This window comes from Mus musculus, chromosome 9, assembly GCF_000001635.26.
Source record: "Mus musculus strain C57BL/6J chromosome 9, GRCm38.p6 C57BL/6J".
Lineage (NCBI taxonomy): Eukaryota > Metazoa > Chordata > Mammalia > Rodentia > Muridae > Mus > Mus musculus.
This window is the reverse complement of record NC_000075.6, coordinates 116,280,463-116,352,551: the sequence shown is the minus strand read 5'-3', so window position 1 is coordinate 116,352,551 and position 72,089 is coordinate 116,280,463. Positions and strand designations below refer to the sequence as shown.

Sequence of the window (72,089 nt, the reverse complement as noted above, 5' to 3'; positions counted from 1 at the left end):
AATTTGTACTCTCAAGCAGAATCAAGCTGCAGGCCAGAGCATGGTACAGTACCGCTCCCGCAGCAGTAAGCAAGCTTTCCCACAGTCTGCAACTGACCCAAGACTCATTCATTAAAACAATACAGATTTGTCATGTTGGACCCTGAAGAATCCATTAAGCAAGCAGAGTTCCACTTGTTCCACTGTTGGGAGGAAAGTGGCTCATGCAAGACCTTCGGGAGGTTTTTGTTTTTTGTTTTTTGTTGTTTTTGTTTTTTTTTTTTCCCAGAGAGGCCTCATTCCGAACCTACAACAATGCCACTATGTGTAATAAATAATAATCTTATTTATTAACCTATGAAATACTTATCCTGAGCCAGCAAAACGACTCAGTGGGTAAAGGGTCCTTTCTGCCAGGCCTGACCACCAAGGTTCGATTCCCAGTGTTTCTACAGTGTGTTAGCCAAAGGAGGGCACACTATCCCTTTAGAAAATCTCTCTAGGGTGTCAACCCAAGATCTAAGGAGCAGAGGGTCTCCTCTGTCACCCACTCACAAGGACAATTCATTAGTTACTTTTTTTTCTTTCTCATCGTTATGATAAAAATTCCCCGAGGAAAAGGAGTTTATTCTGACACGGTCGGAAGACACAGGCTGTCCCGCGTAGAGAACGTGTGGCGGTCATTGACTTGAAGTAGCTGCTCACAAGGCATCCACAGTCGGGGAGCTGGAAGAAGCGGCTGCTGGAGCTCAGCTTGTTTTCTTCTCTATTTCCATTTGGAACCCCAGCCCATGGACGGTGTACCCTACAATCACGATAGGTCTGTGTTCAGTTAAACATCTCTAGTAATGGATGCTCTCATAACCATGCACAGAAAATGCTCTTATAACCACGCGCAGAGGTACGCCTCGTAGAAACTAAATCCAGCCAAGTTGGTAGCATACCTTAGCCATCAAAAGAATGTAGCGCTGGCCCCATCTCTACTTCTGATTAGAGAAGGGCAGTTTCCTAATGGGGATTTGAATGAGAAACTTCAATGCAAGTTAGGACAATGGCTTTTGCCTTCTTATTCTCTAAATGCCTTCCTTCTTAATATTCTTCCCTTTGAAGAAGGCAAACATCTGCCTTATGTTTCACTTATAATTTCAAATTCAAACAAAGAGCCCTGGGCCCATCTGTCGAGGCTGCTTCAGACATCTGGGGCACCATTAAGCAGCAGGGCCAGCTTGGCCAGGGTCCAGTTTCTTCCCCACTCTCTACCGACTCCACACTTTCCCAGGGATCATCAGGCATCCAGCGAACGAAGAGGAGTTCAGTGCCTCTGCCCTTGTGAAATGTTTGCTTTTGTTTCCATAAATGGGAGAGAAAGGCAGAAACACTTTTGGAAAGCATCCTGTGTTTATAAACTGCTTGGGTTAAAAATCTCAAATAAGGTAACTTGGTGATAGCTCCATGGGTCACTCGGGGCTGTTTTTGCCCTGCTCCATGGGTCACTCGGGGCTGTTTTTGCCCTGCTCCATAGGTCACGTGGGGCTCTTTCTACCCTGGTAAAACCACTCCGAGAACACTGGGAACTTCTGAGCAAGGTTCCTTTCCCTGGACTTTGTAATTTCCGTACACCTCTGAGCCCAAGGAAGGCACTCCATTTGGAAATAACTGTTCATTTCGTTCACTTCTTCTTTTTCAAAAATAAGAAGGAACTAGAAGTTGAGACCCACACAAAATATCTGACTCTCAACCTACAGTGGAAATGATGGCTCCCAGGAATCCCTGACTGAGTGTATTCAGCTGTGGCTTCTCCAGCCAACTGTGTGTTGGTTTCCCTGGGAGGCCGGGCAGGCATAATAAGCAAAGACAGCCCTGTACACCAGGTTGTGTGCTTGCCTGTGTTCCTGGTCCTTTTCCTCCTGAGCTTCAAAAGCACATATGTAGCTCCTTCTCCTAGTAAAGGCAGAGCCGAGACAAAGGAGACAGCTGTTAAGATAGTTGGATAAACATAAAGAAAAGATTGTTTGAAAAATGTTCTTTTCATGAAAGAGTCTCAACTTGGTTATATGCGGAGGGTGACCTTGAACTTTCAACCCTCCTGCCCTCACTTCTTGAGCACTAGACTTACAGGACTGAACCACCATAATTAATTTTAGACAGTGTTGGGGTTCATATTTCCAGATCTTGTGCATACTGGTTGAGCTGGCTGGAGTTTGGACAACTTGACACAGGCTAAACCTGTCTGAGAAGAGGAGACCTCAGCCGATGAGAGCACCACCATCAGACTGGCCTCTGGGCAGTCCCTGAGAGGTTTACTTGATTGATTGGCAGCAGCACCTCTGGGCAGGTGGCCTGGATGGTATAAGAACGCAAGCTGGGCAAATCATGGACAGCAAGCTCAGCTTGCAAAGACCATGAAGGGACGCTGCTTCCTGCCTCCAGCTTCCCCCTTGAATTACCGTCCTCCCGGTCCCTGCGATAGACTCTTAAGTTTTACGATGAAATAAACACATTCCACACCCAAATTGCTTCTCCTCATTGTCTTTATCAAAACAACAATAGGTAGACTAGAATACTCGTTAAGCATGCTACTAACTGGGCAACATCCCTTGCCCCTGGAGATGTCGTCCATGTAAATGGCTTTTAATATGATGAAGAAAATTCCACTACTATAAACCAAGGGTCAGCAAGCTAGAGCCCAGGGATCCAGTCCAGCGTGGCCCCCTGTATCCTGCATATCATGTTGTACTGGAATACATGCATGTATGTATGAAGCCTATAATTACTTACTCGCTGAGGCAGGCACTGAATGATCTTGAGGGGGACTGTGTGAGCCACAAAGCAAAAAATGTTTGCCACTTACAGGGAAAAGAAATGACAAGCAGCTGCAGAATCCCCACAAGATGTATCTTAGCTCGGGGGGACTGGGTCTTTTGCTGCACCCCACAGGAGAGCCCGCAGACTTGGCCACTGGAGGAACAAAGCAACATTAACGTTGGGAGCAAAATGTGTGTAAGTGAGACCCAACAACTAGTGAATTCGAATGGTGAGCATAGGTGACCCAGGGAATCGAAGAATCAGAATTTTAGTGGCAGGGTGACAAGTATAGACTGGAGAATACAGTTGCCCTCCAAGGTCCCTTCTCCTGTTTCTACGAGTGGTTACTGGAGATGACAATACAGGAAGTATTTACCTTACAGCAAAGACTGAAAACCCTGGTGATAGATTATTAACATTTGATATCTGCTGCAGATAATCATTGATTTTTTTTTTTGTACTTCATGGAAGGCAGAATATGAATCAAAGGGTCTTGAAGAGTTTACATGTAGTCTTTGCTCAGGGAGAAGGGGTGTTTTATTTTGTAACTTTAGGCCTTGAGTCAAGGGAGCATTTTTGTATGAAGGAAGGGTACCTGCTGTTATCTAAGGCTCCTTACTTCAAAACCAAATAGAGGGGCATCAGCTCTGCCTTTTGTTTGGTGAGTGTTTTAGATAGAGTCTCATTATCTTTATAGAATAATATCATCCCCTTCAGGTAGCATTCTAAGTCATATGGTGTATGTATCAGCAAGGGTGAGCTAGACCATGCTCCCATAACAAACAAGTCCCACATCTCAGTGGGAGAAAGGATTTGGTCCTTGTTCTTGTCACATGTTCACTGTGACATTAGTAGGAGTCCCTGCTTGCTGTTGCCACTCAGGGACCTACCCTCTGCAAACTTACCTTTTGGGCCAGCAAGTACTATCAACTACTGCCTCTAACCCAATGCAGCTCAGAAGTGTCACAAGTCATTTTCCATCATGGTTTATGGGAACACACTTTTGCCAAACTCTTCCTATCACTTCTCATAGCTGCAGAGGCACTCACATTAATATGATGGCATGTCTTGTAGATATGTTTCATTCAAACTTTAAGCTTGTAGGAGGCCTTGCTGATGTCAATGAGGTCAAGAAATACTAATATTGAGTGTCTGTTCTGAGCTACCCCTCTCCTGGTCACTAGGAAAACGACAAAATGCCAACTTCACTGATCTTTCCTAGCAGGTTAAGGAACAGGCAGTAAACACAGAACTTGGTCGACATGGGGGACAGTTAAGTGCTAAGGGTTCTGGGAGTAAACAAGATCGAGAACAAACACAGAATGCTAAGTGCCAGGAATGGAAAGGTCTCGGACCCTGAGCATCTTCTCATTTGATCTTGAATAGGGCAGGTGGCTTGAGGGTTCTGGAGATCGCTTCTGCCTAAAAGTAAGCTATGCATACCCTTATATCCCTCATATTCTCCAGCCCAGTAGAGATGCAGAGGTTGTGATGAGTAGGACCTGGGAAGGACACAGGACTTGCCAGGACCATACAGTTTCCTAAGGCCCCTTATAGCTGAGGAGAAAGTCTTTAGGAAAGATAGCTTCACTACTTGTGCTTTGAGATGTCACCATAAATATGGTCCAGAAAAGTCAATGTCCAGAAAGTAATGCTTCAGGGCATAATAGAAGACACTGAGGACAAAACCTGGCCCTTAAAACCAACCTGGCAGATACAGAAGTGGTTGCTCACAGTCAGCTATTGGATAGAACACAGAGCCCCCAATGGAGGAGCTAGAGAAAATACCCAAGGAGCTAAAGGGGTCTGCAGCCCTATAGGTGGAACAACAATATGAACTAACCCTGGAGCTCGTGTCTCTAGCTGCATAGGTAGCAGAAGATGGCCTAATCGGCCATCATTGGGAAGAGAGGCCCTTGGTCTTGCAAAGATTATATGCCCCAATACGGGAGAATGCCAGGGCCAGGAAGCAGGAGTGGGTGGGTAGGGGAGCAGGGCGGGGGGGGGGGGGGGCAGAATAAGGGAATTTTGGGATAGCGTTTGAATTGTAAATGAAGAAAATATCTAAAAAATATTTAAATTGAAAAAAGAAAAGAATGCTAACATTTTAAAGAAAAAAACCCAGAACAAGCCAAGCCACATCTGTGTATGTGGGCAGGGTTTGCAGATATGGCTGCCTTGGGTGTGAATGCTAGAAGATTGCAGTGTTTCTCTTCATTTATAATGAGTGACATGTCTGTAATGAATTTTCCTAGTCCAAAATTCGGTCCTTGTTTCTGTCTTCCTAAAATAACTCTTTATTTCCTCCAAAAACCCCACGGTCTTTCAGTAGCTCGCATTGGCAACACATACCCTGTTTTAAAATGAAATAATGTCCCTTGCATTCAGTGAGTCCTTTCCCTGTGATTTTTCCCAACAAGCTTCATGTTAAGCCTGCCAGCAAGGAGTGTGGATCAAACCAGTATCTTCTTTCTAAGCAGCTTTTTCCATGACCGTGACTCACCCCACCTTGTCAGAAGACCTGCCTGTGAGACAGCGACTCACTCACAGCTCTCGCTCGGGTCTCAATCTGAGCGGTGACCTTGGGTGGATGAGCTGCTTTCCATTGTGACAAATAGCGTCCCTCTGGGAAGACAGGACTATTCATTTTCAACTAAGGAGTGAGAAATTGAGGTGTCTTCGTATCTAAACAGTAGAAATGGGGCAAATGTGCAATTACCTGACCTTGATCAGCCAGAGATTCGGGAGAAAGCCGGTGTCCCGGGAGACTGCCACAGCTCAGACCGAATACCAAAAGCTCAGGGCACAGTAAGGGTTCTTGAACTGAACTTTCAGTCTACAGACAGCTTCCCACCCTTACGGCCTACCTTCCTATGACTCAACTCTCCCTAGCCTACTCTACAATAGGAAAATGATAGGTCTCGGCTGGAGTGCCAGTGGTGGCTTGTATACCGCGGCAGGTTGCAGCCATAGTCGTCCATCTTTGATCCACTGCATTGCAACCCCTCTCATGAAGGGCCTGGATGCTCTGCTCACAAACGTTAGCTTTTGTTATTTGCCCTGCGTGGGCTGGCTAGATATACTCTGAGTTATAAAGGGCCCCATCAAGCCTTTGTCTCCAGAACCATTAACTCTTTATTCTTGTGCTAACCTTTCTGTATTGAAAGCAAGTCTATGCCAGGCACTTGGAGGATGAGCTGTGTCTCAGTTCCCCTCTTCCCTTACCAGCCATCCAGCGTCTAGTAAGTCCCCAGGAAAATAATAGTTGACTTAGAGTTAAGTCCATGGACCTGTGGGCAAGCTGAACACTCATACTGATCTAGATGAGGCTTTGTCACCGGTAGCTGGACCCGTTCACAGTTGTCAGAAGCTGGCAGGTTGACTAGGAGGAATCTTGTTCATGAAAGCCACACACCTATACACATTTTATCATTATCCATGAAATAGCACAGCTCAGATCCCAAGCCAAATGTCTAATAATCCATTATCTCTTGGTGCCTTGGGTACCACTTGGGGACTATCCTCCCTTATATTTTTTAAATTACAATCTAGTGAAATTTACTAAAAATATGCTGTTTTTTCTCTTTGGATGAAGCATTCTTTTTGATTGGACTCAGAATGCCTTCAACACTGCTCTTCCTTTTCTTGGAAGGAGGTCTTTGTTGTCTTCTGATATTCTGTAGAGACAACCATCCATAGAAGAAGTAGCCACCAGGTATTTCAGGAGACCTTTAAAAATCTGTTTATGCCCACAACCTGATGCAAATAACTTGCTGCCTGCCCTGACACCTCTCGGCGCCCTTTCCACAGGAGTGAAAATAATTCTCCAGCGTTGTCACCTGTCACTCACAGGGAAATGAATTCATTCCTATGCTGATATGATGTTGGATAGGGAAAGACACATGTCGTCTTAGAGACAGTTGTGTGGTGAGGACTATCTGGAGAGCAGCTATGATGAATAATGGTTCGCTTACTGTTGCTTGGAACAATCACACTGGTTCTCCATGAAGCTGCCCTTTGTCAATATATCCTTCCTGGAACAGAGCAAACTAACACTTTTCATTTCTTGATTGGTTATTTTATTTTTTAAGGGTATGTGTCTGTGTGTTCACCTGCACATATACAATATACAAAGGCATATTGTATACACGCTTACAGGGCCTGAGGAGGCTCTCAGAGGGCATTAGATCCCCCGGAGCTGGAACTAAAGATGGTGTGAATGCCATGTCAGTGCTGTGAACTGAACCTGGGTCTTCTGCAAGGGCAGCCAGCATCCTCAAGTGCTGAGCCATGTCTCCAGCTCCCTGTGCACTTCGTTTTATTTCTCTGGGTTACACGTAAGAAATACACACCCAAGAATCACCAGTTGATCTTATCCCATAGTAAACACCAACACACAATCTTTCCTATAGACAGTTCTCTGCTCTTTGTACGTTTATTTGCAATGTCCCATATATGAAGGGTTTCTTTATTTCCAGTTTTGATTTTAATAGTGCAACAGTTGCAATCCATTTATTTTTGAGCAGTTTATAAAAGTATAGATAAGAGCCTCTACATTTCACAGAGCCTGCCTCTAGCCTAAGAAAAATGAAGATGGCAGCCACTCTTCCTGTCCATGGCAATCAAATCTGGTGCAGTCCACATAGCTACAAATGTTTTCCAGTCACACAGCAGAGAGGGTGAGAATGCCGTGACGCCTGGTTGTTCAGAGATTCCGTGTGTGTCTGGTCAATGATACAGGCCGGATACTGCTCCGGCTTTATGTCTGTAAGCTGGGGACCTGCAGTTCTGCTTTTGACTCATTCTCATGAGATGGGAATAATTCCTCAATAAGGCATTTTCTCCACAGAGAGTCACAGTCAAGACATAATTAAACAGACAAGCATTAGATGCAGGGACTAGCAAGGTGACCAAGCGAGGAAAGGCACCCACCTGCTGCTAAGCCTGACAACCTGAGTTCAGTTCCCAAAACCCGAATGATGGAAGGAAAGAACAGACTCCTGAACGTTGTTCTCTAATGCCCATACAGATACAGACACACACAGACACAGACACACAGACACACAGACACACAGATACAGACACACATAGACACACAGACACACATACATACACACACACACACCACTAAATAAAAATGTATTTAAATTTTTAAATTAAATATTCTGTCTTACTTATTTTTATGGAAAACAATACCACAGTCAAGCCTACATTGATTAAAGCATAGTGTAACTTAAATTCTATTTTCTGCTTTATATCACTACTAATATAGTTTGTCTCAAGAAAGTTGTAAGAGTTTTCTAAATTCATACTACAGCTAATATCTGTTGAGTATTCATGTTTTATTTCTATTCATTCACCCAGTTAATTAAAAGTTCTTTACATAAAGACATGTAATATTAATAAGTTTCAAAAGTACTATTAATTATACCATTTTGTGTTTTGGATTGTGTGTGTCTGTGTGTATATTCAGATAGCTGCTAGAGTTCTGTCACATGTAAACACACATAAGGACTTTTTATTTTAACCAGAAGATAAATTTAGAGGGACAGAGAAATGACTCAGTTGTAAAATGCTTGCCATATAAGCACAAAGACTCTAGTTCAGCCCCCAATTAAAAAAAAAAAGGGGGGGGGCAAAGTGGCATGAGTTTGTAAGCCCAGAGTATGGAGAAGAGATAGGTGGACCCCAGAGCTTGCTGGCCAGTCAGCCTAGCTGAATGAGTGAGTTCCAGATCCAATAAGAGATCCTGTCTCAAATAAATAAAATGGGCAGAAACTGGGGAAGATGCTTCTGCTCCAGTCGCTACACACACACACACACACACACACACACACACACACACACACACACACACACAGACACACACACATACACATATACACACACACATACACACACACACATACACACACATACACACAAATACACACACATACACACACACATACACACACACATACACATATACACACACATACACACACATATACACGCACACATACACACAAATACACACACACATACACACACATACACACACACACATACACACACACATACACACACACACACATACACATATACACACACACATACACACACACACATACACACACACACACACATACACAGAAACACACACCATGTAGATTATGCACTTTTGTCCACAAGTGAGAATTCATTCAAAAACAGCCAATGGTAATTAAAATCTTCACCTCTTCCTAAACTGGACTCAATGCCTTAGTGTGAAGAAACCACACTAAGATATGATCCCGTGACTGCCCAAACATATCCGAGGATGCCAGAAATCATGATAGCTATCATGGGAATGTCTAGCCTGCTTCTCCCAAAGGCTGCGGCTCTGGAAGAGAACATTCTAACCACATCTGAGGTCATCCTAAACTCCTAAATTCTGGGGCATCCCTAAAAAAGATTCTGTCAGGAGCTAAATCTAAAGACGCAAAAAGGAGCCATTTTCCCAGACATGCAGATTTCCACCCTACTTCTGGATGTTCTTCAAATAAAAGCATTGGCATCTTTCCCACCTGTTCCCCCAAACTGGAGAGGCAGAAGCTATCATGGGCTTATATGGTGAGTCAGCCTTAAGAGTCTGAATCATTCTGTCTGTGGGTAAACTAAACAAAGAGCAAAAAATAAAAAAATTAAAAATATATAAATAAATTTAATTAAAGAAAAAAAAAGAGCCTGAAGCACTCCAGGGAACAGATAGTTAAGGGCCTGGTGAGAGGTGAAAGTCACTCCAAGACCTCAGTCTTTGGAATCTGGAGTCTCAGGGAGTCAACTGATTTGTACAGCTCAGATGCTGGAAGAGCCCCAGGGTATCACACAGATGTCTGTGCCAAAGCTGAGCAGAAGAAGGTAGACTGCAAAATTCTGCGCTCTGATCCATGAGCCTGGACTGGAGATTTTCCAGCGCTTGCCCTTCATAGCATCTACCCATCTTTTCCCTTCGGAGGGACATCTTTCAATAGCACCTCCTCGTTGGTAGCCTCTGGGGTTCTTCATCTCTCGTTTTCTTGGCATGACTTACATGTGGAGTTTGGAAGAGCTATGGAGGAAGGAAATAAGAGATTGCCAAACTCCATTAGGAAGCAGTGCGTAAATATTGCTCTCCCACACGGGGAAGGTATTTATCATGTCAGAATAGAACAAATAATAAATGGAAGTTGTAACTTGTTCAGATTAGATAGCAGAGGAAAGCCCAAATTCAACTCCCTGCTTTCATTATAACTAAAGAGGAGACGATGCAGAAAACACAGCTAAAATGCACTAGCAGAAAAGCTAAGAATGTAAAAATAGTTTGTTGATGGTAAATACCGTTGAAATATTGAAAACTGGTGTGGTTAATAGTGGGCAGAAGTTTTAAAAGATATCCTAAATCCCACCCCACGTATACACATATCCCTCAGTCAGTTCCTTTACTTATTGCTGATAAAATGCCTGAGAAAGCAACTTCAGAGTACCCTGAGAGGTTATACAAGCTCTCCTGGGAGCACAGAGATGAAGGAAGGGCTGCATTGTGTGCTGTGTTCTTGGAACTGGCGGGTGTGACCACTGTCTGTATCATTCCTTTGATAATCTAAGTACAGCAATACAATAGCCTCTAAGAGAGCTAGTACCAATTACAGATGCTAACAGTCAGCAAGAATCATCAACAGTTTGGTTGTATGTTACGTCTGTCATTGGTGCCAGCAATTCTAGCAATTTCGAGTCCTCATTTGAATATCAGATTCCTTACAGCAAATCAAAAAAATTAAAGGGCTGAAGGGATGGCTCAGCAGTGAAAAAGACTTGCTCTTACAGAGGATCTGGGTTCAATTCCCAGCACCCTGTAGCAGCTTACAACCATCTGTAACTCCAATTCCAAGGGATTCCATTTCCTTATATGTCAGGCATACATGTGGTACACAGACAAATATGCAGTCAAAATGAACACACACATAAATTTTAATTAGTTACAAAATCAAACGTGTGTGTGTGTGTGTGTGTGTGTGTGTGTGTGTGTGTTTCTATGCAATGCATTCATGCCCCTGTAGAAGCAAAAGAGATACCCCTGGAGCTGAAGCTGCAGACAGTTGTGAGCTACCTGATGGGGTGGGTGTGGCTATGAACACACTATACACTTTTAACCACTGAGTCATCTCTCTGGACTGTATATTCCAGATTCTCAACTCCATCAAAAATAATAAAGAAGCGTTCACCAAAGAGTTCATAGGGGGAACTCTAAGCCAGGATACCAAACACTGCCCACAATCCCATCTCTGTCCTCAGAGTATTCTTAGCTTTACAGAACTCAATACATCTCTTCACAGAGGTTTCACTTGTGTTAACATGAAAATATTAGAGTCGTTTTTATGAACAAGTAGTTAAACTATAAACTATAATTTCCATTTTGTTGATTTTTGTCTTTGTATAAGACATTTTTAGGAACTTCATGAATATCACTTTAATTTAACCCTCTTATTAGCCTATAAGTGAGTAACTGTCTTTATCTGTGTTGTGCAAAGACTTGATTTTCTGTTTAATTATGTTTGCATGCCTGTGTGTCTATGCAATTGAGTGCAGTGCCCATAGAGACCAGAAGAGGGCATCAGATCCCTGTTACTCTCAAAAGAGCCAACCTTAACTTAAGTTCTGGAAAGCAAACTCAGGTACTTTTTGCTTTTACCACTGATTCATCTCTCTAACCCTTTGACTGTGAATATGAAACTGGAAACCATAGCAACTATGAAACCTGCCCAACAATGCACAGCAAGTAGAAAGAAAATCTATGAAATAAAACTGTTTTTTACTTAAGTGCAAAATATGTTTATTTAATTTTATCACACTCTGTCTTCCTTTCTATTTCTCCCTTAGGATGTCTTGCTGAAGGCAGAGAGATGAAACTCACAGCCTGTTCAGTTCTTCTGATTATGATTTTTTTGTCTGGGTTTTTGTTAATGGTGTGTTTTGACTTTTTAAGATTTGTTTCATTATCTTATGTGTGCATATCTGCCTACATATATGTATGTGTACCGCCTATATGTCTGGTGCCCGAGAAGGTCAAAAGAAGGCTTCAGATCCCCTGAGACTGTAATTAACAGAGTTATAAGGCACTGTAGAGGTGCTGGGGGTTGAATTCAGGTCCCTTGCAAGACCAGCAAATGTTCTTAACACTAAGGCAAACCTCTAGCCCCTGGGTTTTGTTTTGTTTTGTTATGTTTTGTTTTTATAGACAGGGTTTCTCCATATGACCTAGGCTGGCCTTGAACTCACAACTCTCCTGCCTCAGTCTCCTAAGGGTTGGGATACAGGTGGGTGTTATCATGTCTGATGCTTATCATGTCCTCTTTTTTTCTTTTGTAAATTTTAGTCCTTGTGATAGTTAACACTTATTGTCAAAATGGCTGGGTTTGGAATCTGGAAGACACATCTTTGGGCATGTCATGTTTCCAGTGAGGACTAAGAAGAGAGGTAAGAGCAGCCCTGGTCATGGGCAACACTGATCCACAGACTGAGGGGTAGAAAGGAGACAGGAACTGAGCGACAGCATCAGCTTCTGGATCCTGTCTGTGGACAAAGGCAAGCAAAGACTTCACATCCCTGCCACGGAGTCTTTCCCACCATGGCAGGCTCTACCCTCAAATCCTAAGCCAGTACAAACCTTCTTACTTCCTTACATTGCCACTCTCAGGCATTTTTGTCACAACAGTGGGAAATGTGGCTAATTACGTCCCTATGAGAATACAAGAAACAGCAATGGTTTCAACTTACAGGTGAAAAATAAACCCATAAAAGTTTCAGTTTGGACTAAACATAACTCGTCTAAGAGAACATTCCGGAAGTCCAGTTTGAGTCCAAGCCCTTTGTTTCTTCCCACTCTGGCTGGACCTGTGCTACACCACACAGAGACTATCGCAGGAAATATTCTCAATACTTTTCTACTCTGCTGGAAAATGCACATTTCCCTTTCTGCATATAAACCTTGAAGGCAAATGGGCAGAGTTCATGTTTAGTGTCTCCAGGAATCAGTGCAAAAACTCCCAATAAATTATCTGAAGAGTTGGGGCTTGTGGCTAGTCATCAAAGCTGTGTTCTTGAGTCTGGTGAGGTAACCAAGGCATCCAGGAGCTTGACTGATTGATGGTTCTGGATTGTCATGAGTTCAAGGACAGTCTGAAAGTACTGACTCACACACGGGGCAGACTGGACTACAGAAGGAGACCCTGTCCCCCCCAAAAAAGAGGATTTTGTTTGATCATTTTTTATTATCTCAGCCTCTAGGGAATCCTACATAGCCATGGAATTTGAAGAACAGGTGTTTCAAAATACAGTTTCGCTCCTGTCACAGCAAGAGCCAACTCCCATCCAAATGTCAGGGCAGATGGATGTGCTGAAGGCGTCTCAATTCTGCTCTTCACGTCCCAGAACAGACTAGAAACCCATCGGTGAAGGCCAGTGAGTGAGTGCCATCTTTCTGCTGGCGAAGCTCTTCGGAGTCAGTAATTTGTCTCTCCTCGAGATCATGAAAGTCTGCAATTGAGTAAATGATAGGTTTAAAAAATACATGCCTGAGGCAGACCCGGAAGAATTAGATCCTGAAGCCTGCAAACCTGCTTTGCTGCTTACAGAGTCAAGGAATAAAATACCCTGACAGAAACAACTTTAAGTCAGGAAAGGGGTCCGTCATTGGGCATACAATTCCAGGTTAGAGGTCATCACTAGGAGGACGTCAAGGCAGGAATTGAAGTAGCCAGTCAGACCTGAGACAAGAGCAAAAAGGAATGGGTGAATGAATTGTGTTAGTTCTCAGCTCACTTTCTTTACTCTTATATAGCCCAGGACCAAGCCTAGGGAATGGCGCCGCCTACAGTGGGCTGCCTCTTCAATATTAATTAATATAATCACCCATAGGCCAACCTGATCGAGATAATCCCTCATACTTACTGCCTTCCAGGTGATTTTAGATTGTGTCAAGGTGACAATTAGAACTAACTAGTGTATAAACTTAAAACTATTTTTGTATGTAATAAGCAATAAACAGAACAAAGGCTGCCATGTGTCATAGCAAAAGTACTGGCTTTCTGCTCTGTGTGACCCAGGTTTCTATGCCACAGCACAGCCTTTCTCCGTCATTTGTTTCTCTTTTCTTTTCTATTTTTTCTGTTCCCCTTTTAAGTCTCTGCATGTCTGCTATGGGTGTGCTTACTTTTGAGGTATCCCGCAAAGTTTATTACTACATTTCCGCTAATAAGTCAAAAACCACCAAGAGCACAGACATTGTCAACAGGAAGAGGTACAGGAGAAAAAGGAGAGAAGGCTGTTGAAGAGGAGCCAGATGCAGGCAGAGATAACCGCAGGTCATGGAACAAGGGTTCAAGCCAAATTGAACCTAGTTTCCCAGGACTTCAAGGTCCAGGTGACATCTGCATTGTACAAACAAGTAATCTTTGACCCTTGTACAAATGGCTTATTTAAAAGCTCCCAGGAGAGCCCAGTTAGGGCAGGGCACAGCTGGACAAAGAACGAACATTGCAGCTAGAGGCTGGCTTCAGACAAGCATCAGCCTCCACCCAGCCTGCAGGAACTCTGTGACCTACATTCTAGGTTAGAGAGTGGCTTCTCCATACTGTGGCAGCTACCATGGAGGGTCCTTCTGGAGGCCAGATTCCCATGCACACTGTAGAAAGGACACTGATGACCTGCAGGCAATCCTTGGTGGTACCAGGACAACTCAGTGTCATCTTAGCTTTGTGTCCTCCCTATCCCCTTATGGCCAGTGACCCACCTTCTCCCTAATGATCCACCACTGCCTTATGTACGTTCTTTTCTTTTTTTCTTGCAATTGAGGTGTTTATCTCTAAATGGAGAGCACTGTACAGTTCTTCACAGTCATAGCCTATTACAGCGTAACCTGGAGACAAGATCATTTTCCTCATTTCAAAGCTAAAAAAGCGTTAAACTGTGCCTATCACCGTAAACACAGTCCCTTCCTTCACTGTGCTCCTAAACAGTGTGCTGAAAAGACTGTTCTAGAACACACGGCGACACCAGCTCAGCTCATCTGCTGCATATCTCACCACTCTAGGGAGCACTGTTCACCCCTACTGTGACAGAGGTGATGCCTCAGCAAATTCACCAGTGCATGGGCTGTTCAGTCCTCCCAGTGCTGAAGGAGCTGGTGCTCTTCTACTGTGTAACTGTTTAGCCGGAGCCCATGAGTTTTGCTTTTTGTCCCCATTATATCATGTTAAGGAACATTTAATTGCTTTAACTGCACTATTCCAGCAGGAGCTACTGGGCAAAGGGAGGGAGTTCGAAAGCACAGGGGAGCGGGGCAGTGGAGAAGAAAGACGTGGAGGCCAGGGGAGAAGTCACAAGGACAAGAGGTATAACTAAATGCTGGGCTATTAAATAGGGACCTTTTATTGATACTTTTTAAATTTTCTTTATTTGCTTCTAATTAAATATTTTATTTCTTCTTTGAGGGCTTCATATATACACATACACAATATTTCAATCATATTTGACCAACCTCATGACTTCCCCCCTTCAAGCCTTCAAAGTTCTCCCCACATGCCACTCCTTACCCCACTCCCATTCATAACCTCTTCTTTTGGTTTTCATTACCCATTAGGTCCAAACAATGGTACTCATACACATACGGGGTGGGACACCCCAGAGCATGGTCTACCTACCAGCACTGACCATGGTCAGCCCAGTAGAGAGGTAACAACAGAAAGGTGAGGATGAAGGGGACCTGCTAGTATCGCTCAGTGTGCTATTAGGAAGACAAAGGAGAAAACTGTCTATCACAAGATATCTTTGAGAAGGGAAGATCAGAGACTGGTCCTTGGCCGTCTCTGCTGTTAGAGAAACCATCATTTGGTGAATTAGCTCTGAGTTGTTGACTGGCTTCTGAATGTGTAAACAGAACCAAGAATGGTAAGCTGGGGGGGGGGGCAAGTTCAGCAAACTGAAGGCAATGCTATTGATTCAACTTTCTGTTTCCATAAGAAAAAGTATAGGCAAGCAGGTCTGAAGTCAGAGAGATTTATGCCGCCGACTCCTCAAGTTCCTTAGCTGGAGTATAAATCAATGCAGGGTCAACAAGTCTTCAACACTCACTCCTCAAGGACCCATTTGCCCCTCATCACCCATTGCTGAAAGACCCTACTCCTTGTATTAAGAGAGTGTGTTTTGAGACCCTGATCAGGCTCAGTTCCCTCATTGCATCTTGATATATCAAAGGAAATGTCAAGGCCACCTGAATCTCCCAGTCACATCAGCAAATAACTGTGAATAAAGATCTTCTTTCCCTGAGATGGATTAGAGAAGAAATCTATAGCAGCCTTTGTGAGAGGTCCCACAAGAAACCTAGAATCGGATGTAGCCACCATGCGTGGCTCTGGAGGTCTTGATGTAACTGAAGGCTGGGCAGGGTATGGAGAAATGGGAAGGACTTGTACGACTGATTAGCCTTATCTCAGACCTGGGAGCCCCTCTCCTCATCCTATCTGTGGCGCCAGAGGCAGGTTGATTCATCTCGTGCAGATGGGAACATTAAGTTGTCATAATTTGACTCATTTAAAATTTGCATAATAGATTTGATTGCCTCCGTTCTTCCTCAGTGTTTATACAACAAAGCTTCTGAGTGTGATGTGCTGTCTTTAATTTGGCTTCTTCTCGTTGCGGGAGCCTCTTAGAATACACCACTTTCTGCAAATACTGCTTTAGAGCAATTCAGGGGCTGGAGATAGCTGCGATCTCCATGCCATCTTACCTGCAGTCTGTGTGCAAACATGTTAGACTGCTCCATCCTCACAGCTATGTCATTAGCTAGGAATCTCAGATAGAAATGAAGCAATCAACTCAAACCTATGAGGACTATGCTTGGGCTATCTAAGCTGAGCTATACCCTCAGGTCAGTAGATTGGATTCCAGAACCCATGGGGCTGGACCCTTGTGTACTGTGCTCTTCTGTGTTAAGTCACCCATTAATCATTCCTGGAGGTTGGCAAGATTCCAGAATCTAAGCCAGATTGTAGGTGGAAACTGCAAGCTTTGGAGACCAGCAGGCATTCTCTCCTGCATGAATAGTATAGAGTAGTATCATAATCCCATCACGTTGGTACAACTTCCTGGTTTCGCTGTCATTTGAAAAGCAAATGATTATATAATAACTAGAGCTATAAGAGCCACAACTCAATGGTTTTCTCAGATATACATGTATTTAGATCTTTATAGAAGAGCTAGCATTGCTTTTATGTAAATGGTGTTGTGTGTATACATGTGTGTGCATGCCCATGTACTAGCAGATGTGTGTGTGTGTGTGTGTGTGTGTGTGTGTGTGTGTGTGTGTGTTTTATGGGGTACACAGAGACCAGAACACAACCTTACTTGTCATTCCTCAAACCAGATTCTATTTATCTTTTTAAAAAATGATTCATGCACTGGCCTGAAGTAGGCTAGGCTGGTCAAACAGATTACTGGCTGCCTAGCTAGGGAATTCTCCACCAGCCTTGCCCTAGGATTACACAACCGTGTTGTGGCTCTTTTTCTGGGGGTTTATGGGGATCTAGCCTGGGCCCTTTGCATGTTAGTCAAGCTTTCTAAATCATAGAATGTGATGGGTTTTAGTGCCCAGCATGTTTTATGTGGGTTCTGTGATCAAACTCAGGTCCTCACACTGGCAAAGCGAGCCTGTTACCAATGCAGCATTTCGTCAGCACTGGGCTTTGCCTTTTAGCCATAGAATAGTTACTGTTACCTTATTAAAAATTTCTCAAAGTAAAATCAGCCACAGAATAGCATGTGAGAAATGCACATGGAATGTTCTTTGGATCCGAATCTATTAAGGGATATGACAGAGTATATTATGCCTCAAAATGGAGAGGGGGGTAGTGGGGAGAGGGAGACAGAGATAGAGACAGAAACAGACAGAGACAGAGAAACAGAGACCAGAGGGAGACAGAGACAGAGGAAAAGGAAGGGGAGGCCAAAAGGGGGACATATAAAGGAGAAAGAGAGTGGAGGGGAGAGGGAGGACAACCGAAAGTGGAGTTGTCAAGAAGATGAGCTGTAATAAAAACCAGAAATTCTAGAGCTGACATATAAACATCAAAATGAAAGTCAAGAGCCAAAAATAAACCCAATTAAGACGAGCATGAGGCAAAAGTCCACCTGAGATGGAAACATGGAAACAGCCTAACTTTTGTCAGTTAGAAAGACTCTTTCTCCCTAAGAAATCCTCCCCTGAGAATCACATTAGAAAACTTGTGTCTCTCTTATATTTGCAAGCCATTGAATGAATCTTTGGGTATTTTAAGTAGAAGAGAGTTTCAAAGGCAGAAAGAGCAGGTCAAGGCAATAGTCAGTCAGAGGAGAGAGCAGGAGCCCCACAATGGGAGCCTTAAGAGTTCTCAGAACAGGCAGGTCTCAAGAACGTGGGCTTTCCAGGACATCCTGTTCTTTAGTAAAATACAGTGTCGCAAACACAGATAGCCCCCTCCTCGGGAAAGGAGCTGCTATTGTTACATGCGAGAGGAGGTATGTTTGTGTTTGCATCTGTGAGCAGAGAGCACTGGGATTTGCTGGGAATCTGTGGGAACACAACTCACCCTGGGAGTCCTTCCAACTCATCGCAAGGGCCAAGCTGCTGTTACAGGAGAACATGAGGGTTTACCTTAACACCACTTGAGTCTTAACAAAAGAAGAACAACAGTTAATTAGGAAAAGGACTTTCTTCCAGAACACAGGAAACTGAGTCAGAGAAAAGGCTTGGTCTCAGCCACTACGGTCCACTTTTGGCCTGAATGAGATCACTGGGAAATACAGGCTGTTGGGAAGGCATTTTTCATTTGAAAGGAAGATATAGATGAGGGAGTGAAGAGATGAGTTGGTGGTTAAGAGTTCTAGGGGACTTGAGTTCAGTTCCCAGCATCCACATCAGACAGATCACAATTGCCTGTGACTCCAGCTCTCGATGGTCTGACCCCATCTTCTAGCCTTGGAGTCCTGCGCACATGCAATTCCAGACACATCTAGAAATAAAATTTAAAAATAAATAATAAATGACATATTTTTAATAGCGATTGGATGGGAACTATCCATAGAATTCAGTCAATAAGCCTACTAATTCTCAAAGTCTCCATAAAATAAAAATAAATACATAAAATAGCAAATCAATTTAAAAAATGCCAAGTTTGTAAACCGATGACAAGAGGACAGTAAGACCCACCACATTCGTTGGGTAGGAAATGAAGGAACAAATCCATGGAAGGTAGTCCTGGGGCCCCCAACAGCTAATATTCCTCACAAAAACCTTCTCACTAGCTGGGAAGACAGCTCAGTGGGCACAGGACTCACCTTGTAAGCCTGAAGACCTGGATAAGTTTGATTTCCAAAGCTCACACACACACACAAACAAAAACAGAAAAACCATGATGGCTTGCATCTGTAATCCTAGCTCTGTAGAGGCAGAGGTAGGGGAATCACTGGCCAGCCAGAGAGTCTACTTCATGAGTTCCGGGCCACTGAGAGACTGTCTCAAGAAACAAACAAACAAACAAACAAACAAACAAACAAATAAAACATGATGGATGGTGCCTAGGGAACAACATCCAAGGAACTCTGGCCTCAGAAGATACACACACACACACATGCACACATGTGGGTGCACACACATACATGTGCATGCACACACACCCTTCTCAATACATACTGTATAGTAATTGCATTCCTTTAAATTGAGAAGACGAAGTCAAGTGGTTTGTGTAACCAGAAACCTTACTAGGGAAAATCTCTCACAGGTTAGATGGAAACAGTCTTTTCTTGTGGCCAATTCTGACTCATAGCTAGATTCCCAAATTATATTGTATCTGCATTAAGCCCATATCCTTGACCCAAGTGTCATTCATGGTGATCAAGCCTTTAAGGCAGCTGTTAACAGCTGCCATTGATTAGCAGTAAGTGAGGGTTGGTGGCCTCTTCGGCTATGTCATGGCTACTCTAGCCCGTATATGTGAACATAGTGAAAGTTCACTTTCTTCTTTGGAAGTGAGTCATTTTTTTCTTTTTAAAGAGTTCAGCACAGGGTAGGGCTGGAGATGTAGCTCAGTTGGTGGAGAGCTTGTCTAGTGTTTGAGAAACCCCGGGTTTACTCTTGAGTACTGTATAAATCTGGCATGACAGTGCACTTTGAAAGTGGAGGCAAGGCGATCAGAAGGTCAGGGTCAGCCTTGGCTACAGAGCAAATTTAAGGTCAGCCTGGGCAACCAAAAACAAAACAAAACGAAAAGGTATCACAGGAAAAGTCAACACAAATGAATGGTTGCATCAGCTCCTTTACTCTGTCATATTTCATATCTATCAAGCTTCATTTGACTGACCAACTTAGGGAGTAATACAGGAAGTCAGTCCTGGCTCACCAGCACAGGAGAATCCGATGGCTACCTTGACACAAATCCCTTACTTAGTTTTGAACCTGTCTAAGGATGAAATTAAAACCGGGATACTTTGTTAGGTATATGCAACTATGATTGTTTTCAAGATGTCCCCTCAGAGTTGTAATTCTGTTAGTCTAGGAGTATGCTGGCTTCTCTCTGCTTCCCTCCCTGTCTCTCCCACACTTCTAAGCTCATAAATATAAATCAAGAGCTTGCAAACATACCCACAGTCTGTTGAACAATTCAGTGCCTCAAGACAACTGGATGGCGTTAGAAACTTGGCTGTCCCTCACCATTTGCCATGTTAAGCTCACAATTTATGCCTGCAGGTGGCTCCTTGCAAATGCAGTTAGGTGTTATACCCTTTGGGAAGGCTTGAGCGCGCCCAATTACCTGGTCTAAGGCTGTATTAATCCTGGTAATTTTCTGCCCGTGGGAAGAGAAGAAGGCAAGTTAAGCCAGAGGAAGTGAAATATGTCACCAGATGCACAGGCCACGGTGGCCAACGCTGTTCAGTAAGAGAGGGATTGAAGCCTGGATCCATTAAGTTCAGGTGGAGTTGGATCTTTCTGGGATCATTAACAAAGATTTGTTTCAATAAAGAGAGAACCTATTTCCTGTGTGAATGCTCTGGGGCTATTATAAAATATGGTGCTTTGTTTCTTCCAAAGTATGGCATCATAGTTTCGTGGAAGAGACACACGTTTGGAATGAGACCAACCCACATTTCCATCACCCTGTGAGATTTAATCCAGTGATGAATACTGCTGTCAGGGTTTGAATGTGAATGACCAAATACAAATTTCACAATTTTTCTTAATATTCATGGGGTCCAGGAACCACAATGACTAGAATGCTGTCTCATAAAAAAATAATATTTAAGATGTTCACCCTTGTAGACAATAAAACTTCAGAAAGGTAGGTAATACTATTTCAAAAGAACATCTCCAGAATCTCCTACTGGCTACAGAGTCGTGCACAGTAGAAAAAAGTGTTCATTACAGCTGTGGCCCACTGAGGCTGTATGGCTCTTTTATTTTTTTATTTTTTTCAGTTGGAAAATAAAAGCTGTCTCTGGAAGGCCATAGCTGAGAGACAAGGAAAAGAATGAATCTTTCACCTACTTCATTCTGGCACAGGACAGCTCCTCACACAGGAAACTACTTCCTTGTGTAGGAACTGCAAACAGGGGTATGGGGGCAGGGGGATAGCTGTGGCCAAGCAGCATTCGCTGGATTCCCCCAAAGATAAAGCCACAAACACTTAGGACTGAGCACTGACCAGTCGGGGGCACTGTCATTTGCATTGTGGAACTTGCATGTTGGGAAACTGTATATGTGTGGCTCCCTCTAATGGAAAGAGAGATGCTTCAAAATGGAGACCTCCAGAGCAGCCTTGCGCGATTCTACTGCTACTCTGTTCTCCTGATCTACCCTGCACCCCGCAGCACACCCTACAAAAATAGTTCCCTTCCCTTTTGATCTAAAGGGCAAAACCCCATCTCCCAACTCCCTGTTTCTCCACTACTGGCTCCTGAAACAAAACTAGGCTACTGGTCTCAAGCGATTGCTGATATAAGGTGGAAGAAAAGAGCAGCAGGCTTTAAAGGAAACAGTGAGAGGAAGAATTACATTTTTTAGGCACAGCAACAAGTTGAAAGAAATGGTTCTGAGTATGGTGATGCCCAGGTGTGTACCAGTTGACACATGTGCACTCAGAGTAGCCAGAAATCATTTCTGATTGGTCTACACTAACATAGTCTATCCAGCACCCAGAGAAGAACAAAGAAGTCTCTGTTATTCCCACAGAATGACAGAATAAGATGGCTGAATAGGACTCTCTGTCATCTCATATGCTGAGCTCAGCCTCCAGATCCAAATATCTAAAGCCTTTTCCCATCACCTACTAACTATGAGTTGCCCATGTGTCCTGATCCCTTGAACCTTCAAATGGACATAATGATGTTATTTTTCTACAGATGGCTCCTGAAAGTTAAATGGGAAAATCTGAGCAAGCACATGACAGACCCAGTGCTCACTCTTCATCACCTTTACATATGGGATCCTGGCCATCTCTGCTGTCCTTCACTCTGTTCCACGACTTGGTAAAATAGAGAGACCCTGTTGAGTAGTCCAACATGTTATAAACAAGGACAAGATGGTAAAGACATCACTGTTGACAGGAAAGCAAAGCCCTTGGGGTGGCCAACATGAGTGAAGCGCCTTTGAAGTGGTGTCTACACTCCTATCACTTTTCATGGGTCCACAGCCCAACCCACTCACTCACCTGGAGAGTTTTCTCCAATTCTACAACCTGGAGAAGGCATTCTCTGTATCTCTCAGGTGCTCAGATACATTATGGCTGTCCCTACTTTGAATACTTCATCTTGTTGTTATTGTTGTTAATTCCAGATTTCTCTTACCAGCTAATTCCAGAAATTTTCTAATGACTCATTTCTAATTCCAAATTAGACACAAGTACTTTTGCATGATAAATAGTTTTGTAAATGCTTACTTAACATTGAGATCAGCCAATATTTTCAGATAGTATCATTACTTTTGGTCAAAATTAATTTTGTTTTATTTTTAATTGTACACACACACATGCCAGAAAAAGACATTGGATTCCCTGGAGTTGGAGTTACAGAAGATAGGTGACAGCCCCACATGACCAGGGACCAAATGGATCTGACCATCTCTCTAGCCCCAACAAAATATCATTATGGACACTAAGACACTACACACAAAACCTGCTCAGGTACAGACATACAACCTTACAGTTAAAAACCTCACTACATAGTGGAAGTTTTGAAAGAAAACATAACAATGCTATATATAATCAGTGAAGGGTCTTAATAACCGTACCCTCCCTGTGACTCTCTAGAAAAGAACCCGGAAGACAGGGAGAGGTATGTGCAACCACAGATGACTGTATTACTGAGGGGAAGTCCCCTTCCTGTCATGAATAAAAGGAACCCACCTGACAAAGGCTCTGTGTTGGTGACAAATTTTCGTGGAAGTGCAAGTATGTGCTTTCAAAACTTCGTTCTCAGGAAGTTGTCGTAGGCTCCATCTTGCCTCTGGGACCCTTTACACACATACACACTCCATGGAGTAAAGATTATTCTGGGGTTCAGGCTGTAGTAAAGTACACAGTAAAGTTTATTACCCAACTCTACAAATTTCCAGACGGCCTTTTAAGAATATACAGCAAGACTTTCTGAAGTCGCTGGCATAAAAGGACCAAGAAAGCAATCTAGGGCTAGAGAGATGGCATGGCTCGGGGCTAGGGGTTTCTTTTCTCTTGCCAAGGACTAGAGTTCAGTTCCTATCACCAACATCAGGAGACTCACAGCTGCCTCTAACTCCAGCTTCAGGAAAACTGGACACTTTCTTGTCTCCACTGGCACCTGCACATGTGCAAAAGCCATACACGCACACACATGCACATAATTAAGAGACTTTTTTAAAAAAAGAATCTGATGGTGACATGTATGTCAGAAAATGGAGAGATTGAGAAACATTGCAATTTTCTTTTGCCTGTTCATTATTGTTATCACACACACACACACACACACACACACATTCACATTTTTGTGGATTTAGTAATTTTAAAATGCATGGCCTGAATCATGCCTTCCTGTTGTTTTTGAAGGGGGCGAGGGGGTGTTCAATTGGTTTTTGTTGTTGTTGTTGCTTTTGAAATCAGTGTAAGGTGACTTTTCTTTTGAGTCTTCAGAAGAACAATGATAAATTCCTTTAAAAGACAAAAGTGTGTTTTTTCCCAAATCTGTTGCCCAGAACAGACAAGCCAACATCTTCCCTAGGGAGAAAGGAAGAACAAAGGGTGCTGTCAACACAGGAAGGCTGCTGGGAGGCAGATGCAGGCCCCCTGCCACCCTGGTTAGAGAAAGGCAGGAAGCCAGGCCTGCTGGTCCTAGGGCTTCCAGGAGAAGCCCTCTGAGCACCCCGCAGGAGGGAGAAAACCCCCAGGCAGAGAAGAGGTGACTTCTTAGGCTGTTCTCTTGTCCTCCGTGTAAGATCAGTTTCTAAATCTGTGCAATCTCCCAAGGATAAAGGCCGACTCCCCCTCTCCCCAGGACAGTACTGGAAAGAGGGTGAAGGAACTTTACCAAGTCTTACAAAAACCATCTCGGATTACTTCAGACCAGCTCTACAGGAAAGGGAGTTTACATAGTCCATTTTCTGTGCTGACTTAGCTAGGGGAGACATCTGAGGACCAGGATTCTATCTCTTCATAGTCTCAGGGCAGAAAGAATCTACAAGGTAGGGTATGGAAGGCCCACATTAGCTATTTGCCATTTGTTTGTTTGTTCGTATGTAGCATCTTACGTGGCTCAGACTGGCCTCCAACCCACTAGATAGCAATAGATAGAAAACCTTGAACTCCTGGTCCTCCTGCCTCTGCCTGACAAGTGCTGTGATAGCTGGCATACGATACCATACCCACTTTGTGCCTTGCAGAGCTTGGAACCCAGGGGTTTGCAAGCACTTTACCAACTGAGATAGGACATTTCAGAGCGCATTACTCAGCTGCTGTGGGTCACACAGGAACTGCTGATGTCTGTCTCCCTGTGACAGAGGGCAGAAGCCAAGCATACAGTTCTGTGTCCCTCACCAGGTCTCTTCCTTCAGGTTCCCCAGCTCCTCACCTGGGTAGATGTCCATTAGAAAATAATCAACTGTGCCAGCGTTCCCTGCAAGTCGGTGGTGTGTTTGAAGTTGGAAGCATCAGGCAGAGGTTCCTGGAAGTTCCAACTTACTTTTGTGACCTCCAAGCCACAATCCTGGAGTTTTTCCACATTTACACGGGCTCTTCCTCCTTGATTAATACTCCTGCTCACTTTGGACTCTATGCCAGTTAGAACAAGAGCTGAATACAGAACTTACTTAGCTACTTCCTGGAACCATGAAATTCCAAATCGCTCTGATAGGTACTGAGAAGGCCTATGGAAGCTAGGCTGATTCCATGACAGGCTTCACATTGGCAGTTAAGGAGACTAGGCCTAAATCTCTGTTTCTAAGAACTGGGCAAGTCCAGGCAAGTCCAGGCCTCAGAAGCTGCCCTGCCACCTATCGTGAGGCAAGGACAATGGGTCAGCAGCAGTTTCCAGACTTCCTCAGCAACAGTTTCTAGATCTTCCCAGCAGGTTCACAGCTCCTACACCCCAGTAATGGAATGTCCATAGAGATAGACCCAACAGATTAACATAGAAGTCACCTATCCCAGAATTACCTAATGTGCTTTAAATCAGGCCTGCAAGCTCACTTGGTTGTCTCTCTATCTTGGCATTGGAGAGACCCCAGCATGCTGGACTTCTGCAAAGTAAAACACTCTCCGTTTACGTACTATTTGAGTCTGGGGTATCATTCTTCAGTGACTCATGGATCCTTACGTTACCATACTCCATGTACCTACAGCCAAACCCACTCATTGTCATCCTGACTCTAGGTGGAAATCCACTAATGTTCAAGGAACTGGGCTTGACCTGGTGACTAACCACATGGTTGGATGAGGGAAGATGGGGGTGTTGGGATTTGATAAGATCAAGTCATGAAAACACAGTTATAGAACCAGAAAATGGGGACAGTGCTAAGTAACCCTTCTAAATGTGTGAAAGCAACAGTTGGAAATGTCTAGAATCCTGAATTGTTTCAAGGAATATATGTTTATGTTCTATGTCTAGGTGTATGAGTATTTATGAGTACTTGCAAGGGTATATATGCATATTTATCTTTATACACAGAGTTAGGCAAACAACATATCACCCAGCAGCCATATCCATGGATCTCATTGTTGACATACATTTTTTTAGTCAAGGTATATGTTTTGTGTGTGTGTGTGTGTGTGTGTGTGTGTGTGTGTGTGTGTGCCACAATAGTGAAAGTGAAGCAAGCTCATGTATGGAACTTACCAGTGGCATTGAAGACGTTTGGGGTGGTAGCCAGCCTACTGTTGATAACCCAGCACCTCGCCTGCCACCTGTTTTTAGTTTTACCGACTGTTTGCTTGGTTTGTTGATTTGTTCGTTTGTTGGTTGATTTGATCCACAAACTAAGAATAATTTTACATCTATAACTGGTTAGAAAGAAATCTGTCTCTAAGCATCATGATACACACCTGGCATGCCAACACTCTGTGAGGCTGAGGACTACTCTAATTTTGAGGCCATCCTGAGCTAGAGTAAGTTCAAGGCTATCATGCAATGCATAGTAGAATTTTGTCTCAAGCAAACAGACCCACAAGCTGAAAACAAACTTTGGCTTGGAAGGTCATAAGCCTTAGGGGGAAAGGTAGATATTTTGTTTAAAAAAAATAGACATATAGCTACACCGTCTCCTAAGAACTTATATTTATATCTACAGACTATTGCTACCCACAGCTTGGCCAAAGAAGCTTCTCTTTTATAGTGGACAGTGGTGAATACAGAGACTTGTAACTGGTCAAATGCTTTGAATGAGGACAGGAGAAGATTGTGAGACCCGGACGAGGGTGGGGGTGCATGAAGCACTGTGCTCTGGACATGGTGTGACAAGTGCCACTGTGAACACACACTCATGCCCTGCATACATACAAGGACACGGGGCAAGTATGGGATAGTTAAGGGAGAGGGTCATGGGCAGGTACATGTGATCATAGTACGTTTTACCCATACATAAAATGGTCAGAAATAAAAGTTGGGGGGGGGGGTGAATGGAAAAGGAAACAAACATGTAAAGATAAAGAAAGAATGCTTATCGTATTATTTTTATTTTGTAATAGTTCATATGGGTTATATGTAGTTCAAGAAAGCAATGTTCACACATGCAGCTGTGTTAGCACACGGTCACTATCCTCCTTTGTATATTATCTGTGGAGACCACAGTTAGCATGGCTGAGGTGTCACAGAAGAAACAAACCAGTTTTTCCATATCATATAACATCTACTATAGACCTTTCTAGAAAATGTTCGCCTCCCTGTGGTCTAAGGAAGCTATATCTGAACCAAGAAACAGAATGGAGTATTCCCTAAAAATGCAATAGATCTGTCTTGAAAATGAGCTAAGAGCTACAGCTTGCCCACATGCCTATCACGCTCTCAGGCCCGTGAGTGTGATGACGTTAACATGCTCTCCCCCCCCCCCCCTCCCATGGGCAATGTTCTATGGTCTATATATGGAAACACACAAGAAGACAGAATAGCTGCTATGGCTTTAATCCCAACATAGTACAATAAACATTTGTTTCTGGTTGGAAATAATCTCAGGTTAATATCCCTGGAGGCAGAAATGGGAATTAATATTATTAGTTTATTAAATATCTCATTCAAAGCACATACTTTAAAGTTTTAAAAGCTACATGGGAAAAGAAAATATAAACAGAGGTCATACCCAGACCTCCCCTCCCACCAGCACACACAGACACCTCTGTTCTATGTGAATCCGCTGGTACCCAGTTTGCAAGTGGCTATGACTGAGGGTGAACTGAAAGTCTCATGCTTCCCACTCTGTACCCTGTGAAAGGTCAGACATCCTATTGCTAATAGCTAGGACAAGCAGGCAGGGTTTGTGGCCTACTGTGTTAAGAACTCTGTAGAGGAAGATAGTGGATCGTTAGGCATTTCCTTTTGTTTGGGGAATAGCTGTTTGTTCATTCACTCTTGGGTCACATGTTGGGAGGTCTTGTTTACTAGGGACTAGGTGACATGCCAAGGAACTTACAGGAATAGGGCACCAGGGATCACACAGCATCAAGCAACACTTCAGCCCTGTGCCACTCCCCTACCCCTGCTCTGCATTCTCTCCCAGAATAGCCCTCTCTGGGGACCATAGGTCCCAGTGGAACAACGCTAAGCATTCTGGGTGCCATTTCACAAGGCAAGTCTGACTGTTCACAGCAGCTGGAAAGCAGACACATCCCCCAGGCTCATAAATGCACGTTCTGTGTTCTGCACCCAACAGTTCCCGAAGGCGTCATCTGTAAAGCTCTTACCAGGTAGAGCTGTAGCATTCAGTAGCAGGCCTGCTTTGTGGTGGCCACATACCTTTCTGGTACTTCTCAAAGGATATTTATTTGGGGGGAAGGGAGGTCTTACCATATAACTCTGGCTAGCCTGGGACTCACTTCTCCGACTTACTAGTCCTGCGTGATCTGCTGCAATCCCAGCTTGTGGGACAAGTGGACCGTAGCACCAGACAGAAGCACTGGTAAAGTTGAGCAGGCTCAGACCCTGGGGAATCTCAGGACAGCAGGAGTGGGGCCAGCTCCCTGCCAAGCTTTACTTGTTCTGGAACATGTAACTATGACACCCCACTGAGAGAGCCATGGCAATCAGTCATGCAGGGAGAACCCCTGAAGTCCTTCCCCATACAGATAGAACATCTCTAACATCTCAGACTGAGACAATGGGAAACGCCTACCCCTGGATGTACTCCTAAAGTGTTTAGAAGGTCCTAACCTACATGCAATGAAGTACACGAGTTATTTCACCAAGAATCGTCTGAGAGAGAGACTGTCTTATTGAGCTGCAACACTCTGGGAAAGAGTTTTCTCTTCCGAAGAATTCATTGCTGCACCTCGGATCCACCAAGCATGGGCTCGTGCCCCTGGGGCTTGCGGCTGTGGCTTCTGGCTGCTCAATGCTGACCACCACCGCTTGCCACCACTGCTGATGCTGGCATTGGCGCTGCTATGGTAGTGGGAGAAACCCTGGCTACCTCCCCAGCATGGGATTCTCTTCAGAGAGTGGCAACACGTTGGCTGTTCTGGCCAGATCAGAGCCCTGCAGACCTTTTGTTCAGGCTAGACCAGGGAGCCTCAGAATGTATCTGTTTTGATTTCACAGAGAATGATATCAGGAGAGCCCTATCTTGGACTGCATTCTGCCTACCTTGAGCAGCTGTAACACCCCTAGCTTCGAGGGAGACAGGCAGCCTGGCACTAGCTCACCACATGCCTGCTTCATCCTCAGTGCAGAATTCTATTGTCTAGATTTGTAGTAGAAATTTATGATCCTAATAAGCCCATATAAAAGACACATCATCCAGGTATTTTATTTACAAACCATGTGCCTAGAGTGGGCAGATCCAGGGCTATATTAACTGATTTCCCTGATATAGAGTCCCTTCCTACTTGCTTTTTCTTCTGGCTACATGGTTCTGGTCCATGGTGTCTTCCTTTCTTCCTCCTGCAACCCTCTCCAGTCCCACCTTTCTCCCTCCACTGCCCAGTCACAGGCTCTAGCACTTTATCGGTCAGTTAAATAGAGGAGGTTCACATGGCATCACTGAGTATGTAAGGATCTACTCCTCCTCAGAGACAACCACATCTTGAGGAACCATTAATTAGCATTAGAATACAAGCTGCATCCGACCAACATTAGCCCTACATTAGCTACTTTTCTTTCGCTGTGATAAAACTCCATGACCAAAAGTGACTTGGGGATGAAAGGATTTATTTCATAGTAGGACTTGTAGTCAGTCTATCATCCTGGAAAATCAGAGCAGGAACTCAAGGTAGGAATCTGTGGCAGGAACTGAAGGGAGGCCACAGAAGAGCGCTGCTTACTGGTTTGCTCGCCATGGCTTGCACAGCCTGCCTTTTTATACAAGCCAGGACCACCAGGGATTGGGGATACCACGGCCAACATAGGCTAGGCCCTCCCACGTCAATTTTCAATCAAAGGAATGTACCACAACTCTCTCACAGGCCTCCCTGTAGGAGACATTTACTCAATTGAGACTCCTTATTCCCAGATGACGTTAGGTTGTGTCAAATTGACATAAAACCAGCAAAAACACCAGGCAAAGCCTCAATTTTGAGTTCCTGGAAAAAGGCAGTTAGCACAAATATATATGGAACACTCTGATGGTGCCAATTAGCACATATGTGTACGGGGACATGCTGATGTGTCTAGGATCCTTCTGCACTCACCTCCCCAGACCTTCCCTAGTAAAGGAGATCTTACTTTCAAGATATTTTTTTTCCCTCTTGGTTTCCATGACTAAGAAATGACATATATTTCTTGCCTTTCTGCCCCTCGTGTCCTTTGGGTCCCATCGTTCAGCTGCAGATAGCAGAATTCTGTTCTTGTTCATGGTGAATAATAAATATTCCATGGTGTGCATCTCAATTTCCTCTTTCCATTCATCTGAACATGCGCACCTCAGCTGATTTCCATATCTTGGTTATTGTGAATAAGCCAACACTATCACGTGCATCTCAGGTTTATCTTCTATATGTTATTAACTTCCTGTGATTGCATACCCATGATTGGGATGGTTGACTCATACAGAAAACATCCCCCGCTGTTTGACAAAGAGCCTGTATAGGTTCTACCTCTAGCAGGACTTCGATCAGACTAACTCTGGGTAGGCAGTAAGAATGATCCTAAGTGTGAGGGGTGGACTCTTGTTCTTCCAACAACTTCTGCTAGCAGACGTAGGAATAAGATCACAGGAAACGCTAGTGAGACTGGATAAGTGAAATCATAAAAATATAGAATCCCATTGTATACTACAGATAAAAATAGTGTGCTGTTAAAAATAGCCATTGAAAATATCCCTGATTTCCCAGGGCTTCTGGGAGGTCTACATTGGCCTCAGCTTCCTTCTTGGCCCACTTCCTTAACATTTGATGAAATCATGCTTTTATTAGCTGACTACAGAGGAAATCCTTGGATTGTATTGATAGGTAGCATCACATCTGAGTCTTTGTGTTGTTTTTAAAGTTAACATCATAATCATAACATCAAAATGTCTTTGCTTACAGGAAGAGAGCTCACGTTTACTCTGTACAATGGCAGCAACATCCCTTGATGTCCTTCTCTATGCTGACCTTGATGTCACTCCCATGACGGGAGGTCACCACACTTGATGTCGCTCACGAGGTGGAAGTTCTCCACACTGTGCCAGGTCAGACCCAGGAGTCAATTTAGAAGGGGACGTGCCCTCTGGCTGGTTGGAAGCCTAAGACTCGGCAGGACTTTCCTAGGGTTGCAGAGTTTTCTGGAGCCAGAGAGAAAGGAGAGGAATGGGAAGGAGATACGTGAGACTGTCTGGGACGTGTGCCTGGAAAGTGTAGATTTGCAACCCAGAGGGCCCTTTTGCTCGGTATCTGAAGCTGTGGCCTAGGACGAACTAGGAGGACCTCTGGATTTGGAGGGCATTTGGATGATCTGGTCTATGGGGGTGACCAGAGCTCTCTCTATCCCCTGGCAGGCATAGCCTGTAACAAGGGGCATGATCCGGTCTCAAGCAGAGGCTGAATTCCTGTGATCCATCTCCCTCTCCATTCAGCACATACTGCAGAGCTCCGACAAGGGCTATGCAGAGGGAGGTGTGTGAAGGCCAAAGGTCATCCTCCTCTTGGCTCTGTCGGTCTCAGAGCTTGGACCTGTGAGAGCATGTAGGGCTCGCTGAGATCTCAGGCCACCAGCCAGGGCTTGCATTGCATGGGCTGGCCTCCAGAATGGTCCTTTCATCCCACCAACAAGCCCTGAGGCACGAAACACTGAGTCTCCCTTTACTGAATTAGAAGCCCTGCTTCCTCTTGAATGTAATGCTTGGATTTTGGGTGCTGGTTGTTCACATCTTAGCTGGGTGCTCAGCCCTAAAAAAAGGAACTATTTGGCCCTGAAGTGCCTACTTTACACTTCCCAAAGCCTCCATGTCTTAAGTGTTTAATTCTATTACTATAAGTGGTTACTATAGTGATGAATATCACTGCTGTAGATAAAACCAAGGCATGTCAAGAAGAATTCTTTGGTTTTGTGGCTTTTTTATCTTTCTTTCTTTTGTTGTAGTAGGTATCAGACTCAAGGTCGTGTACCTGTGAGACAAGTGTTCGAACAACTGAGCTCCATTCAGTTTCTGTTAGGCAGTGTGTATGTGTATACTATACCTATCAATAGTAAGTGTCTTCCTCAATTCCTCAATCAGGCTCTGCTATAACTTTTTAAGGCAGAGGCTCTGTTGAGATGGCTGGGCAGCAAACCCCTGGGGTCTGCTTGCTTCTGGTGCTTCAGTTGCTATGTGCTACCATGCGTGAGTCTTTATGCAGTTGCCAGGGATCTGAACATGAGTCTTCATGCTTGCACGACAAGCACTTTACCCACTGAGCTATCCCCTCCACCGCTACATGGCATCATAAACAGTTGTTACACCCATGGGGAAGACCGTCCAGCCAACCCAAATCCAGGCTGGATCCAAAGCATGGAATCTGGAGAAAGTCTAAGACTGGATCTGGGTCTCTAGAGGTCCCAACACTCTGGAGAATAACCCAGATAGAAACAGGTTCACTTTAAGTGAATTAAAGACTAAGCTAAGCTTCCCAGCATTTATTATGATACAGTAGCAACAATTGCATTTGATTATATACCTTGCCAGCTCCCAGACATAGAGGGTTGATACTGATATGGGGGAAATAACACAGTACTTCCATGGAGCAAGGTCACTGTGTTCCCTGTAACACAGGGAAATAGATCTAGGATGTGCAGGGACACATGAGGTCAAATGAACATTTCAGAGCCATGACTTAGCGATCAATATCATTGGATATTATTGGAACTCTGCATTGTCTGTTGGTGCTCTGCTCTCTCACCCTTCCCCAGGAGCTAATGCTTAGTCATCCTTCCTTCAGACACGGGGCTGTCCCATGCCTATGTCTGCACCTGTGCTACTTTGTCTTCGTTCCCAAGGCAACTCAAATGACAAACACACCCAGAAGGCTAAGACTCATTTATAACTATAGCTGCCCCTAGTGAATAGGAAGTCAGAATCTTGGCTGCATCCTAGCAAGAATATTCTCTTCTTTTCTTGCAGAGTCATGCATTCCAATTATCTGTAGTTTCTCTTAGTCATCAGTAAGGATTTATTTAAGAAAAAAAATTGTTTTAATTTACTCTATGTGGGTGAATGTTTTGCTCAAATGTATATGTCACTTTCTGTGACTGGTGCTCAAGGAAGACAAGAAGAGGTTACTGCATTCCCTAGAACTTGAGCTACAGAGAGTTGTGAGTTACATGGCAGCTGAGAGTGGAGCTTGGGTCCTCTTAGCTATGGGATCATCTCTTGAACCCATCTTACAATGCGTATGTGTGTACTTCACTAAGGGCTTGTGCATGTGAAAACAGTGCCTTTCAGAGGCCAGAACAAGACATTAGATCCCCTAGAGCAAGGACTATAGGAGGTTCTGAGCCTCTTCATGTGGGTGCTGGAAACTGAGCTTAGATTGTCCAAAAGAGCAGTATAAGCTCTTGGCCACTGAGCCATCCTTTTAGACCCTAGCCTTGAGGTTTTATAAAATTCCTACTATCAGTCACTTTCCTACCTATGTGCTTGCCTAGATACTGGAAACATGGTGTAAAACAGATGCTAAACCCCATTCTTCATGAATCATTTTAAGCAGACCTCATACTATGTTATGCTGAGAAATGATTCTAGTTTCCTATTAGGAACTTCTTTTGAAAACACATAAAATTGCACATTACTCCCATTACTAGCTGACACTCAGGAACTACTTGGAGATGCCCTATTCATGACCTCTTCTGTAAGGGGAGGATTTGTAGAACACTGTCTCAAGTTCTCATTCAATACTTAACCTTGACTCTTATTGTCTGTAGGACACTTGGGAGCATTACCTTTCATTATGAGATGTGGTTTGAGCTGGTTCAGCAGTTAATTGGCTCACAACCACCTATAATAACAGCTCCAGGAGATCCAACATCATCTTTTGACATGCACAGGTGCCCACAGACATGTGGAGAATACAGAGACCCCTGAACATAATTTTCTTAAAGGGGATTTTTGTATTACTTTGGGGTATCAATTTTTAAAGATTTACTTATTTTATTTCATTTTATTTATTTTATTTTATGTGTATGACTACTTTCCCTGCATGTACTTATGTGTATTGTGTGCCTGTGTGCCTGTGTGCCTGCCTGGTGCCGCAAAGGCCAAAAGAAGATATCAGATCCCTTGGGGCTAGAGTTACAGAACTTTGTAGGTCAACATGTGAGCTGTTCCATAGATAGATAGATAGATAGATAGATAGATAGATAGATAGATAGATAGATGATAGATAGAGATAGATATGCATATAATATATAGTGTTAACAAGTTGAGAAGTTGGAGCTGGAGAAAGAACTCTTACCGTTCTTGCAAGAGGCCCTGGATTCAGTTCTCAGCATGCACATGGTGGCTCACAACCATTTGTGACTCTAACTGCAGGGAATCAGATATCCACTCTGGCCTCTGTTGGCACTGTATGCATATGATGCACACACATATTCTCAGGAATATGTATACACCTAAAATAAATGTCAGAAAGAAACTTAAGAGAAATTTTTGAGAAATTCTCAAAAAAAAATTTTAAGAGAAATTTTTGAGAAATTCTCAAAAAGATTTTTAAGAGAAATTTTTGAGAAATTGTCTCAAAAAGAAAGTCTATTAGCAATCACAGGAACATGCCACAAAACTAAAAATAGAGTAACAAAAACATATTATTTGACTAGAATTACCAAAATATTTTAAATATTTGTTATTGTTGCTGTTGGTTTATTTTTGAAGATCTTATGTAACCCAGAGAAGCCTCAAACTTACTAGGTAGCCAAGAATGACTATACAATTAGTTTTATGGTATGTGGATTATATTTTACTAAAGTTATTAGAATTTCAACTGTTAAATGTATCGATTATCACTAAATTAACAGAAAGTGAAAACACATATATAAAGTATGTGATCACCTTATATATGAATAAAAAGTATTTAACAACTTTTATTCCTGACCCAAAATCTCACCAAAAAGTCCATTGAGCATGCAGCCTCAGCAGACGTACTGGTACATGCCTGTCTTCCCAAGATTTGGGAGATGGAGGCAGGAGAATCAGGAATACAAGTTCATTGCCAGCTACACAGGAAGGAGATCAAGCTGGGCACCATGACACCTTGTCTAAATAAAAATGGAAGAAGGAATGAAAAAAAACATCTACGCTAAGAAATTATATAACACACACACACACACATCCATTTTCTGCTTCTTTCCTCAGGGTGTCCAGATACTGTTGTACACTAGGTGGAGAAGGATAGAGCGAAGTCCAGAACTAGTGGGTCCACAGGATCTCAGTACGGCATTGAACACCAGGGTTGGTGGTCTTCTCTGAAGGTTTTAGTATTATAACTCTTCAGTGTTACAGCTCTCTTAGATGATACTCAACGTAACAGCTTATGTGCATACACCTTACTCAGGGTGAATCAAGGGCTAAATATATGAAACTTGGAAGCGGGAAGGGGTTCTTCTTGGGGTGCGGTTTCTCAAGATTTGAAAAACAAAAAGGTCCCTTTTGCAATACAATGATGTCCATATTCCTACAAGCTAGGGACAACAGAGATTTGCCCTGTCTGAAACAATACAAAGTTAAAAACCTGAAACGAAGGTTCTCAAGATAAGAGGTGTGGGAACAAGAAGAGCTTCCCAAGACAGGAATGGAAAACAATGGAGCTGACCTTTCCACCCAACTCATCTTCCTGCCCTGAGGAACACTCTGCCCGTGCTGGGAAGGGGGGATCCAGATGTCACAACAGCCCTTACTTTATTCTGCACAGTGTCAGCAGGGTGTGTTCATTTTGTTTACTTGATGTTTGTTTTTCATTTTTGAGAGAGGGTCTCAGATAGCCCAGGCTGGCCTTGAAGTTGAGAAAGGGTGAACTTGAGCCCCTGTTCCTTTTGCCTTATCTCCTCAAATGCTAGGACTACAAGCTTTTGTCACAGTGCCCAATGCACTCCACACACCACACACACACACACACACACACACACACACACACACACACACACAATCTCTGTGTCCTTATCTTTAAAGAGGTTTTCCTGCATAAAATACTTGGTTGGCCCCAAGGTTCATGTTTTCATACATTGATGACTACCTTACTATTTCAAATAAAACCATTTGCTAGACCACCTAAGGACAGAATAAATCCAAGCTTTTGTTTTACCTTCATTTATTTCTTTTGTACACACTGCTGACTATTATCATTTTTCTTCTCGATAAAGAAATTGTCTTACTGTATTTGTTGAGGTTTGGTCTTTTGCTATCTATTATAATGCTAAGTGCAGGTCCCCAAGACCTGGTTATCCCAAAAACTTACTTATACCTTGGTTCCAAGTTGTTTCTGATTGGTAAATAAAGATGCTAACAGCCAATCGCTGGGCAGAAGACAGAGGTGGGATTTAGGTTTCATGGGCTTGGAGAGAGGACTTTGAGGAGGAAGAAGAGTGCAGGAAAAGGAAGGAGAAGCCACCATGGGTTAGGAGTCAAGAGAATATGGCTCTGAGGGCTGCCCAATTGGAGTTAAGAAAAGCCCAAATGAAGCATAGTAAGTAGTAAGAAATAATGCAGAGTCATCGATAGGAAAGTAGACTCTAACTGGGCAGTGGTGGCACACAACTTTAATCCCAGCACTTGGGAGGCAAAGGCAGGCTAACTTCTGAGTTCGAGGCCAGCCTGGTCTACAAAATGAGTTCCAGGACAGTCAGGGCTATACAGAGAAACCGTGTCAGCGTAGATGGTAGGTATCTACCAACCCTTGTATTGTTTAAGGCTTATTGTAAATGTAAATGGTGTGTGTGTGTGTGTGTCTTTCATCTGGGAACTAACTGGTCTAAGGCAGGGTAGAAGCACCAGGGTGGGATTAAATAATCTCAACACCACCATATCTAGCCAGAAAATGGGCCAGTCACAAATGCTATTATAATCTGGGGGGTATAGAATTCTATTTTGCAGTATATAGAATTGTAGACTATTTTCTTTCTGAAAATTCTACTTTTCTTGCTTGCATGGTTTCTTCGGAAAAGCTAGGTATCATCTCTCTGTTTGTCTCCAGTAAAATATTTTACATTCTTCTTCTTCTTCTTCTTCTTCTTCTTCTTCTTCTTCTTCTTCTTCTTCTTCTTCTTCTTCTTCTTCTTCTTCTCTCTCTCTCTCTCTCTCTCTCTCTCTCTCTCTCTCTCTCTCACATACACACACACACACACGGGGGGTGGGGAGGGAGGAGAGAGAGAGGAAGATCTTTGATTTGCCATAGTCCTAAACCTAACAACTTGGGAGTGGTGAGTTAGCTAGGATTCCCAGTAGGGAATTTTAGCCAGTAAACCTTAGGGCTGGAAGGGCAGAGAAATGGATTGTGGGGTAGAACTTTGGTCATGGCTAGAGTTGCCTTCTGGGAAGTGGGACTCTTAGGGTCATCTGTTTCTGGGAAAACAGCTGAATGGACCATCTCTAGCTACTCCTCCCATTCCCCACATTCAGTGGCCTCCTTATCTACTGTTGTCTGCTCATAATCAGCAGCAGGTGACAGGGAAGCCAGCCAGGGAACTGGGAGAGAAGGATGGGCCAGGGTGGTGCTTGCTATAGCAGAAAATGCTCAGGCAATATCTGAGGAAGAATGGGAAGTGACCACCCACTCCTCAGGACCCATTTTGCAATCAGACTGTAGAGTGGAAGGTTTGAAGAACCAAGCCTTTGTCTTAGTTTGACTTTCTCTGAATAGGGCAAATTGTGGTCAGACCACTTTACTTCCAAACATTTCCCTGGACATTTTTTAAAATGAAGAAAATATGGCAAGCACATGGCACACAATCTAGACCAGGTTGACACCAATGATCCATGCCTCTAACCCTGGCGGAGAAGGATTGCACATGGGAGAACCCATGAAGTGACTCGCCAGTGAAAGGAGTTGAAGCATCTGTCTGATGGTTCCTCTTTGTAAATCCAAATACTACAGAGGAGCTGGCAGAAACGCAGCCAAAGGCATCTATCTCTAAGTTATCGCTAAGCAAATAATCAGCCAGAGAAGGCAAACATTCATTTTTCCGGCCATTCTGGGGTGTGAGCCTAATTCTTCCCCTTCAGCATATTTATGCCGCATCTTGCCCTCCTTCTGCGTGCCCCTCCCCTTCTCCTATCCTTGTAGAACTCCACCCTTCCTCACAAGTTGCTCTTGCTTTATAGTCATTGTTGATGTGCTCTGCCCTCTGCCTGGAATCATTACATCAGTCTGTTGTTATTGATCTTGTTGCTAAGGCCTGTGAATCTGCTCACGTTCCACCTCGGGAGTGGCGGGAAGAAAAAACATGTCCTTAAGATTTTTCCCACAAACCAGATGTTTTCTTCCACCCTTACATCTTCAAAATAGTTTCTCGGAAGAAAGATTAGCAAGAACACAGAAGGCTAGATCTTGTTTTCTCAGCATACCATGCGTCCACACCCAAATATCTGGCAATTCCGGCTTGTGAGCAATCCTGATTTCAGGACTCAGTTTTTAAAGCAACAGGTATCGTTTCCCCACAACTTGCTTCATAAATAAATAGTGGTGTGCCTTCTTCTCAGGGATTCCTTTTCAATTGCTGCTGGGAACAGAGAAGCAGCACCATAGAGGACGTCTTCATTCAACACCCCACACACCCCTAAGATACGTTTATTAATTTATCAAGGGCTACTGCTTTGAGAATTTGGCTAGGACCTATCTGAGGCAGGCAGTTGGGCTTAGTGAGGATTTCTTTTCAGGACATACAGCATGTTCTATCCTGCCTAGCCACTCAGGAGAGAGCTCCATGCCTATCCCAGCTGGTATTTCCGGGGACTAGACAGAGGCTGAGTGAAGTGGTCACCAACTTCAGAAGTCATGGAACCTGCTTGCAGCCATTTGCTGTTGCTATAGCCATTCTCTCTTGGTCAGGGCCAAGTTTGTTCCCCACAACCTGCCCAGGGAATGCTTGGCCAAGTCTCTGTGTACTTTTGGTTTGTACAACTGCTGTGGGTGCTATTGGCCTCCGAAGGGTTGCACCCAGGAATGTTTCTGAGTTTTTACATTGCATAGGAAACTCTCCACAACAAAGAGTTCTGTGCCTCAAAAATGCCAATAGAAACTCCCCCAATGGCTGAGGCAGACTTGAAGACAGTAACAGATCATAATCCTATAAATTCATTCATTTATTTCTTCATGAATTCACTGTGTGTGTCTGTGCATCTATGAGTCTGCATGCCCATGCCTATAGCTGTACACACACACATGAGCACATATGGAAGTCAGAGTCTAGTCTCTTAGCCCACCACTGTCAACCTCATTCCCCTACAGGGTCTCTCACTGAACTCGGAGCTTGCCTTCTGGGCTAGACTATGTGGCCAATGAGCTTCTAGGATGTGCCTGCGTCTGCCTCTCAGAATGCTGGGTCACAAGCACAATTGGCCATACTTGGCTTTTACATGGGTTCTGGGGACTTGAACTCAGGTCTTCCTGCTTACGCAGGTACCCTTACCCACTGAGCCATCTCCCCAGCCCCTTCCACAGCAATCTCTAACCCATAAAATACCCCATAAACATGCCAACAGGTCCATCTGAAAGAGGCAATTGTTCAACTGAGGTTCTCTTCCCAGGTGACGAGTCTGTGTGAACCTGATAAAACATTTAACATCAGACCAATGCAATAGAAAAGACAATGAAGCATTTGGAAGGTTGCTTTAGAAAGATAAACTGAACTACTAGACTGGTCATGATTAGATGAAAACAGTAATGATGTAAAAACATATTGATAAAAACAAGAAACTAAAAAGAAAATACTACAGACCCCAAAGATGGTAGAAGGAATCCCCAGGGAACAAGCTTGTGTCAACAAATTACATGAACTAATTTTAAATTGCAGTTTAACACAAAAAATAACACAAAATGCTACAGGAAAACATGAAGACCCCTAAAGCTGAATTTGAATTTGCCAACCAAATAACTTCCCACAACCAAGTGTGGCTCTATAATCCGGTACTCAGAGGGCTGAGCCAGGAAGATTCTATCTGCTTACCACACTCTGCAGTGCTGGGCCAGACCATGAAATCTATGCTGTAGACCTTGGTGTTAGTCCTGTTGATGCTGTTCACATGATTGGCTGGTCTTCCCCCATGTTTCTCCCTCTGTTTTTCTTCTTTCCATTATTGCCCAGTCTAGAAGGATGTTATTTTTAAAAATGTACTGAGACTATATTTAAAATCAATTTTCAAAATCTCTGAGCTGAACTCTAGAACACATTTCTAAAGCCTTGAACTTTGAAGGAATAGAAGCAGCCACCATTGGAAGGACAGGGAGACGACCCTGTACCTGGAGCCACCTCCTCAACATTCAGCCAGCCATGCAGATTAAGCTGTTCAGTAGGGGGAATGTTTGTCTATTTTCCTTGAAGGAAAGCTCTCTTAGCAAGATGCAGAGGCAGGAGAATGTGGAGACTAGTTGGAGTTATTAGAGGCATTGAGCATCATTGAGCAAGTGGACCAGTGTTACTGAATAGCTAATAGAATTTTAAAACAGAAATACCTCTTTTTCTGTTTGTTTTTTTTTTTTTTTTTTTTTTTTTTTAGAAATCTGCTTTCCTATTCCTTTATTTGTCCTGGTGTTCTTTTTACCATCTTCAGATGTGGCCTCTGGCCTTACATTTTCCACCTTCTCCAGTGGACCAGAGAGAGAAATGATCTGGTGTCTGCAACAAGATAGTTTCAGCTTCCCCTCTATTCTCATATTAACTCTAATCTGTCTTGATTTTTCTCCATCTTGGAGATGCTTGACTTAGATGATTAACTACAAATCATAACACCATTGTCGTTCCCCTTTCTATACTGCAATAGGCATCTTGCTGTTTAATTGGCTAGAGCTTCAAAACCCACAAAAGATGAGCAAGTTTCCCAGTCAGACATTTCTGGGCAGTTCTTACATTCCTGACTGCTGAATGAGACAGAGACGAGTAACAGAGCCATGGGTGACCAGGTCTGTTCCACGTGGGAAGCCCAACCAAAGAGGTGAAAAGAAGTAAGTATATGGGATTCAAAAGAGAGGAAATGACCTAGGCTTGCCAAGCTCAGAGATCTTTGCAGAGTCATCATCAGGGTTGGTAGCTTTCTGTTACTGTCACAAATACTTGACCTAATTGGCTGATCAATGTATAAAGCACAAATGGTTTGTTGTGGTGGTAGTGGTGATGATGGTGGTGGTAGTGTTTTGTTTTGTTTTATTTTGGTTTCAGAGATTCCAAGCTATCTACTGGCCCCATTGCTTTCATACCTTGACCAAGGGGAACATGTGTTAGAGTAAAATTAATTACTCAATGGCCTAGAAGCAACTCGCAGAGAAAGAGAGAGACTGGCTCCAATGGTTGCTTTGGAAGGGATGCCCATGATGAGCTAATGAATGCCCACCAAACCCCACTTCTTTGAGGCTCTACCAGCTCCCTAAGTGCTGAGCTAAAGGCAGTGCCATTGACACAGGAGCCTCTGAGGGATATTTGAGGTCCCAGTGAGCATTGTCAAAACCGAGGTAGGAGTCATGAGAGCAGCTGGTGCACAGCAAAGAGGGAAGAGCTTCCAAGCCAAGTGCAGTGTGGCTGCTGCTTCTGATGGAACTCTTTTCCTGGAGGGAGGAAGAAAACTCATTTCAGTCAAAGACGTATTTTATTTACAATAAACCCAATCCCTGCTGATACTCTACAGGGGCCGCCAGTGAAAACAGCAACAACAAAACAATAACAAACCTATTTCAAAGAACAAATAAAATAAGCATTAAAAAGAACAAAGTGAAAAACAGCTCTATCTCCACTCTAGGTCATAACTTTAGCCTAGATCCTTTTGACTCTGCTTTCTTCCGTGTGTGTGTGTGTGTGTGTGTGTGTGTGTGTGTGTGTGTGTGTGTGTGTGTATGTGTGTGTGTGTGTGTATGTATGTATGTATGTATATAGCCCTGATTTGGCCCTTTGGCAGTTGCCAGTCTTAATCTTTTGAAGTTATATTTGCTTTCTTTGCCTTGATTATAGATATATTCTGCGGGCTTATTTTCTTCCTTTAAATTTCCATCCCCAACAATAGTATCTCAATGTCAGCTTCATAGTGTCCTTCCTTGGACATAACTCTAATCTGGGTGTGGACAAATTGATTACTTTTTGCCTGAGGAATTTTAATGATGGGACAGGACTTGATTAAAACAACCCTTTCCCATTACACTCTGATAAAGACCTTGGTCAGAAAATCCGCCTTCTCTTATTTTTCAAACCGAGTGTGCCTTAACTGTCCCACATGGATTTTAAAACTGCCTTGCTATTTCCTTAGAGATTTTCTTCCTGTGTTTAAAAAACCAAAAACCAAGAAAAACAAAGAAACAAAAAACCCTTAAAGACTATTTTTTAAAGACTGAGTCTTTGTACTATTAAGTCCTTGCAAATACATTCTAAAATCTACAACTCGCCATTTCTTCTGCCTCTCATCAGTATTTGCATCAGAGGTGTAGAAGCTTTCTCCTGTCCTGCAGAGGGTGAATTTAATCCCAGACAGAGTTTAGTTTTGTAAGCAAGTGGGCCAGTTTTTGTGAGTAGCATTTTAATTTTTGTTTATAAGTTCCCACTTATTACTGCTGCAAGAGAAGATTAATTTCTATTTGCTTCATCTCCTGCAATCTCACTTAATTCTTGCTTTAAATGCTATTGTGAACTCTAATCATTTTGTGATCTTCTTGATTTTGCAGAACTTGGAGGTGGATAATTAAGTTGCTTCAAGTGTTAACACTTTTGTCTTTCCCACTGTGTATGTAGGCTTGGACATGTACTCTGCGCTTTAGTTGGATAGAGTCTCCAAACCCATGTTAAACTGCGTGGGATGAAAGGGCTCCCCATCTTTTTCTGGGTTCTAAAAGAAAACAGATCTGAAGTTTCTCATTGTGTTTGATGTTTGCCTGAGTTTCTGAGGAGACTATGTTAAGGGGGCGAGTGTGGGGTCATGATTTTCTGAGAGTCCCCCAAATTGACAGGTGTTGAATTTTAAGGCATTTTTACATAGCAGATGAGATATGCATGCAGAATCTTTCCCTTCAATCCATACTGTGGTGATCAATATGAAAGCAAGCCAAGAGGGTACAAAAGGACATCCAAACCAGGAAGGGCTTGTCATGAAGACACTGACCTCATAGGTAGGTCTTCAAGGAAGCCACACTCCTCATCCTGGTCCCTACCTGGGGATGATTAACATCCAGCATCTAATATTGAATACGGAGCTCTAAATTCTCTGACTATGCCCTTAGTGATTGTAGCATATTCTAAATTTTAAGGGTGACCCAGTCCCTTTTTAAAATACAGAACAAAACAAAGCATTTATTCAGTGAAGGGGAGTTCACAGGCTACAGCACACATGTGACAGACAGAGAATAACTCACGTGGAGTCAGTTCTCTCCTCCTACTATAAAGCTTCTAGGAACTGACCTCATGTCATCATGCTTAGTGGCTTGGGCCTTCATCTATTGAGCCATCTTGCCAGCCCTGCAGTGCTTATCATAAGAGAACTGTACTAATAATTTTCATTCCTTTGTGGTACTTACAGTTCTGGAGTGATTAAGGAGACAATCTGTGTTTCCTTCCTGACTTTTTGAAATTGTGAGTGTTATAGACCTGGACCAATCCCTCAGTAGCACTCTAGGTCCAGACCAAGGTGGTGGAGGATTGAAAAGTAATTTCTGTCTCCCTGGACCTCAGTTTCCCCCATTTTCAAAGATGTATTGAATGTATCTCTTATGCATTTAGCTTTTGTTTGTTCTGCTTTGTTTTATCAAGTCTTAAAAAATATGACGTCTCTTGAAAATATTGACTGAGCCCAGTCAAAGAGCTTTTAATTTACCTATCATTGGTTTTGCCCTGACTGAGTAAATACAGCAATGTCTCCTAATTTCCATGACTTTTTGGAGTCTGTATTTAACTTTCTATTAAGTTTTCTTACTAGTGGCTAGATGTTTTATGATAAACTTTACTCTTGACAACTATGACAATTGTAGTGCTTTGGTTTGGGTTTTACTGCTGTGAACAGACACCATGACCAAGGCAACTCTTATAAAGGACAACATTTAATTGGGGCTAGCTTACAGTTTCAGGGGTTCAGTCCATTATCATCATGATGGAAAGCATGGCAGCATCCAGGCAGACATGGTCCTGGAGAAGAAACTGAGAGTTATGCATCTTGATACAAAGGCAGTCAGGAAGAGACTAGTTTCCATGCTAGGTAGAGCCTGAATATAGGAGGCTGAAAAGTTCACCTACACAGTGACACACTTCCTCCAACAAGGCTATACCTCCTTCAATAAGGTCATACCTTGTAATAGTGCCATTCTCAATAGGCCAAGAATTCAAATATATGAATCTATGGGGGTCAAACCTATTCAAACCACCACACAGAGATTCTGTCCTGGTTTTTGTTGTTTTCTTGCTTCCTTGTTCATTTGGGGGCAGGTATAACATTTAAAACTTAGCCTGAACCTAACCTAAAGTAGATACTTTGTTGATAAAAGAGTGTCTATCAACTTTCGGTTGGGTTGGCTATCTGTCTTGGGTTCTTTTTACCTCCTTCCTCAAATTCTCTAGGATCACATTATGTCATTGACCATAACTTAGAGCCCACTTCAATTCCACCAGTATTCTCATCTGTGGCTTCTCTTCATTGAGAAGTCAGTCCAACCCCTGCCCCTCTATCTTAGAAAATCATCCAGTCTGCTCAGAGTCTAGTGTCCTTCCATTACACTATGAGCCTTCTCTGTAGGCAGATATTTGCAGAATGATGCGCCTTATCACAAAGGAAAGATGGTATTGCCTCTTTCATTCTTTGAAAAATCTGAGTTTTTCATGGGGAAAAAGAAGTATATAGAAATATAAATAAGTATAATAGAATTTGGAGAAATTTTTACTTTATAGTAATAAGGAGAATGCAGTATTTTCACATAAATCTTTAACTTCAATGAGGGGAGAGCTAGAACTGAGGGTTCAGAGAAGGGGCAGTGTGGGATTCTAGAATCGCGGCTGCATTAGAACCTACCACTGTCAGAACAACTTGACTGCAAAAACCTTAGATCATGTGGTAACTCTGATTTCCGGGGAGTGGGGAGGAAGTGCAGTGGCATGAATGTGACATACCTCCCATAAGTGCATGTGTTTAAACAGCTGTTAGAGCTATTTCAGAAGATCATAAAGCCTTTAGGAGGTAGAGCCTCCCTAACGAGTCTGTAGAGGGTGGGCCTTGAGGTTTTAGAGACTAACATTACTTCCAGTTCATACTGTTTCCTGACTGTAGAAGTCATGTGAACAGATACTTTATACCTGCCACTATGATGGATGGGATCCATTAAACTGTAAGCCAATATAAAACCTTTCTCCTTGAGGCTGGTTCTTGTCGGGTACTTTGTCATAAGAACAGGAGAAGGATTGATGCCAGGTTAACCTCTGTTCTCTTTTCTAGGGATGATTCAGGGAGCTAGAAAAAAAATGTGGAATGAAAAGGACTGATATGTCGGTCACATGGGCGTCAGATGTCCTCAGGGTTTTAGGATGATGTAGTAATGAAAGACCCACAACGTGAGGACTCCCCTACGTTCTGACTCAGGAGAGGCAACACCCCAAATCACTCATGAGAATTGGTCTTGACGCAAACTGCAAGAAGACTTTTAATTCAAGAGCACTCTTGGGCCCACGGTCATACACCACGCAGGGGTAGAGGACCGTGGCACCCTGAGTAGCTGGGTAAGGGGGTATTTAAAGGAAGAAACCACAACTCAAGGAAATGGGGAGGGCATTGTTGGAAAATACCAAAGATACCATTTAAGAGTCACAAGGAAGTGCAAAGTCACAAGAGTCACAAGGAATACCTGGTAATTGTTCAGGTTATCTCTCAAGACAGTTTTTAAGAGCCCCTAACAATAGGACATTCTTTGAATGAACACTCTTTGAGCCCAGGAAGCAGGTGGGTGGAGGAATGTCGTTATCTGTTTTATGATTAGCATACCTTGGAACATTGAGTCACAAAGGTCACATTCTCAAGCCTGGGCCTAAAGACCTAGAATTTTGTTTTTACGTTATACTTTTTCAGTATCAGAAGTGAGCTTGCATCAAGTGGGAATCTGGCCATTGAGTTGGGGACCTATCACCAGTGACATCTGAAGAAGGATTTGCATACATCAGCTCCTAAAGAAAAGCAAGAATGAAGACAGGTCAGGGAATGTCCACATCATGGAGAGCTGATGGTCCAGCCTGTAGGCTTTCCTTAGGGACTTCATGTTGCCATGGAAACCCATCACAACTTAGAACATCAACAGGAAGAGCTAGGAAGCAACAGAGCAGGAAGAGTGAGGAAGCAACTGAGCTGAGGTTTCTAGAAGCCAGATGTAGATAGCTCATAATGGAATCCTGTTTTGTATGGAAAACTGGGGTTGTGTTTTCCACACCTGAATTTGTGAGGTGAAATTCCCATCTCCTACAGTCTAACAATGCCTATCAGGGCTCAGCAATGTGCTCTACTGTGATGAAACTTATGTCCATTCTTATCTCTCAACACATGGACTCCCCTTTGCTCCTCCTCCTCATAGCTGAGGATGGGGCTTTCCTGACACTTGCTTGGTAAGAGCATGGAATTGCATGTCACCTCACCTCATTTTTAATTGGTGTCTGAATTTTACCATATAATTTCCCAATCCTGACTTTACAGAGAGGTAAAAAACCCTACAGAAATGAGAAGGGAAGCAAAGAGCGTAGAGAAGGTAGTTACTGGGGGATGGCTAATGCTGCGCCTCTTGGCTGTGAGTCTCTATGTGCAGTTCTAAAAGTGGGGCTATAATCAGAAGGATTTGAAGTTTGCTGATACCTATAATTTGCCATGTCTGGCCTATTGATTAGCCACAACTACAATTTTCATCGGCCTTTTTAGTTTTAATCTTCACTCAGACTATCTCAGGTGTTACTTGTGAAACAATGACCAAAAACCCCCACTTTTGAAGACATAAACAGTGCTTGAAAAAGATGTTTCTATTTTAATTATTAATTAATTAATTAAATATTGTGTTCTCTTAGGGACAAGAGGCTTCTGTTTAAGGCCCCACCAGGGCTAGTCACACAAAGACAAGAGCTGATTCTGTGAAGTTTTCTTTCAGGCTAAGATTCTGGACAAAATTCCTTGGGAAATCAGGTTGTGTTTCTTTTCTTCCATTTGCTGAATGGAACTCATCACCATTCAGTAATTAATGATGTAGTTAAATGATGTGTAATTTCTCCTCATTTTCTGCTTGGGTTTTAGTCACTAGAGATGGTTTCCCTCTTATTTCTGTTGTCCAGTTCCCTCCAGAAATGGCAAAAAAACAAAACAAAACAAAAAAGAAAAAAACCCACACACTTTATTACGTTAATTTCCTAATACCATACAGGAATTTGTAAGGGCCAGTGTGAAAGACTATTCTAGAACTACCCAAGCACTTTGATTCATCTCCTCTACACAAAGGGAGAGGCTAAGTTATCTCTGGTTATAAGGAACATATATAATGTGTTACTAGGAACAAATGGAGAGGAAGGTAGATAAGTTCTCAGCGTGACAAGGAATGGCCACCATCCATCCATCCTTCCATCCTTCCATCCTTCCATCCATCCATTCAAACAAGCCTAATATCTCCCACTATGTATTATGTGTTGGGTTGGTCTCTGTTCCAGAAGGTCTTGGAGTCTACAGGAAGAATGTGTCCCATGGATAAATACAAAAGATAGGTCAAAGAAGTACAGGATATGAAAAAGGTTTGAGATATTTTTTGTTTTGGGGTTATTGTTTTGTTTTTTGTTTTTGAATTAAAGGATATCTGAGCTGAATTCTGAAGATGGAAAAGAATCTCGTTCCATCTTCTTGCAGAAATCTATGTGTGTGTGTATGTGTGTGAGTGTCTGTCTGTCTGTGTCTGTGTATGTATGTATATGATAAATATATGTGTGCCTGTTTATGTATGTATGCATGTATATGTATATAATGTATATATCTGTATGTCTCTCTGTGTGTATATTGGTGCACTGTATATGCAAGTATATATGTATATGTGTGTGTCTGTCTGTGTATGTGTGCACATGAGCATGTGAGTGTATGTACGTGTATATAAAGTTAGAACATGATGCAGAAGCCATGTTCACCAAAATGAATCATTCAAGGGCTTACTATAGAGAGTGGGAGTCAGAAATAAGATATGGGTTAGATCATGATGGATAAGAATGCTACATAAAGCTTGTGTTTGCATCACCATGCCCATGAGGAGAAAGTGATCATATGGGATGAATACACGATGTGAACAGGTTAGCCAATAGGTTCAAAGTTGAATGGAGGTCAAAACTGATGATTCCTAGGCTAGGGGCGGTGATTTTAAGGTGATTGGCAGAACAATCAAGAAGTAAATTCTTGTCTAAGACAGCAGAAATGTAAAACAAAACACTGTAGCTTCTGCAAATCTCTTAGACAAAATGAGTAACGGCACAATTTTAAAAGTTGTATAAGATGGGCACAGTCGCCTCAGGCTACATACAGACACCCTGTTACAAGAAAACAGAGAGAGAGAGAGAGAGAGAGAGAGAGAGAGAGAGAGAGAGAGAGAGGGGAAGGAAGGTAAGGAAAGAGGGAGAGAGACAGAGAGAGACAGAGACAGAGACAGAGGGAGAATTATGCACCTAATTAAATTGTGTGAATTAATAAGATTAGCAGAAACTAAATATACTGCATGGATTAAAGTCTGTTTTATCTCTTTAAAAAGACTCATGTGTTGGTGATTTTTCTCATTGTTGTGACCAAATGTCTTCCAAGGAGCAATATAAGGGAGGAAGGATTCATTCAGGCTCATAGTTTGAAGAGACACAGTCCACCACAGCACCTGTCTGTGTATGTGTGCTCCTTAGTAAGGAGCATGTGCGACTTCAAGGATTTCAGGTGATGTATATCTCTGAGTACCAAGAAACAGAGAGGGGGAGGTTAATGCTGTCACCCACTGGCCTTCCGTTCTTTTCAATTTTATTCTTCTTAGGACTCCAGCTCATAAATGGTCCAACCCTCATCAGGATGGGTTGTTCACCCTCACAGACAATCCGGGTGTTTCCTGGCTGATTGCAGATCCAGCCAAGTTGACAATGACATTTATAGCTTGTCTGCTAAATTCTAAGTGTTCTTAGATCAACTGGATCACAGTCACCAGGAGACTTTAGGGATGCAAGGATTACTTCCAAATCTTTCTCCCTCTCCCTCTCCCTCTCCCCCTCCCCTCTTTCCCTCACACACATACAGACTCTTTCTCCCTTTCTCTGTCTGTCTGTCTGTCTGTTTGTCTGTGTGTGTGTGTGTGTGTGTCCCCTTTTGAACTTCATTCTTCCTGGCACTAGGGACAAAGAGGGAAAAGAGCAAAAAGTTAAGAGTTTGAAAAGATTTAGGAAAGAAAAATTATCATAGAAACAATAGTCTATATTTGTGTGGCCTTGCCAAAGAAGAGGTTAGAAATTAACACAAGGGGTGTAAAATGTTTGGCCCAGACAGCAGAGTGAGTTGGCATGCACACCTGTGTGTGTGCAGGCAGACACGAGGACAGCCTCCTCAGTCCATGTCATCATCAGAAATGTCATCCACTACTTTGGAGACAGGGGCTCTCATTGGCCTAGAGTTCACTGACCAATGGATCCCAAGGATCTGTCTGTCTGTCTTTGCTTCCCTGGCACTGGGGTGGCCAGTGTGTACATGTTGTTTTTATGTGAGTGGGGGGGGGGGTTGTTTACTTGGGTTCTCATGCCTGTGAGGTAAGCACTTTGCTAAGGGAACGGTCTCCACAGCTCAGCACCAGGACTTTCCATTTCTTAACAAAGAGCAAAAAAGAGGCCAAAATCCTGATGGTGAGGACAGCAGGTGGGACAGAAGTGCACATGCCTGCAGACCTGCACAAGGACATTTTTTTCCTTGGGGTTTTATAGGCTTGAAACATATTGAAAAATCTTTCTGTAAATGAAATCAACATTCATTAAACTCACTGAGAGATTTAGTTAGCAAAACAGCCTAGATGTTTTATTGGGTTTTATAACAGGGAGCACTGTAAACATTTAAACATCAAGGCAGGAAGCAACTAACTTCAGAAATTTCTCTGCAGAGGGAAGGCACTTTGGGGGGGGGGGGGGGGCTGTGACTCTCTGGAGAGAAAATATATTCAACAGAAGACTGAAGTCAGACAGATGTTTTCTTTGCTTTGGATCCCACAGCAATAACCCTAGTGCACTTTCTTTCACTGTGACTCTCTATTATCTCTCTCCCTCTGGCACAAGGTCCCCGGCCTCTACCTGGTTCCCCTCCATTGCCATGGCTCTTCCAGGATGGCTTTTGGGATCTTCCATCCCTGTGGGCCAAGCACAGTGATGAAGATGTCACCATGCACTCAGAAGCGAACCACTGCTGTGCACGAGGCAGAAGCAGCTCCCTCCGTGAAGCAATACTTAAGACGTAGTATTAATACTTAATAATTAATGGCCTTTAAAATCCTTCCAAAATAAAGATATCACTTCTACAAAGTGTATCTCAGCTTTTCTTCAAGGCATTAAACTTGCAACCAGATTGCAGGCCCCAGGAGTCACACCCCGATAAGACATGGTATGAATAGGGGGAGGGGCTGCACATGTGATATAGTCAGGAGAGACTCCTGAGGGTGAAGTCAGCCTGAGCTATATAGTGAGCTCAGGGGCAGCATGGGCTACCTATAGCAATACCCTGTATCAAAGAAAACAGGAGGAGGGAGAGGGGTGGGGGGAGAGGGAAGAGAAAGGAGGTAAGGAAAAGGGAGAGAAAGAAGAGAGGGGGAGGATGGAAGGAGCCCCTACCTCCACCTCCACTGCCATTTCTCCAGTACTAGAGTTGCAGACACACATCACTATGTCCCCACTTTTATCCTCAGCTGGAAATTGTACCTAAGACCCATGCACACTAGGCAAGCACTCAACCACCTGAGCTTTATCCTCAGTGAGAAAAATTCTTTAGTAAGTGTGTTTGAGTGTGTGTATGTTTGTATCTGAGTGTGTAAGTATGAGTGTATGTGTGTATGACTATGTGAGAGTGTGTTTGAGTATGAGTGTGTGAGTATGTGTGAGAGTTTGAATGTATGTGAGCGTGTGTGTATGTGTGTGTGTGATAATGTGTGATAATGTGTGAGACTGCCAGTGTGTATGACTGTGTGAGAGTGTGTGAGTAATGTGTGTGTGAATGTGTGTGTGAGTGTGCATGAATGTGTGTGTGGCTGTGTATCAGTGTGAGTGTGTGAGTATATGACTGTGTGTGAGCCTGAGAGTGTGTATGAGTGTGTATGTGTGAAAGTTTGAGTGTGAGTGTGTATATGAGTATGTGTGAATATGTGTGACAGTGTGTCTGAATGGGTGAGAGTACAATTGTGTAGAACTGTGTGTGACTGTGTGTGAGAGTGTGTAAGTGAATGTGCATGTGAATGTGTATGTGTATGTGTGAGTGCATATGTGTGTGTTTGAATATGTGTGTGTGTGTCTGTGAGTCTGTGTGTAACTGTGAGTGTGTGTGTGTGTGTGTGTGTGTGTGTGTGTGTGTGTGTGTGAAACAGGGATAGAGAGAAAGAGAGAGAGATAGAGAGACAGGGAGACCTGATACTGTACAGCAGCTGAAGGCCTTGAGCAGAGGTTGCAGACTCAGGTGGACACAGGGATCCAGGAGGCTGGTTGGACTGGTAAAGTACGGTACTTCTGTCTGCAAGGACATCCCCACCACTCCCATAGGAGGCTTTCTGGCCAGACTTCAGCTCAGTGTGAGGAACCTGAAATCTGGAGGGCTAAAGTCTATTTAACCTTCTTCACAAATTAAGGTCCCAAGCTTGATGTGTTCCAGATGTCGCTCATGTCAGACCAAAGCAGAAAAGGCAAGACCAGCAGGGACTTGAACCCACAGGGGCATTCTAGTCCTCCAAACTGGAAGAACACTGGGGTATTACTGGTACTTTCTAGAAGGTTCTAATTCAACTCCTAGTAAAAAAGGAAGCTTACACAAAGTTTATTGCATATATATATGTGTGTGTGTGTGTGTGTGTGTGTGTGTGTGTGTGTGTGTGTGTATGTTAAGCTTTCCAATAAATTCCAGTATTGGTCCAACATGACAGTTTCTGGATAGCATTTGGGAGAGGCTCAGTTTAATGTAACTTATACCCCCCCTCCCCGATAGGGGTCCAGTAACCAACATGGAAACCCCCAGGCCATGTGTCTTAGTCAGCATTCTATTGCAGTGAAGACACACCATGGCCAAGGCAACCCCTATAGAGAAATCATTTCATTGGGGCTTGCTTCCATCCCGAGAGGTCCAGTGCACTATCATCAGGGTAGCAAACATGGGAGCACACAGGGAGGCATGGCTCTGGACAGGAAGCTAAGAGTTCTACACTTGATCAATAGGCAGCTGAAAGAGTGAGACACTGGGCCTGGCATTTAGCATTTGCAACCTCAAAGACCACCCCCTGTGACACACTTCCTTCAACAAAGCCACACCTACTCCATCAAGGCCACGCCTCCTAATTCCTCTCAAATAGTGTCTAATGATGAAGCAATGAGCCTGTGGAGGCCACTATCGAAACAGCCATGCTTTGTATATTTGGCTCCCCCTAAAGACAAGCACACTTTTTTGTATTAGTGACTCTTCTTGATACAGTGGTGAGTAAATATTTAGCAAGGTACAATTTGAGAGATGAAGGATTGATTTTGTCTCACACTCTGAGGATAGATACAGTCCATCGTTTTGAGGAAAGCAGGGCATCAGAAAGTAACTGGTCACATGGCATCCACAGTCAGGAAGCAGAGAGCAATGAATGTGGGATCCCAGTTTATTCAGCCTTGAAATCCCTCGCACAGAGTGGAATCCTCCAAATCTCCAGTGGGTCTTCCCTCCTCACTTAGTTCTACTATCTAAGCGTCTTCACGCACAAGCCTGAAGATTTGTTCCCATGGTGCTCTGAATCCCATCCAGTTGACCATCAAGACGAACCATCACATACTGTAACATTCAGCCTGAGGCAATACCAGACATCTGTTGAATGACAAATCTTTGCATGGTAGCACTAAGGAAATGTTTTATACATGCTTCCATCCAAGACTCTGTGGGGAAAGTACATCTTTAAAAACAACAGCATCAAAACAAGTATCAGTCCCATGCTTTTATTTGATACAGCTTTCCAGATAAAATAACGGAGACACGAGTGCCTCAGAAGAGTTCTGTGGGCTGAAAAATGAGCACCATTGTACCTGGTCTTTATTGTTTCATATTTGTAAATGGAAAGTACTCTGGAAAAGCCATTCATCAGCAAGAAGTCACAGCTCGCCACTCCGCCGAATTGAAGTCTCCAATGTGGGCTGCTTTTCTAAGTAAGCCACACGTTAATCAATCATGCCCTATAACATGATCTGTTTAAATCATTAGACTGCATTGTCAGGTCCCCTCTGCTGTGTGCACAGAACAATGGGGTCTTTAATGAGAGGGTTTCATGCTTGAGTGTTCACATTGGGAGAGGAGACAAAGCCACTGTTTTGGAAGGAATGATGGAAATATATAAGTGTTTCTTAGGGTAAAAGAAATGAGCATGCCCTCTTTGTTATCCTCATCTAGATTGAGCCCAGATTCTCTGAAAACCCATTAATATTTAACAAAATAACCACTTCCTAATCCCTTTCCAAAGCCCCTATACTGTGAAGCTCAGCAAAATAGAAATGCTAGTGTAGCTCATGATTGCACTGGGTCACAGTGAAAGGACAATATGCTATCAGTCAACACGGGTGTTAAAGAATGAAGTGCACCGGGGTCCCCACACACATAGGAAAGTCTACCTTCAACAAAACCTGCATTTGGAGGTGAAGGATGTAATGGTTGCTACTGATTACCAGTTTGACAGGATCAAGACTCACCAACCAGGCAAACCTCTGAGAGGGAGTTTGCAGATCAGGTTAATTGAGGTTAATTGAGATTGCTGAAAGAGAGAGACACTGGGCCTGGCTTCAGCATTTGCAACCCCAAAGACTAGCCCAGCTTACATGTGAGTGGCACCCTCCTGTGGGCAAGAGTCTCAGATGGAACAAAAAGGAGAAAGCAAGCTTGGCACCAGCATTCATCTCTCTTCTCTTCTCGCCTACAAATGCAATGCAAGCACAAGCAGCCACCTCAAACCCCTACCCCCATGCTGTCCCACGGCGGTGGACCATGCTACCAAACTGTGAACCAAAATAAATCCTGCCTCCCATATGTTCTCACAATACTGAGAAAAATAATTGAGTGTATCGACGTCATATTTAAGGCTGGGTGGAATGTGATCATAAAGAGCAGCTGTGCTCCTAAGTGTTCGTGACTTTATCAGAAGAGACAGGAGGAATGTGTGCACAGAAAGAGGGCCATGTGACGGCCATTTGTAAACCAGGAGGAAAGGACTTAGAAAACCAGCCTGACCCCAGCCTTGGATTTAAGGCTTCAGAGTCTTGAACTTTTATAGAATGAGCTTGTTATTGGCTGAACTTCCCACCTGGAGTGCTCAGTTATAACAGTCCTAGAGCCTAACACAGCCACCCTTAAAACTAAGGACATTGCTCTGTTCGAACCCTGTCACCAGGATTGTTAATCCATGTGTTTTCTTTCTCCAATTAATCTACTTCGTCAACCATGCTGATGTATTAGTCACTTTCTTTGTTCCTGTGGGGATGGGGGGAAATGACAAAAGCAATTTTGAGAAGGGTTGACTTCACCCCATAGTTCATAGTCCATCACTGTGGGGAAGGCACGGCGGCAGGAGCATGAGGCAGCTCGTCAGAGTGCGTCCACAGTCAGAAAGCTCAGAGGAGCGAACACAGTTTACTCTCACCTCTTTCATTCAGCCCTGGACCCCCACCCCATGGAGACGCCCACATTTCAGATGGTTGTTTCCACACTGACTCGCTCAATCCAGAAAATCTTTACAGATATGCACTGCTGTTTGTCTCCTAGATGGTTCCAGATGCTGGCAAGGCGACAGTCAGTGTTAACTATTACAGCCTGGACCAGCGGGGTAAGCTGAGGGGTTTTTGTTTTTGCTTTTTTTTTTTTTTTTTTAAGAATCACCCTCTTTCACTAGGTGGTTATCCCCTCAAGGATCAGGAATTGAATCATGAAACTTGCAGTATACCTTCAGGTCATGTATGCCGGAAGCATCATATAGACTGGAGCAATGGAGAATCCAGAGCAAAGTTTCCTTGGGCATGATATTGGAAGGTCTTTGGGACAAGGTGGCATTGAATCTAAAGAGAGAAGGAAGAAGACACAATCAAGTGGAAAGCTGGGGAGGAAGCGTTTGACATGAAAGAAACAGATATTTCCTGCTGGTGAGAATGAACCTGGTGTGCTTGGGACTCTGGGTGTGTGTGTGTGTGTGTGTGTGCGCGCGCGCGCGCGCGTGCACGTGTAAATGCCATTATCACTATAGTATCCTGGACAAAGGGTCAGTATGACATGACATATCTGATCAACCTCCAAAGCCACGGGCCAAAAACTATGCATGAGCCAAAAAGACACCCTTGCTCTCCCTGTACCTGTTGAGATGATGGGATTCCCAGAGAGGCATTTCCTGGTCCTAAAATCTTAATACAAGATATATCTTAGACTGCTTCCTCTTACTTTTCATGTGCTTCTGTAGGGACTGGCTTCCTCTGCATCAGACGAACAACCTTAATTCTATTCCAACTGATTTTAAGGAGCTCACAAAACAAGAAGAGGCAAAGAAACAGTGAATATGACTTTTCCTCCATGAGAGTATGAGAGTCAAGGCAGTGTGACAGGACTGACATCCCGGCTGGGTTCTGATGGACAACGGTGGCCATGAGAGGAGGGAAGGAGAGGAGACATCTCTTAGGCAGCAGCTGTTTAAGTCAGTCTGAGTCCATCGACACGGCCTGTTCCAAGAACCTTGAGTCATCTGTGGGTGAGCGGGAAGAGCCACTTCATACAGATAGCTATGAGACACACAGATCCTGAGGCCCCAACTCTGTAACCCAGGGCTCCTGTGCAAACCCCATCCAAGTTCATGGTCAGGGCAGAGTTCACCGGCTAGTCTAATCAACAGGCGTCTGTGTTTAGTCTTCTTTAGTGTTTAAAAAATTCAGTCTGGTGGCAATATTAAAATCTGGGGAATTTTCAGGTCTCCTTTGGAGAAATGCGTACTTGTATCTTTAGCCATTTTTAAGCTGAGTTTTTCTTTCTATTGAGAGATAGGCATTTCTTGCACCTGCAATAGTGACCTTCCTGACATCTGGCCTGCAACTCTTTCCTCTGTGTCGTTGGTTCGCTCCATGTCGTGAATGTGACAGAGTTGTGGCTGTTTGTTGTTACATTCTGAGCTTTAGATATTACAGCCAGAACAAGACTAGAGAAGCTTTCCCCAGTCTCTTCTGTGATCTGAGATCTTATGTTGAAGTCTTCAGTCAATTTTAAGTTGATGCCTTTGTGAGTTCAGTGTCATGCCAAACATGTGGCTGTATGGTCCCTGCCATCGTTATTGTGAATTGCATTCTTTGGTGGGTAAGTTCTTCATTTTCACAAGCACGAGTTCACTGGCCTCTTCCTTCCTTGGCAGGGCTGTTTTAGCCTGTTCTTCATTTCTATTCTTGCATTCTTCATTGTTTTATTATTTTCACACCTACCTGAATATCAGTTATATTTTCATAGGGACTTATACCCTGTGATTATAACCAACACATCCATTAACTATATATTTAATATGACTTATTATACTATATGTTTCTAAGATCTATAAGGGCAATGCTTCAATTTAACCTTAACAGAGGTGCTGTTAATATTTCAGGTAAGAAAACCTTTTGTTGATATTTTCTATTAATTCTTTTTTTTTAATCTAGAGAGGTAATTTTTTACTGAAATAGGTTAAAATGTTCTTCAAACTGTGAATATTTTGACTTTATCAAACATCTGCATTTATGAAGATAATTACAATTTCTTCTTGATTTTTAAAAATACTTTTTTGTTTTTGTTTTTTTCGAGACAGGGTTTCTCTGTATAGCCCTGGCTGTCCTGGAACTCACTTTGTAGACCAGGTTGGCCTCAAACTCAGAAATCCGCCTGCCTCTGCCTCCCGAGTACTGTGATTAAAGGTGTGCGCCACCACACCCGGCCTTGTTGATTAGTGTTCTTAACGATGAACCACCTGACGTTTCTGAAATCTCGCCCACTTGCATGTGGTGCTTTCAGATCATTGTTGGGTGTTATTGGAAAAGGGATTGTCAAAGGCTTTTCTATCAATGAGCATGAAAGAGTTTGACCTGCAGTGTCAGTCTCAAAATATGTCAATCTTTCTTCAGCGCCAATGTTAGGAACTCAGCCAAGTAAGACCCAGCCGGAGTGACTGCACTGTCTTTAGAGATTGCATCCTTTCCTGGAGAGGAAGAGGTTAGGAGCAGGCCACCTTAATGCACTCTGGAACGGGCAGGATTCAAGTTTCTGTTCTGTTGAGGCCTGCCCTGTTTCGGATTTTTGCCCTCCTCCTGAGACACAGCTATCTAGCCTCTGAACTGCATATTTGCAGAGCACCCTCCTTTGAAATGCCCTGATATTAAAATTCTACCTCATCAGCATCCCAGCCTGCTAAAAAGCTCTGCCTAACACCTTAGACTTGAGCCCTCCTCCCTGCCTCCTTAGATGCCTCCGCTGTGTGCACAGTCTACAATTCTGCAGTGAAACCAGAAGCTGCACAGCAGTCAACAGTGGTGCTTCTCCTTCCTATGGGACCTTAGAGCCATCGCATGTTCTGGCTTACAAACAATCTTTGTCTCCATCGTGTGTCACCTCAGGCTAGGAAGAGTGAGAAAAGCTTCGGCTGTCGTCTTTCTGCTTGTTTCCTTTGTCCCCCACACCACCTATCAAGTGAGAGAGAAGGAGAGAGAGAGAGAGAGACCAGAAGGAAGTTACATTCCAGGAGACTTGGTGATGTCAGCTTTTCCATGAGTCTCAGGTCGTTATCATGGGCAACCCTATCATTTCTCTACCCCTCCTGATACAACTGGATCTTGCTCAGTTCTATCCATCTGTATAGGAACTGGGTTATAGAGATTGCTCAGAAGGTAAGGTTATTGCCACTCAAGCATTGAGGACCCACTCAGATCTGGAGCAGCCACATAAAAGGCCTGGCACACAAGTGCTGGTGTGTGATCTCAGCACTGGGGAAGCAGAGAGAGGAGACTTCCGGGGGAATGGGGCCCAGCCAGCCTAGCTGAACCAGCAGCAGGCCTGAGGTCCCATTGAGAGATCCGGTCTCAAAACATTAAATGGGGCAGATGGAAGGATGTCTCATGGCTTAAAGTACTTACTGCTCTTACAGAGCACCTGGGTTTAGTTTTTAGCACCCACCCAAGATGGCTCACAGCCATCCATAACTTCGGTTCTAGAGGATCCGAAACCTTCTTCTGGCCTTCGAGGGTACCAGAAACTCATGTGCTGTACAGACACATAAGCTGGCTAAACATAAACATTAAAAAAAAGAAAAGGTAGAGAATGATTAAGGAAGGCATAGAGGCCTCTGACTCACACACACACACACACACACACACAGAGGAGAGTGGGTTTCAGGGAGAGCAAACACATCACTAGAAAAGCCTTCAGTTTGGATCCCTCTGCAAGTGCGTCTCAGTGTATCAAGTTGAGGTTCAAACCCAGGGCTCCTTCTAAACTGGCCTGCCTTTCTCCACCATGATACCTCCTGGATGGCACCTAAAATGTATCCCCAAAGCTTACATCCTATCCTTCAAAGCTTCCTGGGGTAGGACTATTTTTCACCAGACTAGAGCATGAATATATTCTTGAAGCTGAGCACAGATACTCTACAAATAGGCCAGAACGCTTAGTCAGACCAGTTGGCCAGCAGGGAGCCATCATCCTGCAATCCTTCAATTTTTCACCCTTAAAAAAGTCATTCCAGGATAAATGGATGGCAACTTCGGCCAGCAGACAGGAGCTAGGAAGATTCAGGCATGGGTGATCCTTCGAAGACTGGAAAAACATTCGCAGGCATTCCAGGAAGCCTTAGGAGTGAAAGCAGAGGTGATATTCATCTAAAAGGAAGGCAAGTGGCTCAGTTGGCCCCCGCCCAGCCCCCCTTCCCTCCAAGCAGCTCCCTGGTGGAACTTTTCCTTCCTGCTGGTGCTAACTGCTCTTCAAGAAAGTTCTTGTTTCTCAAGAGGCCCCTGGCTGGGTGAGGTGCCTTCAATTTAAGAACAAAAGCTAGCTAGCTTGCTCTCTCTCTCTCTCTCTCTCTCTCTCTCTCTCTCTCTCGCTCTCCCTCTCACTCTTTCGCTCTCCTGTCTGATCTTCATTCTCATTTTCTCCGCCACTCTTCTCACTCTCTCTCTCCTATCTTATTTTTTGTCTCCTCCTTTCCCACCCCTCCCTGATTCCGTCTAACAAGCGCAGCCACAGGCCGGAGGATGGAGTAGCATTCCTAGGTAGTGTCCGCATAGAGCACACACCCATAAGAGACTCACGCTCTGGATTTCTTCCCTTACAAACACCACCAGTTCTGCCACTGTGGTGCATTTGAGAGTCTCTCCACAGACCTCCATCCAACGACTTTTGGGATTTGGGTCATGTGACCAGTCTGCTCCAAGGTGTTCATGAGATAGCCAGCTTGAAAACTTCTCCAGAGCCAACTACAGGAACACAGATTTCTGCCTGGCTGCTTGTGCGAAACCATCGTTCGCTGGTGCTTGTTCTACTGGAAATGAAGTCCGTGCCTCCATGAGAGATTTCTAATGCAGGAAGAGGTATTTTTATGCCAAAATGGCAGCCATGGATGTTATACCCTTGCCCCTGAAGAAGGCGAGCCTGTGGTTTCTTACTGACTCCCTGAGCATCCTCACCATGTTATTTCATTCACGCAACTTCACCAATACCATTAGTGGTAACTGCCATAATGAAACTCACTAAGACAAAGACACTTTGGCTTTACACACACACACCACTCATGGGCTCTACTAAAGGAAGTTCCAAAGTGTGAGATTTTTGAAACAAAAGATAGCTTATGTCATAGGAAGTATCTATCAGGCACAGAGGGACATGGAGAGAAGGTTTCCATATTCTGGCAGGTTCAGTCAGTGTTAACTACCTGGGAGCAGCTCAGAGACACCATATGGGAGAACCCGTCAAAGAACTGCAATCCAGGCTATCTGGCCACACAGTCCTTTGCGCGGACTGTAACTACACGGTTTAAATATGAGCTGTTCTGCATACGTTCATCTCTTTGAACATTTGCTCCCCAGCTGCTGGCTGTTTGGTAGACTTGTGGAGCCATTAGGAAGTCCAGCCTTGCTGTTAGAAGTCTATCCCTGGAATAGGCCTTGAGGTTTGCAAGCCCAGCCCTCCCTCCTGTTCACTCTCTGCTTCTTGACTGTTGATGCAATTTCAACAGCCAGACTCTGGTTCCTGCCCCATGCCTTCCCCACCAGGATGAAATGCATCACCCTGAACTGTAAGGCAGGAAAATCTTGATGCCTTCATCATATTGCTTCCTGTCAGGCATTTTGCCACAGCAGTGACAAAAGTCGCCAATACAGCTGCAGTTCTTCACAAGGTTTCCAAATGTATTGACGTCACATGTGTGGGCCACCTCTTGCTCCATCTGATAAGAAGAAGGCTGTAAGTCATTACCAAATTCACATCTGCCTACCCAACCAAATCTCCCCTGGTTGGGCCAAAATGTCTTTCTATTATGGCGGCCACCCTCTGGAGAACAATTAGTTTACTAGAACTTTAGCAACAAAGTTTGATGCAAGCAATCTTTGCCTCCTTTGTAATAGAAAAGAAAGTCTATTTCCAGAATTATCTTCCTATTTCTTTCTTCCCAGGGCTCTCCCCTTGCTATCTTTTCTTCACAGTGGTGGCAGCAACTACTGTCACTAAGGGAACAATTAAGAATAAAATGTCAGAACAGCAGAGATGCAGCCATGGAGTAAAAGCCCAGTGTTTGCACTGAACTCGAGGCAGTATTTCAGACACTGTCCCGCTGCGTCTCCAAGGAAATGAGTTTGCTCTGATATCCTGCCATGGCTGTGGGAGATAGTATGAGCCAAGTATTAAAAAATACCTTGGAGTAATTAGTAAACATGTCAAAATGCCCTTTGTTGTTTCTACATGAAAACTGTAGCCCACAATTAATAATTAATATACCCTTGACCCCATTCCAAATACTGCCCAAGCCTTTCTCTTTCAGAATGAAAGAAAAAAAATCAATTAGTGCTGTAGTTACCTTGGAATCTGTCTTTAGTTTACTTTGCAACTAAATCATACCATTGTAGAATCAGAAACCTGGTTACCATCCTGTTGTGTAAATTCTAGACACAAGGAGGCACAATGCGTGTGTTAAGATTGCCTGCCTGGACTGGGGAGATGAGGTAGTAGGTCAAATGCTTGCCTCAGAAGTTCAAGGGCCTGAGTCTGGTCCCAGAACCTTTAAGAAGGAAGCAGAAACAGAAGGATTCTGGGTCTTGATGCCCCCAAGCCTGCTCTATTTGATAAATTCAAGACTGGCCAGTGATCCAGTTTCAAAAACAAAACAAAACAAAACAAAACAAAACAAACAAACAAACAAAACCAAAGTGAATGGCAGGTGAGCAATGATACTCAGGGCTGTCCTTTGATTTCCATATGTACACGCACACACATACACACATATACATACTCATATACACATATATAAACATAAACACACATGCATACACATACACACATACACACTTATTCACACACAATCACATATTCACATACATTCACACATATACACACACATTCACACATAGACACACATATACATACACATGCACACACATACACACACATTCACACATACACACACATACATACACATACATACTCACACACATTCACACATATACACACACACGAAAACAAACCCCCAACCATTATTTTCTGTGTGGAGAGGGATTGGTTAGTTGTTATATTGTTCTTTTCCTTTTCTATTACAGAAATGGCTAGTGAGGACTCACACCCAAAGTCACAAAGCTGGACAGGAGCTGAGGGTGATCCAGCAGTTAGGAACATTTATTGCTCCTGCAGAGGACCAGAATTTGACTCTCAGAACTCACATCAGGCCATCAGGCACATCACAACTGCCTGTAACTCTAGAGAGATAGGAAGCTTTTGACGCTTTTGAGGACTCTCTCTCTCTCTCTCTCTCTCTCTCTCTCTCTCTCTCTCTCTCTCTCCCTTGTCCCCTCTTCCTCCCCCTCCCCCTCTATCTTCCCTGGTCTTATACACATAATCACTCACACATTTAAAATTAAAAAAAAATCTTTATAAAAGAAAGTTTCCAGGCCAACACGGATGGCATATTAAAACCCTGTCTTAAACAATAAGTTTGACAGACCCGCTGAACCACAGCACGCCATTGAATGGTCCCCCTTCAACTACGAATGACTTTATTCACTCAGTTGGGTTGGCTCTCACATAATTATTTACTAGCTATATAAATAGAAGGATTCAAAGAGAACTTATAGAACGAACATACAAAATAACCCTGAAACAGTAAACAAAACACACACCAGTCAGAGCAGCTGCTTCTAGTTTTCTTTGGGTCCAAAGATAGAACCAAGCAAATAAATAAGGATTCTATGATTTCCTCTTGAAATGGTGCTCAGCCCTCAGGGCATGGCATCTGTTTGAAACCAACATCTGGTGGCAGATTTGGGGGTGCAGGCCTGAAAGCTTAGCACTGAGGAGCCTGAGAAAGCCTAGCCTTTGAGTCTAAGGCTAGGCTGGGCTGTACAGTGAGACCCAGTCTCAAAAACCACCAACAACAAACAAAAACACAAGACAGGCATGGTGGCGCACACCTTTAATCCTAGCACTCAGGAGGCAGAGGCAGGCGGATTTCTGAGTTTGAGGCCAGCCTGGTCTACAGAGTGAGTTCCAGGACAGCCAGGGCTACACAGAGAAACCCTGTCTCAAAAAACAAAACAAAACAAAATCCAACAAACAAACAAAAACACAAAACCCAAACCCAAAACAAACAGCCAAAAAGCAAAACAGAACTATGGGATGTCTTCTAAACTGTAAAGTAGCCATGAGTGATAACAAGAATGTTCAAAAGGAGGGAGATGGAGAATAAAGGTGGAGAGGGAAGGTGTGGACCACAGGTTCAAGAACAGCCAGCAGCTCTAAAGGCTTCGATCAGAGGACTGAACGAGAAGATGGGGATGAGTGTTTAGAGTGGAGCAATGAGCAGTAATGATGGTGAGTAAAATGGAGGAGGAGGAGGAATGGACAGTGGGGCCACGCAAGCAAAGGTGACGCATGCAGTGCTGATGCGGACAGAGGTGGCACACACAGAGGCAGTCAAGCTTTAGCCCCTGCTGTCCTGACAATACGAATCACATCACACCGCATTTAGTCGTTTATTTAACTGGTTATTTGCCCACATGTAAATATAGATGGCATAATGAATACCATATCTTATTTGCATTTAGTGTTCTATGTGTGCAGGCATTTTGTCTGCATGCAAGTCTGTGTAGCACATGAGTGCCTGGTGCCTTCATATGCTATAAGAGGATGTATAATCTCTTAGAACTTCAGTTCTAAGATCTCTTTGAACTGCAGATAATTGCAAATTGCCATGTGGGTGCTGGGAATCAAACACAACGCCTCTAGAGAAGCAGCTAGCAAGTGGTCTTCAATGCTGAGCCAACTCTCTAGTGCCTTATTTACATTTTATCTTTAACACATCACAGTACCTGCTAAATAGCACTTTTTAAAATAAACGCTGCCTTACTTAAGGTTTCTAATTAACTCAAGAGGTTTTCTAAAACAGCATGACCAAAATCAATTTAGAGAGGAAATGAATTTGTTTCATTTTATAACGTATAGTCCGTCATCCAGGGAAGTGGGGCAGGAACTTAAAGCAGGAGAAACCTGGAGACCAAACTAATAATTCAGAGGCCATGGGAGACTACTGCTTACTGGCGTGCTCAGCCTGATTTTTTATAGCACCCAGGACTACCATCCCAGGGGTACCATCACCCACAGTAAACTGGATCAAATAGCCATCTATCAAGAAAATGCAGTACTGGCTTCTCCACAGGCCAGTCTGGTGGGGGCATTTTCTAAATGGAATTTCCTTTTTCCCCAAATGCCTCTAGCTTGTCAAATTGACATATAACTAGCCTGCACAAATGCTAGTTAAAATAACCGTAATTATTACACCATGGCTTTCCAAAGCAAGAATGGATTATAACTTAAAGGATGTACAGTACGACATTGTATAAACAGAACTGGGTGGCTATTGCCCGTACTCAAAACCATTCAGGAGGCAGAGGCAGGGGAGTAACCCTAAGCCTCAGGCCATCCTGAGCTACAAGATCTCACAAACAAAGATAAAACAAGGACTTAGTGAGTCCAGAGATTGGTTTAAATACTTGGTAAAGCAGTGGGGGGAAAATCTTCAAATTGTGCAGGCAATGGAAAATTGAAGATCAATTTTCAAGAGGATAAGCTTCAAGAGGATAAGATGTAAAAGGGACCCTGACTTAGTCACTGTTTTATTGCTGTGAAGACACACGTGACCATAGCAACTCTTATAAAGGAAAGCACTTAACTAAGTCTGGCTTACAGTTGCAGAGGTTTAGTCCATTGTCATTATGGTAGAGAGCATTGGGAACTCAGGCAGACGTGGTTGGTGCTGGAGAGGTGGCTGAGAATTCTATACCAGGAACTGCAGGAAACAAGGAGAGAGAGAGAGAGAGAGAGAGAGAGAGAGAGAGATCTCCTAGGTCTTCTTTGGGCTTCTGAAGCCTCAAAGTCCACCCTCAAGGACACGTTTCCTCCACCAAGGACACAGCTCCCCCAACAAAGTCACACCTCCAAATCCTTCTGGATAGAGCCACCCCCTGCTGACTAAGCTTTCACATATAGGAGCCAATGAGGACCACTCTTATTCAACCACAGACCCTTACTGCTGTCCTCAGATCCTGAGTAAAATTGTAGCACACACTCTATGACACCAAGATCTGGAACTTGAGCCAAAGGTTGTATTCTAGATCCATTCCATTCCTGTGATAAGACATTCTGACCAAAAGCAAGGGGAGAAAAGGGTTAACTTGAGCTTCCAGGTCCCAGTCTATGATTAAGGGAAGGAATTGAAAGAGAAACCATGAAGAACAGGGCCTTGCCTATTCACTCACTCACAGGATCCTGCTGAGCTTGCTTTCTTACACAGTTAAGGACCCTCTGCCTAGGGGATGGTGCTGCTCACGGTGGACATTCTCCAGCCTCTGCCTACCATCTCAATGTGGAAGAACCAGGATTATGGATGTGTACTACCAGATCTAACTTTTGTGGGTTCTAGGGATTTGAACTCCGGTCTTTGTCCTTGGATGGCAGGCAATCTCCCCAGTGCCACTTTTATTTATTTCCTTTCTTTGAATTAGAAGATGATGGGAAAACAGAAAATTAGAAAAAGAATTCTGACCATCAATCCAACAGAAGGAAAAGTCAGTCTCTATGAGCAGAGCAACAATTACAATTCAATCTGCATCGTCTGTTAACTAGCTGCAAGAAGGAAAGAGGCTGGGTCTTCAGGGTTCTCAGCAGGAGGATGCTTTGAGATGATAAGAGCTCTGAGAAGATCACAGCTCCTGGGGATGTTTACATTTTAATACACACCAGCAAAGGGTTAATGTTTCTCCAAAATTAAAATCATTGCACAACCCTCCTCAAAATCCTGAATTTATCCTACAAAAAAACAGGTAATTTCAAAACCCATTATCGCTGGGCTATATGAATGGATAGAGATAATTTAGAAGGTATCATCCTTGCCCATTAGGTAGCACTGAAAATCACCAGGCCATTTAGCCAACCCCAGGATGCCTGTGTACTATGATACAATCATGTGATTCATATTGGTGATTAAGCAGTGTTGGAAACTCTATAACCAGGGTGCAGCTAGGAGGGTCCCTTAGACATCTTGAGGACTGAGCACTTCTCTTACAAGAGAAACCCTTCGTACTCAGTAGCTGTCAGACACATTCTGTGATAACTCCAGATAGTTCACATCCATCTCTTGTTTTAATTACTAAATGCTGGATTTTCTAATCAGTCATGGCTTGGAGGCCTGAGCCATCTGCTCTCGGGTTCCCGGGAAAATGATGAGTGACAACCACGCATCTCTCAGGAGTCTGAGGGGCCGAGGGGATCTGCAGGAAACAAAGATGCAATATTGGGCCTCTGAAGAACGCAGATGTGTGTGTGGGGCGGGGAGAAGAACTGATGAGAACATCTAAGAAAGCCAGCTGCCATTTTTGTGACCCCAGCAACATACTCTTCAGAAAGCAAGCTTGTTCTGGTGCTGAAGTGACTTCCTTTCTCCCTCACAAAGCTGCCCTTCCCGAGCCCAGTGAATGCATTCTTAGGACTTATATATAGCTCTTGCTCTCAGAGTGAAATTGTTGGGTGACAATAATATCATTGTTGTTCTCCTGTATCAAAGACGTCCTTCATGAGCAAAATCATGCTCTCAGGCTCTCGAGCCTCTCTGAAGTGCTCTTTCCTCAGGGTGTAATTCTACCCAAGGTCATTAGAGATGAGAGTAAAGCTTCCGGATGCCTTGAGTCAGGAGGCTTTGCCCTCCACATCTGAAGCAGAAAGGATAGGAGAAAGCCACCTATGCCTACTGATGGAGCTGTGTGCCTATAGGTCCAACAGTTAGAAGGCAAAGCAGGAGCACTGGGAGTTCAAGGTCATCCGGGATATCTGTCTCAATGAAATCAATAATAAATCAAAGTGAAAGCCAGGTATAACGTTAAAACACACACACACACACACACACACACACACAGCATCTAACAAGCTTCAAGAACCAAGAAGGATCATATTTTTCTTTTATTTATATTTTTGGTTATTTGCTTGGGGGGTGTGCATGAGCATGCATGTGTGTTCAGTGTGTGTCTGTATGTCTTAGTGTGCATGTGTGTGTAGTATGCATGTGAGTATGCATGTGTGTGAGGTGTGTGTGTGGTATAGTCATACACATGTATGTAAGTAACTATGTGCATCAGTGGGCACATGCGCTAAGGTCAAAGGAAGCCATTGAAATGGATATCCTGCTCTCTCTGACCATCTTGTCCCCTTAGGAGGACATTGGGATGGACGTCCTGCTCTAACTCTGTCCATTTCATTCCCTTGAGACATTGTCTCATTAAACCCAGAGCTACCTCAGCAGACAGCAAGCCCAGTGAAACCTCCTGCCTCACATGTAGCCTCTTACTGCTTTTTACATGGATTCTAGAGCACTTGAGTCTGGTGCTCTGGTTTGCATGCAGTTGCTGAGCATCTCCTCAACCCTAATTTGCAAACTTTTATAGTCTGAGTACATTTCTGATGATGATCACATGCACCCTTGTACCTTACTTGCTGCTCCGTTCCCAAGTCTCTTCGGTATTTCTAAATATCAGAGAAGCCCACATCTTCCTCCTGCCTGCCTTTCTCCCCAACCCATATTCTTTCCCGTGAGTGGTTGTTTGTAACTATCATCCTGGAAATAGATGCTATCAATATCTGCTCTCCCCTCTCTGGACTTCAGACTCACCCAAGCCAACTCCCATCTTTTCTTAGTTATCATCAAAGCAGAGATGGGAAGATTCCTGGGGCTCACTAGCCCACAAGACTAGCCTACATGGAAAGATGCAGATTCACTGTCTCAAAAATCACAATAGATTCCTCCTGAGGAATGACATCCAAATCTGTTCTGTGGCCTCTATATGTGAGTGCCTTTACACACACACACACACACACACACACACACACACACATGTCTGCAGAGAGAGAGAGAGAGAAGGGGGGAGGGGAGGAGAGGGGAGAGGGAGAGGAGAGGGAGGGGAGAGGAAGGGGAGAGAGGAGGGGGGAGAGGAGGGGGAGGAGAGAGGGGAGGGGAGGGGAGGGGAGGGGAGGAGAGGAGACTGAGAAAGCACATTCCATTCAATGGCTCTAACATCTTGAAAGCTACTGAGAGTTTCCAGTAGAACAGACCTCCTCATCTCCATGAGAAATATTCTGTTCCTCAACCTAACAGGTAGCTTTCCTTTCCAGGAGCTTTTAACTTCTGACTCATTGTTATGACTAAGACATGGGTAGAACTTCCTCTTTGTCTAACAAATTACTAAGACTTCATTGGCACAAACAATTCTAACTGTTCAATTTGATATAAGATTCTAGGTATGTAGACATGTTTCTGAGACTCTCATAGTAAGCCAAACAAGTGCTTGCATTACCTTTCCAAATCTGCTGTGTGTCTTTAAAATTCACCTTTCCCATCTTCATTTTCCATGTGCTACGGACAAACATTTCTTTCAGAACTATGGACCTGATTGTTGTGGATAGCCCTGGAGCTAATTATGTTTGATGTTAATTCTGTTCTCCTGTGAGTGGTTGTGAATGAGTCAGCACTCAGGTGATTTCCTGTAAACCTACCCCCCACCTTAATTTGTAAAATAAAGGAGAGCTGATGACTGGGCAGATAAAAGGGAAGGTGGAGCTGAAGGTGGGGAGAGAAGAAGGAGAAAATGAAAGAGGGAGAGGAGGATGCAGAGGAGGAGGAGGAAGAAGAAGAAAAGTTGAGCAGAAGCACATGGCCTGGAGAAACCACAAGTTCTAAAAGGTCTCATAAGATGGGAAAAATGGTAGTGTAGCAGTAGATCTGCCCAATCTAGGCTCACAGCATGTATTCATATTAGTTGAGTTGTATTGTCATTGCTAGGGAAAATTTGGGTTGGAAATTTACTGCAATACCTGATAGCATTTATATCTAGAGTTTCGAGTATGTCAGTTTGCAGGCTGCACAGTCATTTACTCTGATTTCTGACCCTCACTATGGTTATTTAGAAACCTACTCTCAGAGTTACATGTATCCTAAGGCTAGCTCCTTGCATTTGAGTTACCAAACAGCAATGTTTTATATAGAAACTTCGCAGTATGCATCTAGTCATCATATAATGGACAACTGGTCTACCACAAACCATTAGCTATACCAACAAAACAAACTGAGTTTTTTTCAGTCTTTCTTGAATGAGCAGGCTCATCATTGGTCACGTGTCTTTTCATTCTTCCAAAAGCTAGATGATTCTCCCAATTTCAAAATTTCTCCTTTTGAAAAATGTACAAGTCCAACAAGCCCCCTCCAGTAGTCAGTACTTATGAGAAATGACAGCTGTCATTGCACAGTGGTGTGGCTGATATGTATTGGTGTTCTGCCCAAATGCCTGTACAGCACTCCTGTGCTCCTGGAGTCAGAAAGAAACAGGAGGTCTTCTGGAAATGAAGGTAAGGGTATTTGTGAGTTGGTTGTACATATTGAGCATTGAATCTGGATCCTCTTCAAGAGCAGCAAATGCACTCAACCACTGAGCCATCTCTTCCCAAACTGCATATATTTTAGACCACTCTGTCTTAGAATTTCCTGATCTCTGAACAAATGGGAACCCATATTTCTCATAGGCTGGGAGGCTGCTTGTCTTCTACCAGAGAGCCTGTAGTCTTCACTCCACATGCATGCTTTCTCTGAGGAGTTTGGGTTTCCTTGCAGGGAGAACACTCAACAATATACTCTGATCTTCCATAATTCTCAGGATAAACATTTTGTTATTTTCCCACACTAATGGGGAAGAGTAGATACCCAATCTTCCTTACTGTGTCACATTCTCGGGTTTTTAAAGACTCGTCTTTAGTGGTTCCTGCCTATGCCCCAGGTTCTCATTCAAGCCTTTCATTCTCCTTCCATGCCAATGTGCTCCTCAGGCCAGACTTCCATGCAGAATGTAAAGAGAGGCTGGGAAAATGATTCAGCTGCTAAGAGTACTTGCTGCTCTTGCAGAGGACTTATCCATAACTCCGGTACTAGGGGAGCTGACACAATCTTCTGGCCTCCTTTAGCACTGCATGCAAATGGTACACATACATACACATAGACACTCACCCATACAAAATAAACATGGACAATTTAATCTAAAGAATAAGAGGAAGAGGGTTGGAAGAAAACTATTATGGTCAATGAGTTAGATGTCCCAACTATTTCATTTTCTTTCTTAATTTGTGTGTGTGTGTGTGTGTGTGTGTGATGTGTACACACAGAGAGATGGAACCATGTCACAGTGTGCATATCGTGGTCAGAGAGCATCCTTAAATCTCCTTCCCCACCTTTCCCTTTGCTTTAGATAGACTCTCTTGTAGACTTGCTGAGGTATAAGCCAGGCTAGTTGCCCACAAAATTCTGGGGCTTATTTTGTCTCCACTTCACATCTTACCATAGGAACACTGGGATTACAAATCTGCGGTATCACATGTTGTCCTGGTTTTAGAGCTTGGGACTTCACAACTGCAGGCACATAGCCAATACTTCACCCTTTGAGACACCTCTCCAGCCCTTTATTTTTCTAGTGTCAAGTTCTATCCTGCTCCAACAGCCCTCTTGCTTGGGCAGTATTTGAGGAAAAGCAGAAAGCTTGGCTTCCAAAGGCTGTCACTTCTGGGATCAGGGACAGCTGCTTTGAAAAATGTTTCTGGACTATCACATGTTTTGGAAATGTTCTCATTGGTCAATGTCATGTGAGTGACTGTGATTGATACAAGTAGCCTTATATCAGTGTTCTGTAGCACTGGGGCCCCAGAGCAGAGCACATGGCTCACCAGCAGACTCTGCTATGTGGACTTTGCTTTGTTTTTGACCTTTGGGACTGGAAGGAAGCAACTGGAAAGGAAGAACCCATCCGAAGCAAGTCAATTCCTTCCAATGCTAACATGCACATTCTTGGGGGTATATCTCTATTCATTTGTCATTCAGATTAAAATTATTTAGTGCAGGGACTAGGGCCAAAGCTCAATTAGTAGAGCACTTGGCTAGTATGCAGAAGGCCCTGGGTTTGATTCTCAGCAACCCACCACACAGGGCATGGTGGTACCCATAATCCCAGCATGGGGCTGTGAAGGCAGTAGGATCTGAAGCTTAGATTGTCCTCAACTATAAAAGAAGCCAAGTTGAAGCTACAGGATACTCTGTCTTAAACAAACAAACAAAAAATCAAATAAGCTAACAAGCAAACCCTTTCGATGCACAAGGAAGGAAGCTAATACTTAGATCTTCATTCCCCATTTGGGCTCACTCTGAAAACTGCACTCAGAAAGGAATTGTACCAAATCCAGGAAATAAATGTGAAGAGTCCCGAACTCCACTTCTGTTGTTGAGAGCCTGCTTGGCCATTTGTCCCTTAGCCCCTCAATTTCAGTCCCCTTTGTCCCATTATAATTAATATGACACTGGAACAAAATGTTTGAGCCATATAGTAACTTGACACCTGCCCGAAAATACTATTACAGCCAGCGGGAGCCACAGGGTGGTCATGGGTATTTTCTATGGTTTGTTTGGTTAGTTTTGGTTTTAGTTCTGTTGTTGTTAGTGAAAGAAATTGAACCCAGGGCCTTCCAGATGCTACACAAGCATGACTCACAGACTATAAACCCAGCCTACCAGCCGGGCAGTGGTGGCACATGCCTTTAACCCCAGCACTTGGGAGGCAGAGGCAGGTGGATTTCTGAGTTCGAGGCCAGCCTGGTCTACAGAGTGAGTTCCAGGACAGCCAGGGCTACACAGAGAAACCCTGTCTCGGGGGGGGGGGGGTGTGGAGAAAATCCAACCTACCATCACAGCCATTTCGACACAGAGTCTCATGTAGCCCAGGCTAGCCGCAAACTTGTTATATATCTGAAGCTGGTCTTGCATTGCTCATCTCTCAACTTCTACCTCCCACATCCTAGGATCACAGAGGTGTGCCACACCATCCCTGCCCAAGGCACTGAGCAACTTAAGAAGCATCGGGACACAAGTATGCCTGCTTTAAGTCTGAAAAGAGCCTTTCACCATTTTAGTTTTCACGTCCACTTAGAGCAAGAGGCAAGACACGGA

At 43.6% G+C, this 72,089-nt stretch overlaps 1 long non-coding RNA gene across 3 annotated transcripts; it reads right to left on the bottom strand.

Moving 5' to 3' along the window:
• Positions 1-12,892: 12,892 nt before the first annotated feature.
• On the bottom strand, positions 12,893-25,229 carry D730003K21Rik. Of its 3 annotated transcripts, XR_871324.2 has the most exons (4): positions 24,907-25,229; positions 23,214-23,371; positions 13,417-13,550; positions 12,893-13,320 (listed from the first exon to the last, which is right to left on the bottom strand). It is a non-coding gene; the product is annotated as an RIKEN cDNA D730003K21 gene (long non-coding RNA). The 3 variants fall into 3 exon arrangements; XR_379940.3 differs by having other exon boundaries at positions 12,893-13,550; XR_379941.3 differs by lacking the exon at positions 13,417-13,550.
• Between the last annotated feature and the right edge of the window lie 46,860 nt (positions 25,230-72,089).